The sequence below is a fragment of the Berghia stephanieae genome, chromosome 1 (assembly GCF_034508935.2).
Source record: "Berghia stephanieae isolate SIO BIC M18660-M18661 chromosome 1, UCSD_Bste_1.3, whole genome shotgun sequence".
NCBI classification, from domain to species: Eukaryota; Metazoa; Mollusca; class Gastropoda; order Nudibranchia; family Aeolidiidae; genus Berghia; species Berghia stephanieae.
The window spans coordinates 128396551-128468639 of record NC_088360.1 but is presented as its reverse complement, the minus strand read 5'-3'; the positions used below and the strand labels follow the sequence as shown (position 1 = coordinate 128468639).

Here is a 72089-nt window from a genome sequence, read left to right as displayed (position 1 = left end):
CAACTATTCCATTCTTGGGAAAAGTTTTTGTGAATATTCTCTTTGGGAGAAATTCAAAATGCATGCACCACTACAAACAGTAAATATATGTAGTTTCTCACTATGAATTAAAGTTTTATTTATCCACAGAAAGCACGAAAGAACAAATACAAGAAAAAAACCATCCCCAAAAAATCAGTCAACCTCTACTTGGGATCAAACCTGAGACCTTCTGATTACCGTTACACAGGTAATTGGGTTCGATCCCCAGTCGAGGTAGACTGATTTTTTTGGGATGGTTTTTTTCTTGTATTTTTCTTTCATGGTTTGTCTGGCACCTTTCACACACTTTCAGATCTTTATCTTACACTGGTGCCTGCTCCTTAGTTTCTTAATTTATCCTGGACTGCTAGGATTAATAATAGATTAATTTTGGATCTACAATTAGGGTCTTTTTAAAAAATTAAGGTTGTAAATACCAGGGGACTCTATTACACAGCTGGTAACTAACATAGCTGCACAATGAAATAATGAAAACTCTTTGTTTTATTGGCTTGATATAGGTCAATTTGTTTCTTTATTAGGATAGATAAAACTAATTCAGGTGAGAAACTACTACATATATTACTGTTTATAAAGTAAGTGGCAGATGCATGGGTAATTTATCCCTTTAAAAAAAAAAAAATTGATTATTTCAAATATATTGTTTTCCATTATCTTATAACTTATTAGTAGTAAGTATCTTATTCCCATTTGTCTATTTTTGTAGTTGTATTTATAAGCATCATGCGAAGCAATTAAACTTTGCCAGTGCCATCTTGATGATAACGAATAGTCGATAAATTGATGCTTATGTATTTTGCTACATTCTCCAAATAGTTTGTAAGTTGTGCACTGATATAAAGTTTACCATTCTTTTCTTTAATGGACATTCTTGTGTGCTGTCACAATAAAAAATAACTTTTCAATCTTAAAACTGCGGAGCTACCATAATAATTTTTGTTTTCTTTTTTTTTCCATCTTTATTTTCCCCAAACCAGCATTTCACTGAAAGAACAGTTAGGCCTCGACAACATTGTGTCCATATTTGGTCATGTCAGAGAACGTATTGAGTGTGGCGTTGACAAATCTACAATCTCTTTGTATCCTTACCTCATCAAGTGTGAACAAGTGGCTGTCTCAGATTCACAAGTTAGTGTTCCCTCTCTGTTTTTTGCTTATTTGGTTTAAGTGTTTGTTGACAATGTGGTTCACATTACTGTAGTCATCACTATTATCATCATCATATTTATCACTTCCGTTTTGCTGTTATTTCAGCTTCTTGACTTTCTTGGGAATGGGAATCAGTGTAACAATCAGTCTGAAAACTTGGCCAAAACATTATTTAAAGGAAAATAAAATGTTGTCAGTTGGTATATTTAGTGTTAGAGATGGCTGCTTTACTGATTAAGTAACTTGGCATTGAGCATAAAATTGTGGGCTAGAAGTGGGCTATATCAGCCTACGTAAAAAAAAGATGCGTATTTTTACACATTTCATTCATTTGCACACTTTTTGCTGAGGACTGTACTCATAATTAAATTTCTATTATTTAAGCATACACTTTTTTTGTGTCCTTAAACACTATATCTGTTTCTTGACCCAGAAGTTCATGAAGTAAATTCAATATAATATTATCCTGCTGGGTCATATCAGATTTATACATGGATCTCGAAGTTGATACTATTTATCATCTATAAAGTGTAAGCTTATTGAGTCATTTAAATATTGATTATAATATTGCTATCATGGTCTAATTGCCCATTATCAGATTTAGTGCTAATTATCTTTTTTGCTGAATTGTATTGTACATATTTTTCAAAATCTTACTCATTTTGGCTCTCCATTGTACACATTTACGTGGGCCAGGGTTGTCAGCACTGCTATATAAGTGGTCTTTTAAAATTATTTTATGCATATTATGGATGTATGGTATTGTTGCCTAACTTTAATTTCCTCTTTTTTTTTTATTTACAGAATGCTATTGACCCAGATGATGAATTGTATGAAAAATTAATCAGTGAAACCAGAGATATATTAGAAAGGTACGATTTTTATTGTTTTCCATTACTGGGTTAAACTGTCTTGTTAGACCATCTTTCAGTTTCTCGTGATTTAAGGAATCCATGAAATGGATGAAAAAATAAATTCTTGAGCTTTTATATAGGGCAATATATACTACATCTGTTTCAAATGCTTTCAAATGAGTCCCGAGCTAACACACCACTTAACATGTAGGACAAGAAATGACACTTGTAAGGTGTTATTGCAGTTTTTTCTACAGATATAGCACTGTTACTGACCAGGTACTCATTTTAATCTGAGTGCGGTGAGTTAGAATAAAACGTATGTGAAAACCACACAATGAGAATACTGTGGAATATGCTTAAAATCAACACTTTAAGTGAACTTCTGCTTCAAGTCAACAACTCTTGTTGGTCGCAAATTTTTCCAAAAGTTGATCATGGATAAATTCAACCAATCTTGGTTGGGACATTGAGATTTGTACAATGGATATCTGAAGGTGAGGAATATGTGCTACTCTGCATTTTTATTGTCTGTTAAATTTGAGGATGGCATTGAGGAAATTATATCTTAAATTTTAAAATTATTTTTACAATTCAATTCCACCTTTGAAAATAGGATGAAAATATCTCGACTTGTGATATATTTTCTGGCATTTTTGATTTAGATTTTTAATTTATTTTTTTATTTTATTCAGTTATGATTTTCATTCAGTCCTGAGGGCAAGCATAGAACGGGGCTTTAGCTGTATTATGGACAGTTTAGCAGATCATTTCAAGCAGATCTCTGGGCATGAGCATTCTGAACTCAGGTAAGCTTTACGGTCAGTAAGTAATGCATCAGCAAAAACCAAGAGAAGGAGATGTGAGATTTTTAACTTCCTCTGATGCTTTTGTTTTTCCTTGATAAGAATATAAATGTGATATAATAAAGTTTATAATTTTTTTGAATTATCTCATTTATGAATGTCATGTAGGTAATGTTTGAAATTATCATACTTATTATGTGTATTTTTGTTCTTAAATCCCCAGCATTCATGATCTCTCTTTGGCAACGGCAAAACTCATTCCTGTCCTTAGTTCTTTATTACCCAAAATATGTGGAGATGCTCCCAACGCCTTTATCCAGGTCAGAAAACTCAGGCAGTATTTAGTTGGTATTATTATTGATATTATTACTATAACCACTACAACTACTACTACTACTACTACTACTACTACTACTACTACTACTACTACTACTACCACTAATGTTGCTACTGCTTCTACTTCTACTACAACTACCACTGCTACTACTACCACCAATACCACTACTGTTGCTGCTGCTTGCACTACTACTGCTGCTACTACCACCACCACCATGACGCTGTTTCTACTATTGTTCCTTTACTATTTCTACTTTATTGGTCACCACTTGTCTGATATTTATTGATATTTTTTTTTGATGGTTCTGTGGCTAACTTTGTTGAGTATCGGCCCTATACTGTTAATGAGCAAAGAATGACCGCCTGAAGCTTTGAATGGCTCAATTGCAGGGAAATTGTAAAATGTGATGAAATTTAAAGGCTTCAAATAAAAACTGTACACAAAAGATTTCAAATTAAAGCTGCTCAGTGAACAAAACTAGCTAGATTACTTAGTCAATATGTAATGAATGGAATACAACTTCTCTTTCACTTTTAAAATCTCATTTGTGTATAATCCCGAAGTGTCCATTTACTTTTGAGTGCTCATGTCATTCAGGCTGACTCATTCCAGCAGGGAATAGAATACAATATTGTTTCTTGATATGTTTTAGGGGGCAGCTTGGCTCAACTGTACAGTCTTTGCTTCTGAGTTCAAATACCCGCTGCGTTGTGTGGCCTTGAGCAAGTCACCCCGCCCTAGCTCAGTTTGTAGCGCTGCACTGCAGCTGATGCTGGGTTATTCCAAATTTCCCCTGAGGGATGAATAAAGGGATTTATTTATTTATTTATAGTCTTTCAATTTAACATTTTTTGCATTGTTTTGAGCTGCAGCACATTTGAATTTATCCCATACTAAGCAGAACTGGATACTAACTGAACTTCAAATGAAGTTTTGGGCTTTAGAGTTTTTGAAGTTTATGGTCATTTTAACTGATCAAGCTTAAAAACTGAGTATGAGAAGCTTTAAATTTATTACCAAAATATAAAAAGTTGTTTGATAAGTGTAAGGCATCTTATTCATATTGATATTAAAATCACTCTTAAAAAAATATATTATCGATGGATGCTCATGTGGAATGCTTCTCTTTTCCAGGAACTTTTAATGATGGAGGAGTTGAAACAACTAGCTGCTAATGTGTATGAAGCATTTAGTCAAGACCCAAGCAGTAGCAATAAACCATCTGTATGATTGTAGTGTGGAGGCTAGAAACAGACTGAATGTGAATGTAGTAAATTTGAAGACTTTCTGAACTGAATGATATTATATATGTTTGACATCCACTGATGATATTGAAACTAATGGTTTGGTTTGAATATGATTAGATGTGAGTTTGTAACTTATTTGATTGTATGAAAGGAACTGATTTCAGAGTTTTCTCATTTTATATCAATTGACTAATCCAAAAGTCAGATTGGTCTTTTTAAATAAAAAAATACAATCATTTTAATAATAATAATAATGATAATAACAATAATAATAATAATGATGCTTATTTCTATAGCGTCCCTTTCCACCAAAAGTGCTCAGAAGCGCTTATAACAAAATCAGATATATATATATATATATATATATATATATATATATATATATATATATATATATATATATATATATATATATATAAAGCCATGACTCGATAAGAGGGTTTGCCATACCTATTCAGAGGTTCATATATCGTGGGATTGTTGTAAAGGGTTTGGTGCAAATAAGGAATACTGTAAGGATTTGAAATTATAAAACAGTATTCCCTAATTGCACCAAACCCTTTACAAAAATCCCATGATATATGAACCTCTGAAGGCTCCCTTTGCTCATTTTCTGCATTTTACGAATTGTTCTCGACTTTGTCAATTATATTGAGCTCTCTTCAGCAAAGAAATTTTTGCTTACCAAAGACATTTGATCAAAGCACAAAATTCCTTTATTGTTTTCTTTCATGTTTTTGTATTTGGGCTTTAGCACATCTTCCAGATTGACCCTGTGCCAGAAAAAGGGCAGAAATTATAAATTCCCTCTTGTTCACATGAATGTGCAATCGAACATATTTGATTGATTTTCATTCAGGTTTAATAGTAATAGATAGATTTAATACAGTTATTGCTTGAGTGATATTTGACTAGCATATATTTTAGGTTGTAGACATAATAATAATAATAATAATAATAATAATAATAATAATAATAATAATAATAATAATATTAATACTTTATTGCATCCCAAAAAGGAAATTTTTTGTACAGACGTGTTATAATTTACACAATAAGATAAAAATACAATGGAAATAGAATGTATATATATTTTTTTTAAAAGGAGCAGCTCTATAACCAGAGCTGCACTTTATAATATGAATAATTTCAACACTGTATAATAGTTAAAACTGTCACTATAAATTGAAAATTGAAAAGATTGCAAAACAAATAAATTAATAAATTAATATGTATATTTTTAAAAAGTAAAAATGAGAAATTATTATATAAAATGATTATTGCTTGTTGTTATAAAGCCTAATACTGGACGGCAGAAAAGATTTTCGGTGTCTCTCTGTTTTCGTTGAAATAGAGAAAGGGCGACCACTTCTTTCTGACATAATAATTGATGGTCTTAGTGGATGATACTGGTCATTTAATATTTTAGTTATTTTATTTATACAAAATTTCTCGTATAAAAGATCTACATCGTCAACATCATTTATATAGCGTTTAATGGATTTTTTAATATTTGAATTTATTTTGTTCCTTTCCACTGCTAAGCAATTGCCTCCCCAAGCTGTTATACAAAATGACAAAACACTTTCAATTACTGCTCTATAAAATAATGTGCAGAGGGTTTTATCTATTCTAAACTGAGAGAGTTTTGATAAAAAATATGTACGTCTGCACATCTTATGCCTAATTATTTTCAAGTGTTCTTCCCACTTGAGCCTGTCATCAATCGTTACACCAAGGTATTTGTAGTGAGGAACTCGCTGGACGAATTGGTCCTTTAATTTTAACGGTTCTATCGGTTCCTTCACTCTCCTAAAGTCAATCACTAGCTCCTTTGTCTTGCTTATGTTAAGCTCTAGGTGGTGGGCATCACACCAAGACACAAATCTATCAATTTCTTGCCTATACGCCACTTCGTTGCCATTTGTTATGAGGCCTTGAAGAGCGGTGTCATCTGCAAACTTTATTAAAGGTACACTCAGGTTTTGACTTCTACAGTCATTCGTGTATATTGTGAATAATACAGGGGACAATACACAACCTTGAGGAGCACCAGTATTTGTAGTTATACAGGAAGATTTGTTTTGTCCTAATTGAACATACTGTGTTCTCTCCATAAGAAATTTGAGCACCCAAACAATTATATACTTGTTTAAATTCAGACTAGTCAATTTTTGAACAACCAACTGAGGTTTTATTGTATTGAACGCTGAAGAAAAATCTGCAAAAAGCAATCTGCAATAGCTCCTAGCGTGATCTAGATGCCTGTAGATGTTGTTTGTAAACAGCAAAATGGCATCCTCTACGCCACGTCCTGGTTTGTAAGCAAATTGATGACTATCACTCAATGGCATAAACTGATTCCTAATTTTAACAAGAACAAGTTTTTCTAAAGATTTCATGACTATTGAAGTCAGTGCAACAGGTCTGAGATCGTTCATAGTTTCAAGTTTTTCTTTTTTTGGAACAGGAATAATTTTTGAAGTTTTCCAAATTTCAGGGATCGAAACGCATTGGAGGGACCAGTTAAAAATATGTGTATAAATGGGGGAAAGCTGATGGGCACATTCTTTTAATAATTTTCCTTTCAATCCATCCGGCCCAGCAGCCTTCCTCTCGTTTAGTTTCGAAAATACGAATCTCGTTTCTTCTTCACTGACCTCAATAGTCATTTCATTTTCCAAAGCCCTGTCTAATTTATGTTTTTCATTTTCAATATCAAATTTGTTTGCTGTGTCGAAACGTGAATAAAATTTATTTAGAGTTTCAGTTTCGATATCTTCTGATATAATCGTGGGCTTTGGATTATAGTTAACAGCAGTTTTAAGCCCCCGCCACGTGTCCCGTATATCCCCAGAAGAAAAGCATTTTTCAATTTTATTTTTATACTTGTCTCTACAACTAGATATTACTCTCTTTATCTCTTTTTGTTTTGTTTTCAGATTTTTTTTGTTTCCACTAGTAAAGAGAGTTTTCTTTTGGTTCAATAAAAGTTTTAGATCTTTTGTTATCCAAGGCTTGTTGTTCGGATAATATTTTATTTCTTTTTTACAAGACACTAGCTGTTCACAGAATTTTAAATACTCACTCACACAGTCATTCAGCTCATCCACACTATCACATGTTTCGATAAAAACATTCCAGTCAGTGCATTCAAAACAACCACGCAAATCTTCACACACACTTCCGTTCCAGATCTGTACACTTTTCTTTACTGGTTTTACACGTTTAAAAACAGGGCGGTAGGTGGGGAGTAGCAAGAGCATGCAGTGGTCAGATAAACCTAATGGGGCACGGGGTAAACATTTATAACTATTTTTAATATTACACAGGAATAAATCTAATGTTTTTTTGTCCCTTGTCTCGCAGTCCACGTATTGATGAAGTCCCGGGAGAGTAAAATCGTTACATTGGTTAAAATCGCCAGTGACCATCAATACAGCATCGGTGACTTAATTTGAATGTCCTGTATTTCTTTCCTCAAAATATTTTTCGCTGTGGTGTTGTCTGATGATGGTGGAATGTAGACGTTGATGATGATGACATGAGTGTATTCCCGGGGTAGATAATATGGTCGTGACGAAACAGTAATAAATTCAATATAATCGTCACAATACATTTTCTTTATCTGACAGTTATTGGGGTGGCACCATTTGTTGTTAATATATGTGCACACCCCACCCCCAGTTCGTTTATTTACATTAGTCCGATCTCCTCGAAATAGTGAATATTGTTCAATATCAAAACATGATGATGGTATTTGAGGAGATAGCCAAGTCTCTGTTAACGCTATTATGGAGGCTTGACGATAGTCACTATTAAAACGGCACAGTGAAAACAGTTCATCAATTTTATTTTTCAGTGATCTTACATTACCTGTCACTACACAGGGTAAAAATGGACGAAAAGGCCGTCTGTTAAATTTTGTTTTTATTCCTCCTTTTCTCCCCCTCTTTCTTACTTTAATAAACGATGTGTCAATAGAGGGTGGTGGGGGTGACACGGGTTGGAGGGATCGGAGAGTCTCTGGAGTATATGTTATCGATAGGCTTTTGGCAGCAAAATCACAGGCTAAAACACCATTTATGCTTATAAATATACTAATAAATATAAAAATCAGGAACAATATATACTTCACATCCATTTTGAATAAAAATTAGACGTAAATTCCGGCAATTGAATGATAAATGAATAAAAATATGTGTAGAAAATAGGTAAACATTCACAACACGTCTGTTGTCGCCGGAAGCCAGCGACATATATTGTCCATTATTGTCTGCTTATCACATTCCACTGGGGAGAAATATATCTTATATCCTGACTTACTTTGTCCTTGCATCAAGGTTAAATGAATCCCATTATTACATTACTGATTTGACAAGTGCTGTTATTATGCAGCTGGAAAATATATTTATATTTTCAATTATTCAAATTGTTATCCTAATGATTGTTGATATGCTCTTTTATTATTCATGTTTTATTGGTTGCATGATGCATTCGGCAAATATGACAATTTTTACTCATTTGTTTGCTGATTGCAGTGTATTGTCAGTGATCCTTAAAAAAATGTTAGTATGTTAGTCTTTTGTATTTTTATTTGATACACTTTTTTACTTTTAAAAGCAACATTTTGGATTCTTTGCCGGTGGGATCCATTGTAGTCCATGCCAAATGTCAGATATTTGACAGTATACTAAATTTCATTGTTGATATTTATTTCAAGAGATTATTGATATTAAAAATCTTAAGAACATAAGTTTCATTTAAAATACTCTTTTTATATTATAAAAATCTGGGCAATAGTCGATGACAGGTTGTAAAATTTGAATTATTTCAATCTTGCTGTTGGACTAACATTCCAGATTTCAGAGTTTATTCTAATGTTATATGAAATCTCATATTTCAAACGTGTTCCTTCACGTTGTAAAAAGGTAAAAAGGTTGGACATGATGTGTCAGTTGGTCTCTTTCCCCTCCCCACACATTTCTTTATTCTTAAATACATAATGTTGATTTGTGGTAGAATAAGAGAAATAAATGATTAATTATTAAATGCTTTCCCCCTCTCTTCCTTGCAGTCGAAATGAATTAAGGGAGGATAGGATTACAGGAATGGAGATCGCAGTTACGTTGTCTGATTCATTTACTTCGGGAGGTAACTCGAAATGTGTTCCTTGTCCTTTTTTACTTCCCTCAGTATCTCTTTCCTTCAAATTCCATATGCATGGATATAACAGGACTCTGCTACAACAGGGATTTTTTGTTAGTTCTACTATCCCCGTTGTATTTATTGCAAGCACTGTAAAACCCTTTAAAACAACCCTAAAAAACCAAACAAGTCCCCTTACCTTTTTTTTTGGGGGGGGGGGGGGGTACTTTTAAGTGCTTTTGATTATCCTGATTTTGCTTGGGCTGAAATAATCAAAAAGGGTCGCCAGCACTGTAAAGCACTGTAAATTTACAAATAAATTTCATACCTTTATAATGCATCTCATAAAACGTAGGCCAGATAATCTTGTTATAATAATTTTGTTAAATGAGAAGATTTTGCACTGTACAATTAGAAGAGTGATTAATTTTTAACTTTTTACTTTTGTTCTTAGCATAACTTTGATGAAAGGTCTCATTTCAATTGTTTCTCTTTTTATTTCCAGATCTTAATGTTTTCTATTTGTACTGCTATAATATATTTTTGCAGTGTTATTCCCAGGTCAATTGTTTGATTTCAATGTATTTTGTAAGCAGAGGTCTTATGCTTGTGACTAAGTGGACATAAAGGTGTTCTCATACTCGACACAACGATCGTTCATGGATCTTCTGAATTTTAAAAACTTCTTGTTTTCTTGGATGGTTACGTAAATGTGATCTTTTGACTATCCACAATGTTCTTTATAGTAACGTTGATAATTGCCATTAAACTTCAAAAACTAAAAAAGAAATAAAGTAAAACCTTTATCTCACTTGAGACGTGATACACTTTAAATCTCTATAACTCCTTTTCTATCACGCCCAAAATGCGCTTGCAGTCCCCAAACAATAGCTCGTTCATTGTTTTCTGTTTCTTTATTTAGTTTTGACTGGGAACTTCGGTAAATGACATACTTCCTTTTCTTGCTTTAATTTTTTTAATCATACGATATCACGTAGCAGAGTTGCCAATTTGGCAATTAATTTCCTTGATTGTTCATTCTTTTCTATAGTTTTTTAAAGTGGGTGGTTGGATGGGAGCATCACCCTTGAATCATATACCTATGATGTTCGCATGGGTGTACGATCCGATAGTGATGTCGTTTCTTATTCTCTTTACTAGCCTATCCTGCTTCTTTGGTTTGTGATTGTATTTTTTGACAGGGGATATTTTTTTTTCTGTAAATCTTCTGCCTGTTTGTTCTTGGTTATTTAAAATTTAGCTTATGATATCTTTAGGTTATGATTTTGATTTACATTTGTACTATTTTTGTTAGATTGCTTGTTTTTTGTTTCAGCGGTCTCTCATATAACCTCAATTGTGTTGAAAGAGACCTAAAGCAACAAACAAAAAAAAAAAAAATAGTTTTTTAAAGTGTAAAAAATGTGCCGTCTTCAACCCCTGAAAATCCCAGTTTCAAGTGAGTTATAATACCAAAATCTAGAGGTGCCTAAATGAGTCAATAAAATGTATAGTAAAATAAAGGGAGTAAAAATGACTCTTATTATAAAAGATACAAAACAAAGTGCTAAACTCTTCATCCATAATCTATTACCTACCTGTCCCATTAAGTTCATTTTATGTTCATTGTTTTGACCTTAAAACAATGTATACACTGCACAATATAAAACAAACTAATATCTGCTAATGATTATGAGGTATTTTGCATTTGCCTTTGCATTTTTTCTGTATTTTTCATTTTTTATCCATTGTACGAAATCCGTGATATAATAAACAAACAAAAAAAGTCAGATTTTAAAAATAGCATTTTATTGCATGACAATTGCAATGAAAGAAAAAGAGCAAATATTGTTATTGTAAAAAGTTTTGCAACAATAAAGATTTTGTTGAAACATATATAAAGCATTGTGATTTTCTATTTTATTCATTTGTCACTGTCTCACATTATTTACAATATTTCGATTTAATAAAATAATTGTATGCAAGTTGCTCTTTTCCATAGAAATTTAGTTATTGGTATGGTGTGAAAGAGCTAACAATTTTCATTTTTCCATTTATTATTTCAGCAAAAATGTCGTCAATATATTCATAAATGGACAACTACCATATTTGGAAATCTCAAATAGTTATAGGTTAACAACTGGAAGACTATGAACGACATTATACTGGGCATGCTCCATCGTTCACATTCTTTAGTGCCATAGTCATACTCATCAGTTTTGATCTATTAACCTTCTCCTTACCAACTACAGGAAGAAAATGGGATAGTCGATCGGTTGTCACTACCAAAAAAAAAGGAAAGCAAATGACAACATACTTATTAATTTTTAAACAAATACAACAACAAAAATAACAAAGGCAACGACGGTGCCGATGATGACGATAACAACAATAATAATGATAATAATAATAGTATAGCGCCAACATCTCACGCAATATGAGCTCTTCGCTCTCTAGAATGCTCACATCTGTCACCATTTCTTGCTGGCAAATGGTAAATCAAAAACTAATTGTAAGCAAGACAGTTACGTATGGCTTACATTAACTGTTGATAATCAGAGACTATTCTGTCTGACAAAACGTAACAAAAAATCGGTTTTTGAGTTGGCTCATTTTTTGTTAATACTTTTACTTTTTGACGCCTTACATATTTTTTTCTTCAGATTATTAATTTAACAGATCAATGTACTTAGTCTCAGTTCACCTATAAGTCCAGAGTGGCCAACCTTCCCAATTATTTCGGGAAATTCCCTAAATGGATCCACCGTTCCCGATGTCCCGAAACTGCGTTTTTTTCCCCGAAAAAAAAAAACCCATCGTAAAAAAAGACGAATTGCGAATGAAAATCTGTACGAATTTTTTTTAGTACTCTTTGCCTAGTAATCGTGTGTAGCGTCAATCGTCTTCTGGGTATCGATTATGCCCTATACTCTATTATTATAATAATCAAATTTAAAATCTAGCTACTCGACTTTTTCCTTCGATACGGACATACTTGGTGTTCAAATTTGAGTTGCTCGTTTTTATCTCCCGAAAGTGGAGTGTTGATTCTTCTTTGTTCTTGTTGACATTACATTGCCGCCTTTGCGCATTTGCCGTCATATTTAACTTCGTTGACGATCCTTGCTTAGTGTTTTGTGTTTCCCAATGGATTTTTCTTTAAAACTGCGTGATTCATCTATCGTGTGTTATCTGATGTGACTTTTAGATTCATTTTTGGCCACTGGTACATCTACTTAAATACGTGTCTAACTAAATATATCTAGATCTAGACTAGTCTAGATATTCTAGATCGAGTTATCGGCGATCGAGAATCTAGAGATCTACTGATAATAAGCACTAGGATGAAAATTGAGACTTTCTTTTTTCTTTCACTAGCAATTCAGGAGGAGTTTGTATTTTGAACATTTTATAAATAGTATTTGAATAAATGCTTGTGGAATTTGATCAGATACTATAATGGATAAATTTTGGAAAAAAAGATCCCAGTCTTCAGATGTAGATCTAGATCTAGACAAACTTGAACAACCACCACCCAAAAAGACAAAACCTTTTAACGAAGTTAAATGCAAATCATATGAAAGAGTTTCCATTCATTAAACAGTGATGATACTTTTCCGCGGAAATCCGCGGTTTTCTTTCCTTTCCTCGGTTTTCCTCCTCAGATCCTCGAATATTTCCTTCATTTCCTCCTTTTACTTTTTTTTTTATATAATAAATCTTTAAAAAATACCTCCTTTTTTAAAAAAAAAAAAAAATATATATATATATATATAAAAAATTTCCTCCTTTTACTGGACTCCGGGCGTTTTACAATTGAACGATCCAGCTGCGGGGCTTCATCGTCACTGCGCCACTGCGGAAGTGTTCATCGACCGTGTTTATTCGTTCGATGTGGTAAGCTAAGTATCAAAGAATAAAACTAGCACGATATCGCTTCTTTTGGACATGCGAACTTTCCTACAGTAGTCGCGTAGTCAAATTGACTGTCAATAACTCGATTTCTGCTTATGAAGTCTAGTTACGATACCCATCCAGGAATTAAATTTCTTTCAAATTCAGCCAGAACGATCTCACATTTCATTATCTTGTTTCACAGAACGGTATGGACTAGATAAATCTGATCTAAAATCTAGATCTAGGCCTGGATTCTAATTTTTTTTGGATATTGTGACTGTTGTGTGTCCTCTTTTTTTTTTGTTTCATTCTATGAGGACGTGGGCTCTAGACTTAGACTGGATTCTAATTCTTTTTTTTAGATATCGTAACTTTGTAGTAAACTTTTAGAAACAATGAAGCCTTTAGGTAAAAGTGAAGTTAGCCGTGCCAGAGAGGTCGACTGTAAGGTAAAGAACAAATTTAGATTTGAGTGGCTTGAAACTGTTGTTAAAGTGACTTGTAAAAATGCCGGGGATGTGGACATCCGACTCATTGACAGCATTGTTAAAGTTGATGTTGCTGGTAAAGCATTGTGTACATATTGCAATGATGTTATCAGCTATGGGAGCAAAGGAAAAACTGCTCTGATTGATCATGTAAAATCAGGGAAGCATGTAGCTTTTGTTGATCACAGGAAGACCAATTACACTTTGGGCTCTCAATTCAAAAAACCAGAACCTGCCTTTTTTCCATTATGTAAGAAAGAAATTGTGAAAGCTGTTGGTGATGGTACTGAAGTGACTGATGTTACCTCTAAGAGCTCTAAAGTGACTGAAAGACTTATCCCAATAAATGATAGGACTGCTAATATGGAGGCTATGATCTTAAGTGTGATGGCAGAAAGCAATATTGCTTTCTCGGCTGCACCTAAACTTCTTGAGCTCATAAAGGAATGTTCCCGTGACCCAAAGGCTCTTTCTAATGTTTGCTTGGACCGTTGTTCTACTTACATATGGAATAAATGATTTTTTCAAACAATCCATCGTTAAGTGTATGAAGGAATACCCTTTTTCTCTAAATATAGACGAGAGTACATCTGCAAACAATAAAAAAGTACTTGCTGTTTTAGTCAGTTACTTCAGTCCTATTAAGGAAGAGGTTGTGATTGAGCATCTGGCTTCTATTGAACTAGTGACGGCGGATTCATCTTCAATTTTTAAGGCTGTAAAGGACCTTATTGAAAGCAATGCAATTCCATGGACGAATCTCCAGTCATGTCTGCTGGATTCGTGCAATGTAATGAGAGGATCCAAAACAGGTTTTGAGACCAGGTTGAGGGAGTGTGCTCCACATCTCTTAGATGTGGATGGGGATTCGTGCCATCACATACACAACGCTGTTAAAAGATTTTGTGAACCCTTCAATGGCTGGGTTGAGAGACTTTTTTATGACCTGCACACAGATTTCAAGTGGTCTAGTGAGTCAAAGTCGATTTTGGCAGAATTATGCTCAGCATTTGATGTAAAATTTTCAGTGCCAGAAAGGTTCATTCCCCACAGGTGGCTCTCAGAGTATGATGTGTCAATTTCCCTTTTTTATTATCCGTATGTTAAGGACCAAAACAATCACAGAGCAGGCATAAGGGCAATTGTGCAAAGGCTACAAAATAGCAAACTGGAATCAAGGATTTACCAAATTTTTGAAATTTTGAGGGGAAAATGCAAAATCATGACAAAAGATGGAAGGCAGAGGAAGGAGAGAATTGTTGAAAGGTTATTTTCCAACAGTAGGAAGACAGTCCTCCATTTGAACTTTTATGTTGCTGCTCTCCCAATGCTGAAAGAGTATGTTTGTCAGTTAAAAAAAAAAGATCCTATGATTCACAAGTTACATGACAGCCAGATCAGTATTACCAAGAAGTTCCTTGCCTGTTTTATCAAAGCAGAAAAGTTAGTGGATATCTCCCCCAAGAAAATTGCATCCTTAGATGTTGGTAGTGTAGAGAACAATCTGGAATTGAAGGATATTTTCATTGGCAAAGTCACTTCAGACACTCTCAAAAGTTATGAGAAGAGAAATGAATTCCTCATTACAGTCTCGAGGGCATACAGGCATTGTGCTAAACATCTGCTTACAACATTGCCTCTAAACAATCCACTAATAGTCAGTCTTTCAGCCTTAGATCCAGAGGCTCCCTGTCATAGTGTCATTGGCAAAGCCTTAAACACTCTGGCTAGTCATTTTGGGCATTATTTATCTCAAACGGAAATGGAACTTGTTTTGGTGGAAATAAAATTTTTTGTCATAACCAAGAAGGACTTTAATGGGGAAAGGGTTGATTTGTGGTGGAATAGAAATAGTGACTTTCCTATTCTTCAAAAGCTGGCTAGGGCTTGCTTATCCATATTTCATGGCCCACAGGTAGAGGGTTCCTTTTCTAAAATGAAGGATATTCTTAAAGACAAGTGTGGCAACATGAATATTTCAACATTCTCTGCCATACAGACGGTGAAGTATTCTTTGAAAGCAAGGAATGCCACTGCCCTGGAATGCTTCAAAAGAAAAGACATAGATCACAGTGAAATTGATCCTGTCCTGATAAGTTGCATTTAAAAATCTCGCAGCAAGTATCATGCTGAGTTGCAAAAACAGAAAGAGGAAAAGGAAAGAAAGAGACAAATGTTTGATCAAGCAGTTGTAAAGGCGGAAACAAAAAAGCAAACAAAGGCAGTCCGGGAGAAGGCAATTAAAACAGCCTATAAGCTTCATATAAAGAAGCAATCCAAACAGGTTGGGCCCCCACCTAGAAAGAGGCGCAAAACACACTAGTACTCTTCAAGTACTCAAAAGAAGTCATCCTGCCTACTTTCCTGTGGTGCAAGAATGTTCTAGGTGAGTTTTCCGTTTTTCCGAGACTTTTCCTCCTTTTTGACTTTTTGTAAGTATCATCACTGATTAAAAAGTCAAACAAAGGTGACACGTTCGGTTTCTGTAGCGTGTGTAATGTTGATATCAGTGTTGGGAGTGGTGGGAAAGATGATATTAAAAAGCACACTGGTGGACAGAAACACCAAATTGCGCTGAAGGAAGGCAAAGCAATTCAGCCAGTCACTTCATTTTTTGGAAATTAGATGACATGAGCACCATCAGAGCTGAGGTTGTGTGGACCCAGTTTATTACACAAAAATCCCTGCCATTAAGAATCAGTGATGATTTTGGAAAGGTGTTGAGACAGATGTGTCCAGATTCTGAAATAGCCAAAAAATTTTCCTGTGGAAAGACAAAAACCAAGTCCATAGCTGATTGTATTAGTAAAGAAGTTACGTCGGAGTTGGTTGAGAAAATGAAACTCTTCCCTTTTGGTCTAGGAACTGATGGAAGCAGTGACAATCACAACAAACTTTATCCCATTGTTGTCACAATTTATTGTACGGAACGTGAAGAAGTTGTGACCGAACTACTGTCTGTTCCAGTCTTAGAAGAGTCATCAACGGCAGTAAACATCACTAAGTTGATGCTTGGAGCTGCAAAAGTACAAGATTCCCATAGTAAATTGCATGTCTCTTATGTCTGATAACGCCAATGGTATGGTTGGCTCAAAAGGAGGTGTCAAGTGTGCTACTGAAGAAAGAGCAACCAAATCTGATAAGCCTGGGTTGTGGCTGCCATCTCATTAATTTGTCAGTCAAGAAAGCCATAAGTGGATGATTTGTTAACAGACGTTTATTATTTTTTTTCATCATTCTGAAAAAAGAGTTGTTGAATTCAATAAAGTCCAAATGCTGTACAATGATGAAACAAAACAAATATTAAAGCACTGTCCAACAAGATGGTTATGCTTGACAACATCACTGGAAAGGCTTGTAGAGTTGTGGCAATCTTTGTTGGATTACCTGAAGAGACTAAAGTCTGAAGAAGATGCACTTGCAAAGAAAAAAGAATTATCCAAAAAAAACCAAGATGTTTCTGAGCAAGTTGTCAATCAAATGTTTAGCATTAGTAAACCAGGGACATCAGCCATTGCTCAGTCTTCTCAACATAATTCTCAATCTCAGTCCTCAAGACTTGATAGGCTTGTTTCAACTCTGAAATTAAAGAGAGCACTAACCTACTGTTCCTTCTTACTGTGGATCATGCCTTTGTTTGATAAATTTAACAAATGTTTACAAAAAGAAGAACCACAAATACACAAACTCAATGATCTGTATTTAGCACTGTTCCGTGAATTACTTACTAAGTTCATCAAGCCCAAAGTTATCAGTGCAAAGTCTTCTCACCTGACCAGTATTGATTTTGAGGCAGAAGCTAATCATATTCATGACAAAGACCTATACATTGGTGAAATTCCTTCCAGATTCATAAGTGATTTGAAGGCTCAGTCAAGAAGTGAAATCATCAGTAACAGTAACATAAAATTATTCTACATTGCTGCTTTGAAGTACATGAAGAATAATTTTCCATTAAATACAGACACCCTTGTCCATGCCAAATTTGTGGATATCCATAAGAGGGCAGAGCATTCCTTCTCGGATGTACTCTACTTTTACAAGAAAATGCCTGCCTCTCTCAAATGCTCAATGGATGTACTGCACTCTGAGTTTACAAACTTCCAATCAGCTCCACTTAATGCTTCAGTGCTGAATGAGCCAAGATGTGATAGACAATGGCACCAGCTCCATCACTACATATGTCCACTAGATGGAGGTAGACCTTACCAGAACCTGGGACAGCTAGCCCTGAGTGTTCTTTCAATTCCTCACAGTAATGCAGCATCAGAGAGGATATTTAGTTTGGTTAGGAAGAATAGAACTGAAAGCAGATCTCAGTTGAGCAATGCCACTCTAAACAGTCTTTTAGTTCATAAAGTTAGGGTCTCCTCATCAAGCATGCCACCTGTCCAATTGACTGACAAGTTCTTGCAAAAATGCAAGAGATCCACCATGGATAGCTTGCATTCAGAAGGCAAATAATAGCAGTAAACAAAGCCTGTTATCATGTACATAGTGTAAAAAGTATTGTAGTGATGCTGTGGTCTCAATGTGTGTGTAGTTTTTAGTTTTAAATTGTCAAGTCATATTTATTAATAGAATAGAGGCTGTGACTTCTGCACCAAATTCAATAGAGGGCATAATGCACCTCCTAAGCTTGGATAGAGGATACATATGTCAAAAGTTACCCCTTTCACTTCCAAGGTTTACAGGTATGTCAACTTAATGTCTGTTTTCATTTTCATTCTTTGTAAAGTATTAAATTAGTATTAGGCTGTGTATTACTTCACTCTTAACATTATTGTGAGGTAACCAAAAATTTTCCCTAATTCAGTTTCTGAAAAGTTGGCCACCCTGTAAGTCTGACCCAGACACAAGCACAAGATCCAACAAAGAGGAATACACTCAAATGCTTACACTATAAATTCAAAACAACAAATATAATAATCCATAACAACAAAGACAGAAAGAAAGTTGGAAAACAGATATGGGGGGATATAAGACAGAGTAAGTACTTCCCTGCCCACTATTGGAGGTCAGGAACCCCATCCAGGATCTGGTGGAAAGTTCTTTGCGATAGACTGCATAGCCAAAGGGTATTAGCAGTAGCAAGCATTTGCTATTGTCCGTTTCATGCTATAGAAACCACCAATCTCTTAACTCTGTTCTCAGATTGTTTCCAATACATACATTTATATTAAATGATTTTCTGTACATTCATTTTTAAAAAGCCAACTAATCCTAAGTTTGAGAAAACAGCATTTTATTATTGATTATTACATACAATTCAAATACAGATTGCAATGTTTAATTTAATCATTTTAAACTTGAACACACAACAAAAAAACAACAACAACAAAAAGTATTGAAATGATGTCATATAGTCAGTGGGGCAAACTTTCCCCCCTTTGAGGACTTTGTGAGACACATATTTGTGGTAAGTTGGATGACTTGAGAATATGATTCTACTTGTTTGGAAATTTTAAAGTGTTACTGTCACTATGTTATGGCCTTCAAAAGGTCATTGGGGTGCAATTGTGATAAATTTGAAAGCGCCCACCATAAATATGTAGTCTGTAGTCTATTACACAAGAGTGGTTTATATCAGTAGGAACTTTTCCCAATTAAAAAAAAAAGGTTTAATGGTCTCTTAGTGCTTAACAAGACTTCACACAATTATTTAGCTTTAAACTATTATACTATTGGGACATAGTGTACTTAATAGTGGTGCTAACACCCAATAAATGTACTTAATAGCGGTGCTCACACCCAATTAATATAGGCATTTCCATATGCTACTTGGGCATAATGGTTTATATGGAGTTGGTAAACACAGTTTGTAGCTTGGAAAGATAAGTGGTATTAGTGCCTAACAAGACTTCATCAATTTTTTCTCCTTTATGCCATGATGAAAGAATGGCTCAATGTACCTTTTAGTGGTAGTTATACAGTTCTTATTTCGTTACAAGGATTGGAGTAAAGACTTCAAGACTTTGTCCTTTTATGTCTTATACAATGATATCATGACAATATTTATTTATTGGAGCTGTTAACATAGTTTATAGCTCGGGGGAGATAGGTGGGCTTAGTGACAAACAAGACTTCACCAATGGTTTCATCTTTTACCATTATGTCAGTATGGCACACGTGTACCTTGTAGTTGCACTTACAGTTAATGTGTATTTTATATGTGTAGACATACACATATATATTTATGAGTGTTGGTGGTACGAAAGTGCGCGATAATGTGGTTAGAGCATGTAAAATAATAACAATTCTGGCCTGCCCCAATCCCAAAATAGCTCCAATGTCAAATGTAACTTTCTTTCAGACTCTCCGTCTCTCGCAGAACCTCATAGTACCTCAGCATTACTGATACTGCTAAGGTGGAGGGGCCATCAGATGTAGGCTTCAACATGGGAAATCATAAAAAATTCTCAACACCTAAGCCTCAATCAGCTTGCATGACAGATTTTAAAATCTTTCTGGGATTGCTCGTTCCAATGAATCAGAGATCTCAGAAGGAATATCGGCCTCGTTATATTCAGTTCTCTCCCAGGGAAAGAATGGTGGATGTGGCTGTGCTATGTGCAGATGCAGCTGTAATGTGCAGTTGCGGCTGTGTTATGCGCAGATGCCTCACACAAAATTGATGTTACTCGAAGGAAACTGTTTGCTGGGTTGGTTTCTGAGGAACTGAGGTCATCTCTATGCAACATGGACTATCCTGTGGAGGACATGTTGTTCAGACAGGATCTTGGAGACAAAGTTAAGGCAGTTGGGTAGAACAACCACCTGTCATCAGTGATATCCAATAAGAAGCGACCTCTCCCTTTTTCTGCAAACATGCCCCGACACGTCAAAGACATGCCTCTGGCTTCTGGAGCAGTGGCCTAAACTGGAGATGGTTTTTGAGGAAGAATGCAATAGCACTACAGAGCAGGCAAAGGAATTAGATGCTGAGGAGCATAAACAGGATCAGAAAAAAAAAGTTTTGGACCACCTGAAGTCAAGGACAATGAAGACATATTCATTACCTCTCATTTATCCTTCCTGAATTTGACAAGGTCAATATTCAACTTCAGTCGGAATCTTCAACTTAATGATTCATATCCAACTCCGTCTGATACAGCGCTTCATTAGAACTCTAAGACAATGATGCTAAAACCCTGTGCTCTTACCCACAAGGGAGTTACTGATGTTGATTACAAGTCTGGATACAACAAAAAATCAAATGGTGATCTTGTTATTTGGGGAGTGGACAAAGAAGAGTCTGGAGAAATTAAATAAAGGAGAAGTTACAATTTTTTTCTTCTATTAAGAAGTTTTTACAAACTGCCATTATTTACCAACAGGTTCAATTAACTACTATGGAGGTAGACAATAAATACCAGATCCCCTTGGTCAATGAGCTTCGCTCCTATGATGATAACAATTCTGGCCTGCCCCAATCCCAAAACAGCTCCAACGTCCAATGTAACTTCTCTTCATCTCTTGCAGAACCTCATAGTGAATCAGCATTACCTACTGATACTGCTAAGGTGGCTGGGCCATCAAATGTAGGCCTCAACTTGGGACCTCAGAAACAATCCTCGACATCAAAACCTCAATCAGTCTGCATGACAGATATACTTAAAAATCTTTCTGGAATTGCCTGTTCCAATAATTCAAAGATCTCAGAAGAAATATCGGCCTCGTTATATTCAGTTCTCTCCAAGGGATTGGACTATACCACGTGCAAAAGGACAAATATCATGTCCCATCCAATTGTCCTCATCTGGCTTCTATTGCCTGCAACTGAGAGATTTTTGTGCACACAGATAGCAATGTCAAGGAACAAGATAAATCTTTGCAGGAGGCCCAGGCATGTCTCTTAAAAGGTCTCATTTCACTGGTCTATTGTCTGGACTCACAGACTTGGTGTTGAAGAGAGGGAGATGACAGAAAGAATGGCGAATGCGGCTGAGTTATGTGCAGACACTTCACATAAAATTGATGTTACTCGAAGGAAACTGTTTGCTGGGGTGGTTTCTGCGGAACTTAGGCAGTTAGAGAGAACAACCGCCTGTCGTCAGTGATATCCAATAAGAAGCGACCTTTCCCTTTTTAGGCCAACAAAATCCCAGCTCAGGAGACCTCAATAGGAGGATAGCAGGGAACAATGATCAAACAAGGGGGAGGGAATTCAAAAAGGACAACAGATATTGGTGGAAGAATCAACAACTGCGGCAACAGAGGAACCAGGGGAAACTTATGGAACAACAACAAAGCAGGACATAGAAAAGGTAGTTATTGGTGCCAATACATGGCTTACTCTACTCAGGCCTCCTGATTCTGCAAGCAGTTAAAAATGTGGAGGCGAGAATGCCAACCAATTAAAGGAAGGAGTAAAAAGTAATAGCCCTAAATTTAGATTAGCTTTTAAAGAAAGAATGAAAATTATATTTAACACCACAATCATTATATTGTGTTTTTCAATTGTGAAATGTACTGGAATTAATATTAGATAAATATTTTTAAATTTTATTATTGTTTTTTCCTGTATAAGTCTTATCGAAGGAGGAAAAGAGAAACAAAATGGCAGCCTCCTATCGGTTTCAATTTCAAATTACTGTTGTATCTAATTTTGTGTTATTTCACTTTGGATTACTTTTCCTCATATCATATGCAAGTATAACTCTATTTTTTTATTATTTTACCTGCTTTTTAAATTGAATTAACTTTATAATCGAGATTGCTAGTCTAGTCTAACTCTGTTGACTTACTCTTCTCTGACTGACTCAAAGTGAGAGTAAAGACTACTTAGACTTCTTAGAATATAAGTTGTCTTCGTCTGCATTAGGTAGATAATTATAATACAGGCCTAGACAAAACATGGGGAGAAAATGTTGTGTTAATAGTTTATAGACTTCCTAAAAATTTAGAAAAACGTGAAAGGTGGATGAAAGCAATACCCCGTGACAATATCCCTAATACAAACACTGCTGTTTGCATAAAACATTTTCCTGAAACAATTTCAGTCAAAGGAAGATTAAGACCAAAAGACCCTCCTTCTATTTTTGATAACATTCCAAGAAGTTTAGTACCAAAACCACCACCACTTCCTAGAACAACTACAAAGTCAAGTTCAGCGATACGTTGTCATCAACCAGATGAATTGAATGAAGATGTTGTAGCCTTTGTGATACTTTGTGCTCTTCTATAGCTGGTCGACAATTACCTTGCGAGATTAATTCTTTTGTAAACAACAATTGTTTACTCATACAATAAACAGATTACTTGCATTCCAAGGTTTATGTTAAAAATCAACCCTGATCACAGCTTCGATGGATATCGTGCAGGAGTAAAAACATCAATAACACCGCTTTCAAGAAACAGGATTACAAAAGTTGCACGATGGTCACAACTTGAGGCTTCTTTAAATTATCTAAATTCTTTGGAACTGAATCACAAAAAGTCTGTTTTGTTAGAACAATGTTCAACTTTGAATACAGTTGCAGTAAAAAATGTGAAATATTCACCTGATATCATCGTACGAGCTTTTGAATATTTAGCTACTTCCCGATCTTTATATAATCGTCTTCGTGAGGATTTTGGTTTACCAAGCCAAACCACCCTAAACAGAATATCATCTTAAGTAAACAATACCAGCAATTTAACTTTTAACAAGTGTCTTTTCTTCCTTAGAGGAACAGCAAAAACAATATATTTTATTGATAGATGAAGTCTATGTTAAACCTCTCCTAACATATCATGGAGGAAATCTGTTCAGAAAATCTGTTAATAAGCCAGAAGAACTTGCAACAACAGTTTTAGGGTTTATGTTAGTTTCACCTTTTGGCGGTCCATCATATTTAATTAAAATGCTGCCTGTGCGTAACCTGGACTCACAATTTATGTTTGATCAAACAAATGAGCTATTGAATAATATAAAAAAAGCAGGTGGAACTGTAGTATCTCTCATTTGTGATAATAATAGAATCAATCAATCGTTTTTCAAATTATTTTCTTTAGAATCTCCTTGGAAGACAACCGACAATATATTTTTATTATACGATTTTGTACATATAGTTAAAAACATAAGAAATAACTGGCTCACAGAAAAAATTGGCCAACTTGTTTTTGAGGATAATGGAGATAAAATTACAGCTAAATGGGAACACATACAGAAACTACAGCAAATCGAAGATGAAAGTCTAGTGAAGATGTCAAAATTAAATGATCAGTCTGATAATCCCAAACCTATTGAGAGACAAAAAGTACAAGCCTGTCTAAATGTTTTCTATGAAGAGACTAAGATAGCATTAATAGAACACACTGGAATGCAAGATGAAAATGTGGACGGAACAGTAAATTTTATATCTAAGGTAATTGAATTTTGGAAAATTATGAATGTAAAATCACGCTTTGAAGACAAAGGATTCAAAGATCCATTATGCACAGCCATTTCTACTGATAAAGATTTAGGATTAAAAATACTTAAGGATTTTTCTGATTTTGCTTTTCAATTACAAAGCCAACAGGGTAAAAGAGAGAAAAAATTTACTCGTGATACTTCTTTAGCCATTCAACATACATGTAAAGGAATTATTGAACTAACAAAGTATTTATTGGAGTCTTCTGAACATGAACTGATCCCATAGAAAAAACTTTTGGGAAATTGAGACAAGGCAGTAGTGGTACTTATTTCATTAATGTCCAGCAAATTCTTGAAAAAGTTAATATCTTTCAAACTAAATTACTACTTCGTCTACATTTTGATATTGACGAGCTTTCTTCTGAGTCAGGTCATTCTTGTGACAAATGTGGATTTGTGTGGTCATAAGAAGTTTGTGAGATTTATGACAATTTGCCAGATCTAGAATCTTCCGTCAAAGATGAAGTAAAACAAAGTTTAGTATACATTGCTGGTTATGTCACACGTAAGGATCACGCAGGTGAAGAGGAGGACGTTTCATTTACCTATTTTAATAAGTTTGGATCTTATACATCAAATTTAGACAGAGGGGGTTTGAAGAAGGCAAATGATTTTACCTGTCAGCGGACAATTTTTTCCTACATTATTTTTCAGTCCATTGCAAACAACGTGTGTCGAAATTCTTTAAGTAATATTTTGTAAACATTTTGGTAATGTTTGATTTTCAAATTAAAGAGCACCACTGTAACATATTGAGCAACATATTGCTTAACAATTACTGCAAGTTGTCCAACATGCCATCTGACAAGGAGCCAAAACAAAAGATTTTAAAGCTATCATAGAGGTAAATCTTGTATTCAAATTCTTTTCGTTATTTTTTTCTCAGTAATAATATTTCTGGCTTTTTTAATGGTTTATAGTACTCATACAGTGCCTAAATGAGTATATTAATGATTTTATCTGGCTCCTATTGCCTGCAACAGAGAGATTTTTATGCACGCGGATGGCAATGTCAAGGAACAAGATAAGTCTTTGCAAGAGGCCCAAGCATGCCTCTTAAAAGGTCTCATTTCACTGGTCCATTGTCTGGGCTCACAGAGGGAGATGGCAGAAAGAATGGCAGATACGGCTGTGTTATGTGCAGACGTCACACACAAATTTGATGTTATTCGAAGGAAACTGTTCGCTGGGATGGTTTCTGAGGAACTGAGGTCATCTCTATGCAACATGGACTATCCTGTGGAGGACATGTTGTTCAGTCAGGATCTTGGAGACAAAGTCAAGGCGGTTAGGTAGAACAACCCTTTCCCTTTTTAGGCCAACAAAATCCCAGCTCAGGAGACCTCGATAGGAGGTAGCAGGGAACGACGATCATATAAGGGAGAGGGAGTTCATAAAGGACACCAGATATTGGTGGAAGAATCAACAACTGCGACAACAGAGGAACTAGGGGAAATTTATGGAAAAACAACAAAGCAGGACATAGAAAAGGTAGTTATTGGTGGAAATACTAAAACTTATATACACAAATGGCTAATGATTACTAAAGATAAATCCAACGATTCAGAGATCTCAGAAGAAATATCAGCCTCGTTATATTCAGTTCTCTCCAAGGGATTGGGATATCCCACATGCAAAACACTAAAGGACAAATATCATGTCCCATTGAATTGTCCTCATCTGGCTCCTTTTGCCTGTAACAGAGAGAACAAGACAAGGCTGTGCTATGTGCAGACACCTCACACAAAATTGATGTTACTCGAAGCAAACTGTTCACTGGGGTGGTTTCTAAAGAATTGAGGTCATCTGTATGCAACATGGACTATCCTGTGGAGCACATGTTGTTCAGTCGGGATCTCAGAGACAAAAGTTAAGGCAGTTAGGGAGAACAACTGCCTATCGTTGTCAGTGATATCCAATAAGAAGAGACCTTTCCCTTTTTCGGCCAACAAAATCTAAGCTCAGGAGACCTCAATTGGAGGGTAGCAGGTGTAGCGAAATGACTTTAGTTTAAACATAAGCTTCCTGTTTTGATTATATAAATCTCCTGTTTTGATTATATAAATCTCCTGTTTTGAGAATGTGTCAATGCACCCGCACGTAAGTCGTAACCGCAATGAGACATAGGCGCCATCCCTATCACCAAGACCTTTGTACAGTACAGGACCGTATATTGTTGTTACTCATGAAGGGGGTAATCCATCAGATGTTATCTGAGTATCATTGTCTCCATGAGATTAACCTCTGATCTAATTTCCTGTGAAACGGTAATGAATGAGATGAAAGGTTGGTGTTATTTCGGAAGTCTGGCATATGGTTTTGTCAAAGTCTTAGGAGGAAGGGCCCATTGTTGTTTTGTGATTTGTCATGTGTTCAGGACCAGAAATTGAGGAAAATTTCAGTCCTCAGAATTACCAACCATTACTCTTGGCCATTTGCGTTTTGGACCGAGGAGGAGAGAGGACCAAAAGTTGCTCCTCGTTAAAATAATATATTCATCTATATTTCTTATATTACGCACTTGTCACGCGCTAAGTCCACAGAAAAGATGTTGATTTATTCTAACATGTGTAGTGTTGTGTTGGCTTGAAATATTTGAAATTGTGGTTTCTTGATTTAAAGTATTATACTTTGAGTGCACGCTTTAATTATCATTTACGTATTTCCCTGTTTTATAATTTCTAAATAGTTTAATGGTAGTTGTGCGCATTGTTAACAGTTTTCAGTGGAGGTGATTTAATAGTTTCGGTGTGCTTATGTATTAATATATATATACCGGCTTGGGGCAAGGAACTCCCTTGTCATAACTGACTTGGGGCAAGAGACTCCCCAGTTATATTTGAACTTACTCAATTCGAGTTTCCCCCTACTCTTATGAAACTTAGTATTTGACCCAATCGAACATTTGATTTACGATTATTATCACAACAAAACATTTGTGGCTAGATTATTCCAGAATTGACTGTGAAAGGACAAACTTAAAGGACTGTCAATTTTGAAGTGTCACACCTTAATAGATATATTGATAAAAGAAGCTTCGGTGCTGATCAGTGAGTGGACGTCAACAGGAGCCTTAAGCATCACTAGTTTTATATTGTTAAGGTATGGGCGCCCTGTTAAGGTAGAAAAGTAATTGTTTTGTTTTCTTTTATTTTCATTATTATTGTGTTCTGTTTTGTCTAGTGACGTGAGTTGAAAGCATGTCAGTGTGCGTCTGGTCGTTCCACTGATCAAAATTTAATAATTTCAGATTTAATTTAATGTTCACATCCCTTGTTTGTTGTTGGTTTATTGACACTTGACTTGGCGTGGTCGGAGCCCGGCCCATTTAAGGTCGTAGACGGAGAGCGCAGTTTCGAGGACTGTACTCCCCCTCTGCGATAGTCACCCACTTTGTGATAGCAGGGAACAACGATCAAATAAGGGAGAGTGAATTCAAAAAGGACAACAGATATTGGTGAAAGAATCAACAACTGTGACAACAGAGGAACTAGGGGAAATTTATGGAACAACAACAAAGCAGAAAGTGAGCAGTAAAGTATAAGAAGCTAGAGTGTTCTTTTCCAATTTCTCAGGAAATTCTACTTTCTTTAATTCATCGCCAAAGCGAGCAGATGCACTTAGAAATGTCAGAGACCATTCACTTCCTTGCATCTGTGAAACAAGGTGGAATTTTCAGTTATGGGTTCTGAAATCGGTTTCTGACGATAGAAGTGTAATTTTAGAATGTTTGCAGACAATCGTTAACTCTAACATTTGGGATGACACCACAGTTTGTGAAGCAGTCGGCCTCTCATCTCTGCTTCAAGCCAATTTTTTCCTATACTTTTTAGAGTTTCTCAATAACGTATTTTATCAGTCTGATATTTTGTTTTAGCAATTCCAGTCAAGAATGACTACTGGCATCGAAGTGAATGACACGCTATCTGCTTTCTGTAACTTAATAAAAAGCATTAGAAGTGAGTTTGTAGAAGAACGTTTGTGCTCTAGAAGAAAGCGATGAATAGTTGACGTAAGTGTTCCAGCAAAAGAAGTTTGTGATGTACTCCTTGGCCAAATTGAAGACCATTTTTGCCAGTCAAACTTTTTAGCTTCATTTGCATTCTCAAACCCTGCTTCCTTTGAAACTAAAGAACTGTTTCAAACGCAACATATGATAATTTGGACAAGAACTATCCCTTTTTGGCCAAGAATGCACTCACAAATGAGCTCGATGTGATTTATTCAAATGAAACATTTAGTCCAGAAAGAGTTTCAAGCATAACAGAGTTATACAAAACACTTAGAGAGGCAGACCTCGCGAGCACATTCGAGCAAGTTAACGCAGTAGCCCAAATCATCCTAACAACACCAATTTTGTCCATGGAACCTGAGTGCTGTTTCAGTACATTGAAAAGGATAAAATCATTTATTCGGAGCTCAATGGGCCAAGAGAGACTAAACGCCTTAGCTGTGCTTTCGATTCATAGCGACATTGTCAGCAAAGATAGAGACTTCAATGACAAAGCGCTTGAAAAGTTTGCCATATCCAAAGACAGTCAAAGCAATTTCATATACAAAGTGTAGATGCCCCTTGCTCGGTGAGTGCTTTTCAAATGACATTATCTAGTGTCTGAACTGAATGAGTGTAAGAATTGTACGAACATGAGGTATACATACATAACCTTTAGTTCCTCTTCTAATCACTCTTTCTTTCTCTCTACCCCTTCTTTCTTCATCCATAACTAAAAGATCCTATGCGACAACACATCTCAAATCCAGCCCCATGCTCCTAAATGACCAGACTATGCTGCTGACTACTACTAGTAGGTACTACAGGGTTTTAAAGGCTCCCATTGACTATTCACCAAAATTCTTAGACCAGTAATTAAGCATCTTAGTGAGAATGGTAATTTTGATTAGCATCTATATTGACGATATTTACATACAGGGATCTTCAGTGGAAGACTGTAAGAAGGGAGTTGATATAACAGAGAATCTGCTTACTTCGCTTGGTTTTGCTATTTCAGATAAATCTATGAGATTGCCGTCAAACAAGCTTAGACATTTAGGATTCTGGTTAGACTATAACTATCGCTGTGTACCTTACAGAGGAGATGAAAGTTCATATTCGAAGTTATGCTTCTTATTTTCGTAATCAGCAGCTAGTCCCAATCAGAGAGCACTCATTGGCTGCTTGATTGCAGCTTTTACAGCAATTCCTTATGGCTTATTACATTATAGATATTTAGAACTGATTAAGATTAGAGCTGTTAAAAGTGCAAATAATGATTTTGATGATGTGTGTTTCATTTTGGAGGAAGGGATGGGAGATATTTCATGGTGGTTAGAAGTTGGACTTGAATATAGCAGAAAGGTGGTCGTTATTAATCCCAAGTACATACTTAGTACAGATGCATCTAAACTTGGTTAGGGTGCAGTATTTGGGTCATTGACCTGCCAGGGAGCTTGGTCAAAGGAGGAATCATACCTTCATATTAATGTGTTAGAACTGAAAGCATACCTGCCAACCCTTCCGCTTTTGGCGGAATCATTCCGATTTTCACCCTTCATTTCCGCAATTCCGCCAAAGTCTCTAAAATTCCGATTTTCAAAAATAATGACAATCAAAAGGAACATTTAAAAAAAATAAAAATAAAAAACACTCATAAGGAAAAGGTGAAAATAAAATTATACGTTTAACGAGTTTCAAAAGGGAGGTAAGTAGGAAAATTAATCACCCCCCCCCCACACACACACACACACACTTCCACCTCTAACACACGTGATTGTGTTGCCAGCTGTGCAAGAATCCCGTTTTCATGTGTTAAGTGGCAAAGTTGGTGGTAATTTTGAGAGAGAATTATCCATTAGTAAAATTTGGCGGTTTATAGTGCTAGGTTTTGGCACATGCTTGATTCTGGCGCCCTTTCATTGTCTTCTTCAGTCTTCAGCTGTTGGTCAGTTGTCAGTTGATTCAAAGTCGCACACATGCAATCATCGCTGGATTAATTTGTTGATTTTTTTCTCTTCTTTCAAATTCATTATTTCTCTTGGAGTTTATTGACTTAGCATTTTGTGACATTCATCAGTAGATTGTGTTTTTATTTAATCAGGTTTAGAACAATCTGACAATTTTGTGTAGATATTAATATTTCAGTTACGATTACTCGACTTCGTAGACTTTGGACTCTGTTGTGATTTGTGTCTTTGTATTTGTGGGAACGATCTAAAAGCATGTCTAATCCAAAGAAACCTAGAATCATGCAGAAATACCGTCCTCTGTATGAAGAAAGATGGCCAGGAACAATTAAAGCATCTAGAACAGGGGATGAATTTGCATTTTGTTGCGCATGCAACAATGACATAAGGATTAGTCACGGAGGTTCAAACGACATTGAAAAACATTTTCTTACCCACAAACACAAAAGTGCTGCTGCAAATAAGGCATCATCAAAATCTATGACGGGTTTCTTAAAAAAGAAAGACGATTCTGATGCTGTGACAAATGCGGAATGTTTGTTTGTAAAGTTTTTAGTGGAGCACAACAACATTCCTCTATCGGCTGCGGATCATGCAGGCCCTCTGCTGAGGAAAATGTTTCCTGATTCTGCCATCTGCCAGCAGTATTCATGTGGAAGGACAAAGGCAACTTCGATTTCCAATTACTTTGGAGAGGACATTTCCCAACAACTGGCTTTAAACCTCTAGTCTGAGCCCTTTTCAGTAAGCACTGATGGTAGCAATGACAGTGGATCAGAAACCCTTTACCCCATTGTTATACTCTATTATGATAAGCAGGTAGGGATGAGGGATGGTTTTGTCTGAATTATTAAAAATAGCTGTGTGCAATTCCAATTCAACAGGAGAAAACATTTTAAATCTGTTAAACGATGAGCTGAACGAGAAAGGATTGTCGTGGGAGAACTGTGTTTCTTTTGGATGTGACAATGCCAATGTAATGGTTGGTCAGCACAAAGGTGTGGCGGCTTTTGTCCTTAAAAAAAATCCGTCAGTACAGATTCAGGGTTGCCCATGCCATCTACTCCATATTGCTGCCAAGAATGCATCCAAACAGCTCTCTGTGGATGTTGAATTGGCGCTTATTGACATTTATCATTATTTTGACAAGAGCGCAAAGCACCAACAGGAGTTTATTTCAATGTTGGAGGCTACTGGGACTGCTGTGAGGAAAATTCTGAAGCATGGACCAACTAGGTGGCTGTCTTTGTTGAACTGTGTAGAAAGACTTATAGAGCAGTGGGATGCCCTTCATCTATTTTTTAATGAAGAACATCATTCCAAAAGCAATGTGCGTCACCAGAGGATCACAACATTTTTTTCTAACCCTCTGAGCAAGTTATTCTGTTTATTTTTAAGTAAGACCCTTCCCCTCTTTGTTCAAGCCGATGCATTTCTTCAAAGTGAGGAGCCACTGTTGCACTTAATGCAGGATAAAATGCTAGACATTCTGACAACTCTCTCTGTGAGGTTTATCAAGCCAAAGAAGCTTGCAGGGAATTTATTCCATCTGGATTTTTTCAACAAAGACATCCACAAACACAGAGAGGATGTTGTCATCGGACATGACACTCGCTCACATCTTGAACTTCTTAAAAAGGAAGAAAAGATTAGCAACAGTAAGGAGACAATCTTTTTCAATGATGTGAGGAAATTTTATGCAACGGCTGCTGCCTACATAAGCAAAAAATTGCCAGTGGAGTCAGACCTCTTGGCACACACTGGAGTCCTGATGCCACATCAACGTCTTGAATCATCATTCTCCTCCCTAAGAATGTTCATGACAAAGCTGCCTGCAATCAAGCCGAAAGACTCGTCTATGGATGCTATTGAAGAAGAGTTTTTGTTGTATCAACAGGATACTTTGAACAAAGAAATTTTGAATTGCGAACGCATTGATAAGACATGGGCAGCTATCAGTGAGTTGAAAAATGTGGAGGGTAATTTGAAATATGCCAATTTAGCTAAGGTCATGTTAGGAATTCTAGTCATCCCTCATTCAAATGCTGAATGTGAGAGAATTTTCAGTATGGTAGAACAGAATTTCGGGCTTCAATGTCAGCATCCGTGCTTTCCAACTTAATAATTCAAAAGGTGCATATGACATCCAGGGATCAGACATGCCTACAAGTTCGATTCACAAGCAATCAGCTGTCAAATGCAAAGAGTGCCTGTTACAGGCATTTGAAGCAGTAGATTACCACCATCTTTTCCGTGCAGTTCCCGGAATAAGAATAGAACTGCCGCTTTGCTTGCGTGTCGTAGAAGGCGACTAAATAGCTTGACCATGGTGATGCAGTGATTGTGGTAAGTAAAATTACAAATTCCGATTTTTTGTCTCAAATTCCGATTTTTTGATATTTTGATTCCACTTTTGGAATGTGAAGGGTTGGCAGCTATGCTTAAAGCAGTATGGTTCAAAGTTTAGCCTTGTATCAGGATCTTAAGAAAACCCACTTATTAATCAGGATAGATAATAAAACTGCTGTATCTTTTATTAATAAAATGGGAGGAACACATTATACCTTATGTAATGATGGAACTAGAAACATTATGTTATGGGGTGAATCCAATGCAGTTTGGATATCGGTTAGGTACTCATATACCTGGATCTAGCAATAAAATGGCAGACTCTCTGAGAAGGAAGATTAATGATGATTTAGAGTGGTCTATTAGTAAAAATACATTTAAGTTTATTACTAACACATTTAAGTGTGGTAATCCAGAGATAGATCTTTTGCACCAGACTTAATAAATATATCCGGATCTGCTGCTGCTGGCCTGTGCAGTGGATGCCTTTACTTTTAAATGGGAATTTTTTGTGTATGCTTTTCTGCCTTTCAATCTTATTTTGAAAATAATTAATAAAATTAAGAGGGATGAGACAGAGAAGTTACTTATGATCGTTCCACGATGGGATAGTCAGGTTTGGTTCCCAGTGTGGAAAGAACTTATCGCAGAGCCTTTATACCTTAACCATAAATTTCATTTTCTTATCCATCCCAGGATGCCAAAGGTCCTTCATCCTCACCTAAAACTAAGACTGATAGAATGCCTTTTGTCAAGAAAAAACTGGTAGAGGAAGGAATGAGTATGGGCGTTATCAACACTATGTTGCTGGCATGGAGGGAGTCAATCCGCAAGCAATATAATAATTACTTCAAGAAATGGGGATATTTTTGTAGAGTAAAGGATTAAAACCCAATTAAGGGTAGTTTGGACGACTTATTAGAATTTTTGTACAGTGCCGTTAATTCAGCTAAGTCCGCGGTCGCATTGTTAATTGATCTTAGTGAGAAAGATAAACAGAGAGGGCTGCTTTAACGCCAAGCCTATCTCCCTACTCTACTATCTGGGACGTTAGCTTAGATCTGAACTATTTAAGGGACAAATTCCCTCATGAGGACTTTTCTCTTAAATTGCTCACATATAAATTGGTCATTCCAGTGGCTTTGACCTCAGGACAAAGAGTTCGGGTCTTAAGAGCACTTAATCTAGATCGTATGACTCAGGATGATAAGGATATTATTTTGGTATATGATCTACTTTTGAAAACCTCTAGTTTATATAATCATAGAGAGTGTTTTGTATTATTTTTTAAAAGTTAGTACTTTGTTAAAATTTGTGTTTTCTGCTAATGTGAGCGAAAAGATAATTCTGATTATAATAATTCAAGAATATGTTCATTATTAATATTCAAAATGATATCCTTTCATTACCTTCTTATTTTTTACTTTCCAGAGTTATCTACAATTGTTGGACTATATATGTTTGCCAATGACTCCTTAAAACAACTAGTTTTTCTATATTCAGGTTAAAATAAGTCTAAATTATGGTTTAATGAGGTTCCCTCTCTCTTTTGGTAAAATATTTGATGCTATATTCAGCAGTTGTATTTTAATATTTTGAATAAACTATTCCAAAATTCGAACTCAGTGACCTTTCAAGGGCAATAACTTAATAATGGCAACACCTATTTCTTGGCAAATAAGTAAGAAATGATTCTTAAGGAGTTCCTCTATAAGAAAAAATAGGCCTCATAATTTTTTTCAATTTTATATTTTGGGGGGGGGGGGGGGGGTGCAGCTGGCTCACAGTCTATTCAGTCTGTAGGTGAAATGGAAGATTTAAAAATAGGTTAAAGTAAAGAAGAACCAGTCATTTTGGAAAAGACACGGACCCTGCCCTCTAAAATTAAAATCAGTAGATGCCTTGATTTATCTCTTACATGAGACCAACCAAAGGACTCTAAAAGCTATGGCACATTGAAAGGAATATCCTTCTACTTTTAAATTATCAGACAAAATGGAACTGTTTGTGCATTGTCAATGCAGCTGAGAGATTCCACAACGGATTTGTCAGATTTGAATAGATCTATTACTTGATTAAAATTGAATGCCAGTTATCACATAATCAAGATGGTGGCTCATCACTATCATCATCATCGCTCCAGGTATCCACTGTATGAGCCAGGGATGGAGGAACATGTTGTGTAGTAGTTGCAGAATTCTCTTCATTAGTCTCCTCCCTTTCTTGACGCTGAATCAACTTTTCTCTTTGATTATACCAAAACATTTCATAGTCCTCATCTCCCTTATACGACCACACTAATATCTTATGGTCATTTCCTCCACTAAGTAACTGGTGACCAGATTCATGATAAATACAACAGTTAACACTGTTATAATGTCCATAAAAATGCTTGGCTTTTGTTGATTTTGAATTTAAGCCAAAACTTGTTATGCTTGATCCAGTTGGGGCAAATATCACAGCATTAGACGGATTTCCAGCAACACAGAATTTAACAGAACGTTTTTTGATATGACTGAGAGACGGGAATCGAACTGAACTTTTACTACCTGTCCAAACATTCCACAAATATAATTTTTGATCTGTGCCGGCAGTCACAAGATGGAGACCATCAGGGGTAAAGCTGACACCATTAACAGATCCATCGTGTGTTGTATCTGGATTGGAAAGCAAGTATTACAAACATCTTAAATTATGTTAGCAAAAACTTAGCGGGCATTGGTACAAGATAAAAATCTGAAAAAATATGTACAATACAGTGTATTTTTTCTCTCTGCTTCTTCTTGCACTATATCATTAAAATTTTTACAGATATTTGCCTCATTAGCAAAATAGACTAATAATATACGGATGCACAAAAGTAATGAATCAATTCTTTCAATGAAGATTCAACATATTTATTGAAATCTGGTATCAAGTTTTATTTGGATGTTGAAAGACGAATTATTTTGCTTCAAGATGAATTTAAATTCACAATGATAAGGGAATAAACGTAATCAGAGTACCCACAAATGTAGAGGTAGAGTTTCTAAAATGCACAAAATTCTAGGAGAAACATTATTTGCATTACTTGCAGTATACTTCGCCATTTATGATGCAAGAAATCTTCCAGTTCTTGAAGGTTTGTAGGAAAATGGTTCATGTAAACCCGACAGGAGAGCTCATCCCAAAGATGCTCTATTGAAGCCATATCAGGTGAAAGTGCTTACCAAGTCCATTGATCCAATCTCTTCATCCCTTAGGCATTGTTGGGTGACATTTGCAATCTCTCTTAGTGACATATAATTCGCTACAGAACAAATGGCAGCTATAGTATGTCTAACCAATGGCTCTAAACTGCAGATCTTATTAAGGTTGTGTTGCAAATCCTTGACCATAATCTACAATAAAGAAAAACTTTCTTCAATACCATTGCAACACACTATTAACATTTTAAAAAATCTCTTTCCACTTTCGACTGTGATGAAAGTTGTAAAAATGCAAGTATCAAACCCACCTAACAGATGACTCCTACTGAATGAAATGGGAATTTGATTTCTTATAGTCATCAGGATAAATACACAGGATTTGCTATAAGTGAATGGAAATGAGCAATAGAAATGTGCATATATATTAGTCTATTCCTTTTGTACTCAATATATTACACTACGCATGTCATTAAATAATATCGTATCAATAATTGAGCCCTACAATGAAATGTTACTGCTCAATCCTTGATATTTTAAAAAGCCTACAACCTAATCATTCCTAGATGGAATACAGATATTCAATTGAATAACGCTAGATGTCAAAATAATTTCCCACTCTGTCTGGCAAAATTAGTGATTTTAAGAAAATAGGACAATCTCTACTAAATGTGCTCCAAGCACATTACAAGGTGACACTAAGAAATTTTTTCAACCTTTTTTTTTTGAGACAATGGCGCATGGGAAGAAAATGTCACTCGTGAGTCTTCTCCAAGGACTAAAAGTTGTAACCCCCCCCCCCCCTCCCCACTCCTTCAGCTGAGCATGAACCTGGAACCTATGAGTCACAAGCTGAGTGTTGCATCACTAACCACAAAGCTGCACAAATAAAATTCTCACCAAAAGGAATAAAAGATGGGGCATTATATGAATCTTCCCCACTAGTCCAGTCCAAATTGTCTCATGAACACAATATAATCCATCATAAAAATGATGACCTATCACTATGATTAAATTATTATTAGTTCAAACCTCTTGTATATCCTGAATGCTTCTTTCCTCCCATCCGTTGCAATTTCATCAAACAACCTTTAGCAGTGCGGACATCCCACAGCATTGCAAAATTATCAACCCTGTTTAAAGAAGAAAATAGAAGATATACAAATTTCAACAAATACATATAGAGCCTAATGCACAATTCTTCGGGGAAATATGCAGAGCTATAAAAGTGTTCTAATCATTATAAACCAAAATTCACTGCTCCTGCTATATATATACCATGACAATTAGCCATAAAACAATTCTCAACTGCATTCGATAGTAAGTTGTAGGGTAAGCAATGTTTATCATTTGTTTAAAGGGAGTCTAAAATTAAAATAATACAAAATTAGGACAAATAGAATTTAAATATGAAAATATAAGAATAATTCAACATAGTGTATGCTCAACTGATGTCAATACAACATCCAATATTCAGAAGACCAAACTAAAGTTGGCAATCCTGCTCAGAGGATGATGTACGCAGCCTTTTTTGTCAAAATAAATAAAAGAAAGGATTAATATAAATGACAATTACAATGCATTATGCTCATTATCTTTCACTTGCTAAATTCAGACCTTCCATCATACTTGTGAAGACTTAAACATGCAACAAATAAAAATTAATTTTAATTCTGCGTTCTTACCCTCCTGTGGCAAGAATAAACTCATCCCTGTTAGACCACTGTACTGATCGAACAGGGCCTTCTTTGTGTCCTCTTAGTGAGTGACTAGCAGATCCAGCTCTTGGGTCAACAAGTTTCACTATAGAGTTATCTGTCCCAACAGCAATCAAATTGTGCTTGGTGGCTATTGGTGATAAATGATGACTGTGGACGATTCCATTGAAGGAATATTCCTCAGCTGTCTGAAAATTTAATTAAGAGAGGAAGTTTTAAGATGATACATACATTAAATGGATACAACACACACAACTGATTTTCTTTACAGCATATATTACAAGACAAAATGGTAAAGATATATATTAGATCTTGTCTAAATATTTCCTTTCTTGCACGTTTTACTTTGAAAGTTGGAATTTAAGCTAAAGACTAAATAGAAAATCAAAGTAAAATCTAAAGAAAACATCAAATCTGAAATTGTATTGTTTTGGTTTATTTAGACATTGTTTACTTTCAGCATCATGTCTGAAGGTGAAGTTAACATATCAGACCCACAAGCAATAACCCTTTAAATTATTTCTTCATAATACTTCCCTGCGTAATTAACATTAATCCATATGTATACATTAGCGAGTGTTGCATCACTAACCACAAAGCTACCCACAATAAAATTCTCACCAAAAGGAATAAAAGATGGGACATTAAATGGATCTCCCTCACTAGTCCAGTCCAAAATGTCCTGTGAACACTATATAATCCATCATAAAAATGATTAACTATCACTCTAATTACATCATTGCTAATTCAAACCTCTGGTATATCCCAAATGGTTATATAAATATCATTACTATCATTATTATTATTATTATCATTATTATTAATAATAACAATAATAATAATAATAATAAATATAATAAAAATAATATCTTTCTTATTATTAAAATTAATAATTATTTATTAATATTAATAATAAATATATTTAAAAAATAATTTCATCTTCATCATTATTATTATTGTTATTATCATTATCATAAATACCTGCAATCTATTGGCATCCCAAATCTTTAAGACTCGGTCAGTCCCACTTGATGTGAAGATTCCAGTATCGAGTGGATACCACTGAACTGTCTCAATGCTTCTCTTATGGGCGCATCGATTCCCTGCCATTACTGAGCAGACAATCTTGTAGAGCCTTGCAGTTCCATAATCTGTCCTCCATTCTTCTAAATCGTGGATGGCTATAGACCCATCAGATGAACCTGATAATAAACTGAAAGAATAAACGCAATGTTTTAGCAATGCGACATAAAGTGATACTAAGCTTCTAGATGCTGTGGACTATAGCGTGTAAGATAGGCATTAGGGATACCCAAGGAGAGTCACCCTAATACTCTTATTAGGGAGACCCTAATTGGGTCTCACTAATGCCTTCTCCCTCATGATATTAGGGAGACCCCTCAATGTAGGCAGTTTATCATCAGTCAAAATTTCACTTATTTTTCCCTTTGAAGTTTATCCATTCATAGACTTGCCTGCCTATCTCTTTAATTCTTTGAGGTAGGCGTTAGGTGTTGCTCAAGTTACATGATAAATGGTATTACGTTAGGTCTCTCGCAACTTGCATGACACCTAAAGTATCTTGTAAGGCTGTTTCAGTTATCTTGAGGAAAATATGTGCTGCATTGCTATCACTAGGTACGGAAAACCCAAATTTAGATTATATAATTGTTGTCTTTAAGCTGCATTCAACAGGTAGAACTTTTTTTCCTGATTAAAATGGTATAAAAATTATTAAAATTGGTTAAAAATTTAAAAAGATATGTTATTTCGAAATTTGTAGAAAATCGCCAAAATTTGTCCTTCTTTGAAAGCAACCTTTTGTCCATTTTCAAAATGCCGTATTTTCATAAATATTCAAGCCAGACCTCTGTAACTTTCTAACAATACACATCTTTTTATAAACAATATGTGTATTTTTTTCCTGAGCTCAATTCTAAGTAAAATAGAAATAATTTGCCCCCAAAGTAGCTGACAAAGCCAAAATTGTCAATTTCAACGCAAAGTCACGAAATATCAGCGATTGTGCCCCTTGCCTGAGCTGGCATATGAGTGAAGTGAATATGGCAAATGTTGTAGTGTAGTTTCGTTTTCAGTTGGCTGGTGGACGCAAAGCTATAAATCTTGCTTTCGTATACATCCTTTTAAAGCTGAGATTTTAAACTTTCTTTTGATACCAGAATCGTCCAAATTTTCAAATTTTTCTCTATTTTTTTTATCAATTTCAAGTTTTTAACTTGAAACTTCAAACTTTGAAAAAAATCATAAAAATGCGAATCTGGTATCGAATGAAAGCTTGTTCAATTTTCTTTCTGATGCAGCCATTGACGTTACTATTAATCAGGGATGTAAATGCAAACTTGAAAAAAATTCTGAAATTCTGCGAGCTCATTTCAATAGTCTAAACTCCAAGTGACACTCCAGGAATGAGGCGAGGTGATAAATGGCCTTGTGATTGTGACAACATTTTTAGGACTTTTGAGTGATAAGCCTCAGAATAAAATCCAGATTATTTTGTTTAGGGATGGATTTTAATGATTTATGTCTCCTTTTTGTCAGGAGGAAATACCATTATTATCTTTATGGATTAAACAGGGTTAAATTAGTTTGGGATCGGATAATGAAAAAATCAGAATTTTTCAGGTCAAAATATTACCTCCAATGACTAAATGAATTTGACAATAATAAAAACTCTTACTCAAATTTCAACAGCCATATTATTACTAAGGCCAATTTTGAAATTGGAAAGATGGTCACTTCCCGATATTTATCATTTTCTCAGGTCCCAAACCCTTCTGCTAATAACAACGGCAATTAGAAGTACATTACAATTACAATACTAAATTAGGTTTAGAATCGTGTTAAAAGCCCTTTACTTTATTGGTGTAGCTTTCATGAGAACAAACAAATTTGATTTTTTTTCCCCATCACAGTCAAAAGTTCGTGGCAGTCTCAACCAGAAATGAGACCCCATAGACATTTCTCATAAAGACTAAGGCTAAGGAAATTGTATCTTCAGACTCATTATGACTGAAATGAATTGCAACAAACTTACAGAAACAGAAATACATTCCAACTGAGCCTTAGGAAGAAAGTGTAACAACAACTCAGAGCTCAGTCATGAATACTCGATATGTATCCACCATCTACTTTCGATTCTGCAGCCCATGTTTTGCTTCCCGTAAACTAAAAATAACCCTCCTTGTTTACACAACAGACATGAATCTAGTTCTGAATTAAAATTAGGAAAATTCGGAAATTCGAACGCTATCAATCCTTAGTACTTCCGAATTAAAATTCGGAAGCTGTCGTGGAAATAAGTTGAATGGTTAAATACACGTAAAAAATAATCATAACTGACACAACAGTCGTGTTAAGTGTTTCAGTACATTGAAAATGGATATTCACTACAAATTCTCTATATGTACAGCAGTATCTCTTATCACAAGAGTTGTTGGTAGTGAGGTATTAAGAAATATTTAAATAGTTTGGGGAAGCTAGAAAATGTGTGAAAAATAGGAAATCCTAATAATTCTGAAAGATTTACATCCCTGATTAATAGCGCTGACGCGACCAGCCGAGCGGAGAGAAAAGACGACCGTCAGTTACTGTGTTCGAGTAGCGGAGCGCCGGTTCCAAAATCAAAGTTTACTCCTCTTCTTCAACTCAAAGTCATGAAATAACGGCAAATCCTATGAAAAAAGCATAAACATTTTTTAAAAGATGAAGATTTGAGATTTAATTTGATACCAAAAACGTTTTATTTGACGGACTGAAAATGAGAAAAAGAGAGAACGACGATTTGAGTTGAAATTCTCGGTTTGCTAATAAAGCCATGACCGATAAGAGGGTTTGCCATACCTACTATCACTGTTTGTTATAAGTTTGTCACTGTGATTTACCTCTTACTTTGGAAGTCCTATTGGAACTCGGGAGACCTGCAATAGACTATGCCATATCGGCATGGGGAACGTGCTCACAGGCTCAATTTCAAAAGGTTGAAAAAATCCAAAACCAATGCCTACGCGTGATCACTGGAGCAATGAAAACAACACCAATTCACAAGATGGAAACCCACACAGGAATAAAACCTCTCAAAGAACAACGAAATTTAAAAATAGTGACACAATTCTCAAAGATAAAATTCATGGAATCCCAACCACTGCATCCAAGTACAATGGAAAAGAAAGAGAATCGACTCAAAAGGGAAAACTTCATCGCCTTGGGACAAAAACTAGAGAGCGAATATAAAGTGACACCAAAGGAAGATATTGCCCAAATCAATGTCCCAAATCTCAAACCACCACCGTGGAAAAAGAAACAAAAATCCATAACCATCAACAAGAAAAACATTCGAAGCAATAATGACAATGCTCAAACCCTAAAGATGATCGATAAAAAATACCCAATGACCAACTGGATAAGAGTTTATACAGATGGCTCAGTTTCCGGCCCCCTCATGAATGGAGGTGCTGGTGCACTCATACACTGGACAGATAAAACAGAAACAAAAATATCTGTATCAGTGGGTTCAATGTGCACAAGTACTAAAACTGAAGAAAAAGCCATCCTCAATGCAACAAAAGAACTATCCAGAGATCACAGAATATACGGGAAAAATGTGGTTTACTTGACAGACTCTGATGATGCTCTCCGGTCTATTGAAAATTACCAGGACTCTGAAGCCGCACACACTGTGGAGGCCCTTGAGGGCTTATCTGATAAAACAGGAAAAATTGTGCTGCAGTGGATTCCAAGTCATGTAGGTATATATGGAAATGAAATTGCCGATCAACTGGCCAAAGAAGGAGCCCAGAAGGAACAACCGAAGTCGTCAATCACTTACCATCAGCAAAAGAAAATAATAAAGCTAAAAATAGACAAAGAAAGGAATGACACACACCTAGAACACAACAAGCAGGATCCAATCCATGCCATTCAGCGAAGTAGCCAAGTCACTCTATTCCGCCTCCGAACAGGACACAATAGACTAAGAGGACATATGTTTACAAAGCTAGGTATTGGAACAACCCCTTATTGCCCATGTGGAACCGACCATGAAACCACTTTACATGTGCTTATGGATTGCCCATTATACAACGTGCAACGTTCGAACCACTGGGTCACCCCTACAACACTCAACACAAAGCTCTATGGTGAGGCTGAGGACCTAAAGCGGACCACAGACTTCATAGCAGATATCGGACTGCAGCCATAGATGTCCATCAGAGGAACGAAGAAGAAGAAGAAGAAGAAGAACTCGGGACCTTTCTATTCAAAGTCAAACACCTTAAACACTACGCTGCAGAGCTGCCTGTTTAACGGAAATATTTAGTCATGACTATCTTGAAGAATTTCTTTTTTTACTTTGCTTCCTTTACTTAATTGTTTAAATGTCAGTTTCCTGTAATTGCTATTCGTTTTGTATTAGCAAAGCCATGCTGACATATGAGAGCATTCAAGATGCCCTAAGCGGGTCTCGTTAAACGCTTCCAACATGTAATGAAAAAAAAAAGAAGAATATAACAGCTTTATAAAAGTACTTAATACCAAACACAGAAGGTTCCGGTTCAATAGCCTTCTACAATTAATAACGTTTAAAAATATTAATAACATTAAAACACCACTTAAATTCCAGACAGATGGCAGAAAAGTATGTGGCATGTTTTGTTGGCTAACAAATTCTTGAGACAGAGGAACTATGTCAGAAAGATCCCAAGAGTAATCTATCCTGTCTTGTTTGAATCCTACTAAAATCGAGCCAAGACACAGGCATAGAATCCTTACCAAAAGGGATACAGTAAACCAGCGACCTGTAAAAATAACATGGTATTTCTACAAGAAATAAACATAATCAATTCATAAAGAAGCGACATTTGATTTTTCCCCTCTACACTAGGATCCCAGGAAAGACTAGGAAAACACTAGAACAAGAACATACATCAGCCTGACACAATGTTCCTTGAAAACCAGATACACATGTCTTACTTCAAAACATAAACAAACGAATTCTACTACACAAAAGGGAACACATTTGGTAACTTGAAAAAAATGACATACAACACAGCATCACATAGAAAACCAACCCCAGAACACTAGTTGTTTATAACATTACTTACTATCTATTTTCTGTTATGTCTACATCAAGATCATTGATAGGTGAAGTGTGAATTGTGTCACAATCTTTATTCTTGCTGAGTTCAAGGGACTGTATTCTGTGGTTGTCAATACTTCTTTTAAAATCATCTGGAGAAATTGAGCCTATGCTTTGGCTTTGTAAAAGTTGGAGTGTTGATTTATACATTTTCTATATCTAGATTATTTTACACAAATCAACACTGCAGTTGATGCTCATTCATTGTAGAATTTTCTGTTCTAAATTCAATGATGATCTGTCAATACTCAATCATTCAATCTGAAAAATAAATTGAAATAGATAAAATATACCATCCAGTCCAGTATATTAGAAAGGGTCACATTACATTTCAGATAGCATTGTAAAAAATCACATTTCATTTTATGTCTGAATCTCATCTGACAAGAAAATGAAACAATAAATTTCAAAATCAGTGACTAATAATCCTTAGACGTGGAGAGAAAAAAAAAAAAAAATTTCCACTAAACATGCTCAAAGCACTTTACAGAGGGTCCCTGACCAACAGCAACACGTAACATGTAGAACGAGACATGACGCCTGTTAGGCGATATTATATTTTTTTTCCGGACAGAGGCAGCGCTGTTAACGACAGGTACTCATTTTACACCTGAGTACGATGAGAGAATGTGAGTAAAGAGCCTTTTCCAAGGACTCAACTTGCGCCGAGCGAGGCGGGAACCCAGTACCTACCAATCCGGAAGCCATTGTTACCTCACTTAATGGTACTTAATCTAAAGTAACAGTACCATTGCAAATAAATGACAAGTATCGCAGGGAAGGGAGACTTGGCAGTGATTGTCATAGGCAGTAACTGAAGGTGGGGTGAGACTCCAGAGACCAATGCCCTCCCTCTCTCTTTAACCTGCTATGGGTAAGAGGGTGAGGAGTGATAGAGATAGTAGTGATTTTAGGTACCGGATTCGTAGGTAATGACGTCGTGTGCTGAGTGTGCAATCCACAATGCGATATGCTGGCTTCGTCTTTTTATCAAGCACACACAGTGGGAATTGTTATTCCATTTAAACGCAATACCAGTGAAAACTCTCTTCATAATTTTGTAAAAGATGGCCGAGAAAAGATAATTGACAGAGTTCACAATAACGGAGAGCTATCATTATAATATGACTTTTATCAAGACCACCCACATTTACTTCCCTCATATCCTCTGTAAAATACTCAACACTGACAGTAATTAATGTAAAAGAAATTAAATAATATTAAGCAGAACAATAACATTATATAAACAACTTTAAAATAATATAATAAATAAATTTATTAAAATAAATTATTAAAAAAAAAAAGATAAACTAGGCACTTTGATAAAATTTTCAAACTCAAAATATCTTGATTTGACTCAGTCAGGGGGATGGGACTTGAAAAAACATATAATTTGATACCTTATTTGTTTCTCTACGACCTACGGTTCCAGAGTTATCTATATTTTTCAATTGAAATTTCTTGTCAATTTTACAGAGAGAATCTGTGATCTCTCCGCTGCCTCAAAACCAGCATCTCGCGGCGATCGGGAAATTTTGAATTTTGCAGTCAACATGGCCCACTTATTGTTTTCAGTAATTTTGTTTCAATTAAAAAATAAATGGCAAGTGTTGGGTATCATTTTAATGGTCAGAAAATAAGCTTTATTTTCATATAAATCATTTTATGGATGGAAAGTATGGAAAAAATTATGGATAAATGAAAAGGGGAAAAAATATGAGGTTTTAGTCCTAAAAAGTAGGGTTGATGGCGGAAAAAATAAAATAATGAGCGAGTGTATCAATTTTGATGAAATTTGGCAGAGATATTCTTCAATTAATTGTCTATCGATGTATGAAGTATAATTAAAATGTATCCATAATTTAAAAAGTTCTTATAATTCAAAAATTTATAAATTTTTATTACATAAGCTTTCTGAGAAATACAATCAGGAATTGAGAATGAAATACACCGTTAGAAAGCTTGTTTTGTGCCCTTTATAATGATACCAAAGTTAGTCACATAGGTTCACAAATAACGCCATGGTGACCAAAACAGTAAAAGGTCAAAAATAAAGTTCCAAAAAACGAGTTTCATCTTACAGTGAGCCTATCGGCGGTCACTGGACTGGAGTTATCAAAGTGCCTAGATAAACAGAACAGAGGAGTAGAGGAGTAAAATTGTAAAAAAACCCATTAGATTTGAACCCAGAACCTTCCAGTTCACAGTCAAAAAGCTAACCAATATGCCACAAATCCACTTGACTTGTGGAGACATTTAACATAATCTATTTCGTATTTATTATTTAGAAGAAATGTTCAAATATATTTACATTACCAGTCCAAGTCCAGTGACTAAGTCAAAGTCCAGTCCAAGTCCAAGGGGGCGCTTTGAATTTGAACGTAGCGGCTGCGAGTCTTATACTTGTATGTAACATACCACTTATTTGAGAAAATATAAAAATGAACAATTTATCGATGTCTCATTGGTGTGTCAATTTTGATTTTATCGTTATTGGTAAATTCATTCTCGTTTTGCTTATTGTTTGCAAGATCATCATTGTTTGGCGTCATGTGGAAAACGAAAGTAGTCTCTGAGCTTATGTTGTCTAAGAACTCTTTTTTAGTAGAAAATACCAATTCATTTTCTGCAGCTAGTACTTTAGTTTCGAAACAGTTGATTAAGTTCCAGGAGCAAGTTTGATATTAACTTATAACTTTTGTGTGTGTGTGTGTGTGTTGATGTTGCATGTGAAACAAAAAAAATATAGTCTATTTGGGAAAGTCCCTCACATACTGTTAGTTTTTCTAAAGAAAAAATGAAATCAGCTCAGCTCGAGGATGAGATATTGAAAGCAGAAGAGTTACTTCCCGTTTGTTTTGTTTACAAATTTAGCGATACACATGTCTCGCATTTGTCTCGAATTTTCATCTTAGACTTAGACAACCTGGATAAAGATGGCTGGAACAATGACTTACGAAGGATGCCAGAATTTTAGAATGAGATTAGTCATGTCCGTTTTAACTGGTAAAGCGGTGCGCATTACGAACATTCGTCATGAAGATGACGAGCCAGGAGTGAAAGGTAAGAGTAAGACTAAGATAAGACTAAGAAGAAGAGGGGAGTCTGATCATGATTATGATCAAGACGTCTGTCTAGAGTTCTAGCTAACAGGAGCCGATTTTAGGATTTTAGCCATAGTAAAAGTGTAGTTTGGTTTAAAATTTGAATAACACAATTTCACATAATCACTGTTGCATTTTTTTTCACAGTATCTGAATTAGGTACTTTGGTAAACGTCCATTTGGCCCTCCAGCAGGGAGCCGATAAATGGGCTAGTGGCTGTGACCCGATTTTTTGGACTTTTGAGTGATGGGTCTCAGAAAAAGTTCCATCGATTTTTTGTTTATGGATGGATTTTAATGATTGATGTCTTATTTTCTTCAGGTGAAATTACTCTATCGTTTGGTGTAGTTTATATAAAAATCAATGACAATTTGGTTCTGGTATCATTTTGAAGAACAGAGATCAAGCTTTCTTTTGGCTTTGGTCTGATTGAAATCAATAATCAGTTCTCCCACTTACCATGACCGATAGCTGCTAGTTATTGATATTATTGTAAAGGCTACAAGGCTCTAAAGCCATAGCTTGATTTAATTGAGATATCTTTGTTAATTTGTTATTTATTTACTAACAACTTACACAATTTGATAACCTAATTTTGTCGAATGCTTTGGCTCTGTACTGTAGTGTAGGCACTTAAATGAAGGGCTAAATCTGTGCCACAGTTCTCCCATTCACCTGTGTGACCGCTAGTTATCGTTTGTGAGCTGCAGGCTAAAACCATGGCTTGGTTAAATTGAGATATCTCTGGTATTTATTTACAGAATTGGATGAATTAAATGGGAAATTAAATACCAAAATAAAAACTGTTTCCCTCCTTAAATTTAAATTCATTTAGAAGATATTGTAATGGAAAGATAGCTTAATTTTAGTGGGCAAGAAAATCAAGCCATTTATCATCATTCATGAAAAAATTCCCTTAATGATAAAATTCAATCATTTTCCTTTCCAATGGTACCATTTTCAACTTTCAAAACTGCTTCCAGGATACCCTTTGCGCATTCCATAAAATCACACTCATTTCAAAATCTACCAAAGTAACGCCATTTCAGCTTGGACTGCCGTGGTCAGCGTCGGTCATTGGCGAGCCTTGTGACGTCACAGTGTTTCAAGGGAATCCCCTTTCGTTTTTTCAGGCTGATTCCTATAGTAATTTTTTGGGTGTTTTTAAGGCATAAAAAATTGAATAACCCTGCTTCTATATAACCTAGAGACAAAATTCAAACGGTTTTATCATTGGGATGGTATACTGCATCATAGTAAACCAGATTTTATACTGTCATTTGAAACCTGAATTTTCATTTAAGTGCGTAGGGAGTTAAATAGAAATTCTAATTGTAACCCACACACTTGAAACCGATGTCATACGAAAGAACTGGCATAACAGTTTGAATTTTGTTTCTATCTTGATTAGAAATGTACTTACGGCAGTTCAAAGTCTGAAATTTCGGACCGATTTTTACCCCAAAATTACCATTGCAAAGTTGTGACCGAAGTCGCGTGATGTTAATAAAAAATGGTTAAAACAGTCAATATGGAGTTCTTATCATATATTGTATACCATAATGTTCGTCTTATCGAGGACAATGCATTTACATTAATAAAAACGAAGATAAACATTTCAAATTAATTTCATTTCAAATTAACACATTATTACATAATATGACGCAAATGTTACATAACTAAAAACTCGGCTAGACATAAGAAACAATTTGCTATATCACTTTTGGATTTATCCCCATTATCTCACTGAAACAATTGCAAATAATTCCCCTCTTTGATTTAATACATAGAGAATAAAAAAGGATTTGAGAGTATTTAAATGAAAAGATATAAACATGTTGCGTAATGACAAAATGAGTTTATTTCTACCTCTGGCAATTTAATTTCATAAAATAGAATGGTAGATTGAAAATTTTCAAATAAATTGAAACGGATTCCCTATTTTAATTAGACGGAAAGTTATGGCTTTTAATACTTTAAAAAATTCTGCTGAACCACTTTGGGTTTATTACTATTACATAATTTGAACTGTCCCCCCCCCCCCCCCTTCTCTCTCAATGTGTGGGGGTGTAAAAATTTATAACTAATAGACCTTCTTACCGTAATAATTATTAAGGCTAAGGCCTTTAGAATATTGATACAAATGATAACAAACATATCTAAACATATGGGAAAGAAACTTGATGGCAAAATAAAATGAAATTAAAGCAATTGGTATTTTTAAGATATCGATATTATAACAAAAACTATAAAATGCCATAAATAAAGTTGGAAAGTATGTATTCAATATAAAAGCATAGTAAATAATAGTACTGAAAATATTATGGGCTAAATTTTAAATAATACATAACTAAATTTAATATATCGATATGAATATCGACATCGTCGGGCAGCCATGATGAGAAGATAATGTAAACATGGCATTTCGGCGCAGAGTTAAAAAGTGTCTGCGGATAGATATAGACCTCTGAAATTTGGCATGAATAAAGTTTAGATGTTATTCTAAAAACAAGCGTTTTTATTTTTAAAACACACGCGGTAAATAAAAAAAATAAATGCATTTGAAAATTGCCAAATTTTAACTTCATATAACTTCTGGAATTATTAATGGATTTTTCCTTAATTGGCACCAATTAAAAGGGAATTGAAAGACGAAAATAATGATACCAAAATATCTGCGATATTCCTCTTTATAACGAAGTTATGCGTCTTTAATTGAACCCCCTCCCCCCAAATGTGAACTGCAATTTCCAGTCACAACTTTCCTATGGGCGAGTTGGGTCAGAATTTGACTGCCACTGCTGCTGCTCACTAAACTGCCTACTATTAGTAATACTATTTTAATTGGAAGCTGCTATCAATATCAATGCAACGGTGAAAATAGCTTGAGTTTGAGCTTTTATATAGTGCAATATCCACTAAACATGCTCAAAGTCCAAGCGCTTTACAAGGAGTCCCTGACCAACAGCAACACGTAACATGTAGAATGAGACATGACACGTGTTAGGCGATATTACAATTTTTTTGGACAGAAACAACGCTGTTAACGGCCCGGTACTCATTTTACACCTGATTACGGTGAGAGAATGTGAGCATAGAGCCTTTTCCAAGGACTCAACTATCCGCTGAGTGAGGCTCGAACCCAGGGCCTTCTGATCAGAAAGCAAGTGTCATACCACTAGACCACATAGCCGCACATAGCTTGGTAGACTATTTTCACCATACTGTGACAATAGTGTGGTTAGCTATTTTCACCGTACGGTGATATCTTGGAAGGTAATTGTCACCGTACAGTGATAATGTCTTGGTAGGCTATTTTAACAATAACAATCTATGTTGCAGATAATCAATGATTGTCTTCAAATGAAGATTTCATTTCATATTACAAGTATTAATGAGCATCAATATCAGGTTTTAATATAGCGAGTAAAAAATAGAACGTAATCACAAAAGACACACATTTTTTATCTGCTTTATCCTATATCTCTCACAAGCTTTTTAAAGCTAGAAATTTTAGGTGAAAACTGAAGATAGACATTTTAATGTTGTTGCCATTGGTGACATTCATAACTGATTTATGAAAGAAATTTTAAAAAACTTCTGCAAAGTGGTGCGATCCAGCTTTCATTTTCATCACAATGATTAAATAAATAAGGCCAACTAAAGAAAAAGTGAGTCTTTTAAGTTTAACCCCAAAAAAAAGTACAAAAAATGATTGCCCAAACAAAGACGATAACGCAATTCTAAAATTCTAAAATCTGAAAAGAAAAAAAAGTCATGACGGGGAGTCAAACAACAGACTGTATTGATGAGCGAATGTGCAGCCCATTGAGATAATGGAACACGACAGTTTGATTAAATATAGCAATAAAAAAATTCTCAATTTGGATTGCCAAACACGTAGCATAAAGTAGAAGATAAGTGGACTCAGTATGGATAATAATGCTTCTGATTAATACTTACAGTGAAAAGTGCCTCCTTTACTATTTTCACTATACGGTGAAAATAGTCAGTCCGATTTTAATTTCCGAGATGATAATCTTCCGAGGAATTTGTAAAGAAAAATATTACTTTCAGGCCTTTTACTTTTACTTTTGGTCAAATGTTAATCATAACCTTTTGATGCAGATGATATAAGTCTAAGTAATATTGTAGGCCTTCAAAATCATGTTAAGGATAGGACAATATTCAATATTTGGGAGGCCTTCTGAAAGCTCCTCGTGGTAGCATTTCTTTCAATTTGTATTTTCACCGTGGATCGCATCTTTTGTCATGCGTTTATTCAATTTGTCGATATATAAAAGCATTTTTAAAATGCTAGAACAAACCTTGATAGACCAGTGAAACTTTCCTAATACGACCATTGTTTTGGTTTTCCATCGCCATTTTGTTTGTGAAGTATTGAAAGCAGTCCTAGTTTGTTTTTTCTATTAGGGTTGGCTTGAGGTTGGAGGGTTTTTTTTTCTATAAGGGTTAGTCATAAGTCTTACTAACGATGCTAGGGTGTTTGTTTTTCCTAGTAGGGTTAGTTAAAGGCACTAGGTTTTATTTTTTCTTAGGGTTAGTTGAGGGAATATTTGGGATGTTTCCCTTAGCACGAGGAGCTTTCGGACCCCCCCCCCCCCCCCCCCCCCCAATATTTTTATAAAATTTTTATCTCTTATGATGAGAGTGGATATGGACTTGTAGTTGCAATATATTTTAATAATAATTCAAATTTTGTAACTATGATATTCTTTGATTTTGTTTGACTTTGACCAATGGACCCATTCACATTCCTTCTTTTTGACACTATGCCATTGATTAGAGATACTTGAGTCTTATTTGTAAGATCCGTAATCACTGGGCTACAGTAACATAGATAAAACAAGTAAAAACAAGTAGTCCTTCAGAGCCATATTAACTAGATTTCTATAGTGTGAAACTGACAAAATAGCAATTGCCACTCCTATGATAGGACGCTAGTCTATCGCTAAGTATGTACTTTTCACCAGATTTAACCAGACCCAGCTACCCAATCAAATCTAGGTATGATAGGAGGGGGGGGGGGTAGCAAAATATTTCAACTGCACCTGGAATCGATCTTGTCCTAATGGTAAGATGCTCGATTTTTTAGTGGATAGGAAAAACAAGCCACAATTTTTAATCAGAGTGTCTACCTGGCACATTGTCTCAGAATCTTTATTCACAGTAACTGTGTACCATGGCCAAGGGGGGGGGGGGGGGGAGGGATTTGACCTTGACTTGTTCCACACATTTTTAAAAAAAAAATAATTCTTGTCTCATAAATTTTTTTAAAAATCAATACTGATACATTTTTCATGATACATGTTGGTAGAATTTGACCACTTTGAAGTTGTAATAGGCCACAGGCAACTCTGGCTATCTGGCAGTCTGACTGTAACATGACATCGGAACAGTTTGACAATCTTAGATTTGAAACTGATGCACTAAGTTTTATATCAGATTTTATCGCTTTGAATCCACGACATATTCAATTATAAACAGCTATAATTCTGTTTAATTTTACAACACCCATGTATCATTTGGCATTAGACACCCATTACTGGATGTCTTGGTTTTTAGAATCAAATAGCCTAGTGAAAGACAATCCTTTGCAAACTGAACATAAACTTTTCGTTTTACTCTCAGATGGGAAGGGTAAGAAGGGATGGCAATATGACCAGAGACCCAGGCAATACGTAGATGTATAAAAGCTGCTGTCAGAGACATCTTAATTTGTAAGGGAGGGGAAGATGAAAGAACCAATAATACATAGTGTCATGGAGGGTGCTTTATGATGGGTGTCGCAACGGCATTAAATTTTTTTTACCAGATAATAGCTTACCTGTTATTATTGTTTAAACAGAATAGATCGTTTCCACCAGGAGAGCAGCAAGTGTTCTTCACTCTGGCTTCAGTTAAGCCATAATCTCATTTTCTGCTTTTCTTGTGATGATTTTAGTAAGATTTGATGTTAGGTTAGAGTAAGATCTAGTCTCTCCTTTAATGGGTTGAACTATATTGATTTGCGCACATGCACATAGAACAAAGATCTAGCAGATTTTTTTTTACATTTAGCACCTAGCACCTTGTCTAGCATCTTTATTTGAATTTAGCATAATTCTAGCGTAATTTGATAATTTTTTCGCATATTTGGTATAATTTGAAGTCGTTTTGCCAAAAATTCAATCTAAAGGTTTCGACACAGTGCCATATTACCTTAATTTGATTAGTATTATAAAATGCTTAATATAAATATCTGCCTCTCAAAATCTGAACGAAATCCAGACGTCCTTTCAGTGTTGCCAATTTGGTATCCCGGATCTTCTGTTTGTCTCATATTGTGGTAGTCTAAGTTTTGCTTCTAATTGGCATTTTCAGTGTTCATATCAGTTGTACAGTTTGACCTTTCCTCTTTTTAATCAGTTTTGCACATAATAAATTGTTATTTTGGCTTGTTGTTTGAATGAAGGCTTGTTTATGTTAGATGCATTAGATTTGATACTTGCCTTTATCTAGAATAATTTTAAATATATTTTTTTTTAAATCTAGCATAATTTTTCAGTAAATTTGGCATAATTTTACCAGTTTCTGTTGGCAACACTGGACATTATGGTCTCATTGCTTGAATCGTGGCAGACCGAACGTAGATTCTGACTCTGTACTCAGTTATTGTCTACGCAGACATTTTGATTTTTTATTCCTTTAAATATTTATTTGGAATATTTTTATTTTTCTTCAACTTATGAAAGATTTCCTCCGCAGTAAAATACAGTTTTATTCTTATAAGGGCCAAAATTGCAAACATTTATTTACTTCATATGAAGTTTTATTTATTCATTTTTACAACATTGCCTTAAAAACTGTATGAGTACAATAATTCCACCAAAGTCAATATTTTGGACAATTCATATTATCTCTGTATTCGTTTTATTTTAATGCTATCTTCTATCCTCCTCTTTAGTCCTTGAATCAAGAGTGAATTTGAATGGTCGTCAATTTTAGAAACTGGATCTTGAGTCAATTATTGTAATTAGTATTTAAATACCTTTGTGACATGATTGAATGGCTGTACATTGTAACGAGTTCGTTTTGTATGAAATATGTATAAAGGTATGTGATTTTGTTTTACAGTGTTTTGTTTTTTTCCTATCCTCAGACTTTGAGATGAGTTTTATCCATTTGTTGGACAAATTAACTAATGGAACACACACTAACGTCAGCCCAACAGGTGAGCGACGGTTTTACATGAATCCTTACTACTTACTTAAGCCTTTCACTCCTCCACCAAGCACAAGTTTTTTTTCTTTTTCTAATCCTTATATAATTAAGATAATCTTGTACAGTTTTTTGTTGTTGTATTTTCTCAGAAATTCTGCACTGATTTCGTCATGTCAATTGTTTTTCCCTGAAAAAGCACTGGCTAATAGCTCAATATTGGAAAAATCAACATCTCTTTGTCAGGACAGGCTAGCATCTTGAGAGAACTATCACAAGACCATAGTAATATTTTATTTATATTTGTTTTATTTCTGACTGAGTTCATCCTGGTTTCTGTAGGGTTAAGTGACTGTAGCATTTGCTTGTTACATTTGGATAGGGTGAAAATCTATTGTAATGTACTTTCTGTAAAATTTGATAGGTCTGGCTACCCAATCACTGCTAGGTGGACAAGGGTATCAGAGATTAGAACCAGCCCTTTTGCGTGTGGAGTGAGTGTATCCCAATTGATCTTTTCAGAGTGCAAATAAAGAAGAAAAAAATCTATTCCCAGCTCATCTCTCTAGATGTAGAAAAGTTTCCATTTTTCATATACATGGTTGTTTATGTTTATTGTAAATATTGCATTGCATAATATTCATATATGTGTGTCTCACAGGAACAAAAGTTGTATTCACACCAGGCCTTTTGCTGGGAGGCAGTATTGAGCATGACTGCCATGTCTCAAGATCTATTGGATACTACCTTGAAATGCTTCTCTGTCTTGCTCCATTCACAAAAGAACCTCTTCAAGCAACACTACGTGGGGTCACTTGTGATAAAGATGATCCATCTGTAAGTTCCAAATGATTAATTGGTTTATGTTTATACTCAAACATATGAGACATATCATATTGATAATGATATAACAATTGATCTCTGTTTACAAATTTACCTACATTCGTTCGAATAATGAGATTCTCTTGTTTGTTGTTTTTTTTGGGGGGGAGGGGGGTGGCTTTTGTTGTTTTGTTTTTTTTTGTTTTTTGTTTTTCAAATATTTTAAAACAAAGGATTTTTTGTAATGTATCTTAACAATAGACATCAATATTATGTTATAATGAAATTATATGATAGTTTTATTTTATTATTTTATTTTTTTTTCTCAATAAATGATGAATGAATTAATGCAGGGCTTGCTCTTCTGCCACCAGACATAATAGTTGTCGTTATTGAATCCACAAAAAAAAACCTGATGAAGTCTGGTATTTCTATAATTGTTCGATACATGTGCTTAATATTGATATGCTTTTATGTTAAAATGTTAAAAGAGCAACTTTTTGTCACAGCATCTTACACATAATAGGAAGCGTCAATAGTTCAGTTGTATAGCATTTGTGTGGCTATGTAGTTTTGTGGTATGACACTCGCTTTTGGATCAGAAGGTCTTGGTTTTGATATTCACTCAGCGCATAGTTGAGTCATTGGGAAGGCTCTTTACTGACATTCTCTCACCCTGCTCGGGTGTAAAATGAGTACCTGGATGTTAACAGCATTGTCTCTGTCAGAAAAAATTGTAATATCGCCGACCAGGTGTCATGTCTCATTCTACGTATTGCTGTTGGTCAACACCTTGTGCAAAGCATTTTGAGCACATTTAGTTTTAGTGCACAATATATAAAAGCTCACTTGTCTCACAAGCAAAGGTATCAGTATCAATCCTATTTTGGGAGTTATTTTTGTGGGGGGGGGATTTGGGTTTTTTCTTCATTGTTTTTGGTGTTTTTTCTTTTTTTCTTTTTTTTTTTTCACTCTGGGTGTATTAATCCTAATTTCTATTTCTTCCTACTAATATTCATATATGAGGCAGGTTGAAAATATGGAATTCAACCTGTTTAAACTCTTTTCAATTTTCTTTTCGTTTTACAGGTTGATTTGATAAAGATGTCAGTTTTGCCCGTCCTGAAACAATTTCTTGGAACAGATGAAAATCTTGAGTTGAAGGTGAAAGAGACATGGAAGATGCTTTGGTTGTTTCTTTATTTGTTCTTCAAGTTTTTTTTTTAAACAAAAAGTTCTATAATATTGTTGATCTTAAAATTTTACGCCATTTGTAGAATTCAATTAGGTCTTTATAACCATATATTTGGAAAGTAGCTATTGTTGCTTTTAGCACAAGGGTGACAGTCCTCACTTAATTCTTTTTAACTAACAATCAAGGATACTCATACTAGTATTGCTACTCTTACGGGTAGGCTTTTGCTCAAACACATTCTATCTACACATCACAATCGTCTTTCCCCCTTCTTTTTCTCTATGTCAACTTTCTCAATATCCTTACCAATTGAGCCATTGGAAAAACATATCATTCTTATTTTTTCCCTATTATCACTTATTTTAATATTATTCTTTCCACTTCCTTTTTTAAAAAATCCATCTGGATTCTACTATTAGTGAACAACCATATGACCTGCAACAACGGGCCCTCTCTTGGCACTGTTCTCTCCATCTGCCTATAACCTTTATTTTTTCTATATGTGGGAAAGTCTATTTTGACCATATTTTTTATGATTATTCTTTCTTAAAACATCTCTCTCTCTCTTTTGTTTTGTTTTTAGGTGAAAAAAAGAGGAGCAGCTCCTGATGGAGGCGGAGAGATCTTTTTCAGTTGCCCGTGTCGACAAAAGTTAAGACCCATGAAATTCTTGGATCCAGGAAAGATAAAAAGAGTCAGAGGTATAGCGTATCCTTTTCTCAAATTCTATTTTGTGGGTTAATCTTTTGAAAGATTTCTTCTCTCATTTAATCATGGGAATCACCTGTTTTTTTTTCTAAACCCAATTGAATTAAAAGACTGGTTGTTAAATAGTAAATGGATGGATGGATTCAATGACAGGGTTTGCTTGAAGACTCTTGTTGTTTTTTTTTAAAACATTGTAAATTCTTATTATTTTGTTATATTACTAGGTCTTAAAGCGTCATGTTTAAAAGTGCGCTTTTGTATAGTGCAATATCCACCACATGTAGTCAAATCACTTTACAAGTGGTCCAAAGCCAACAGCGCAAATTAATGTAAGGTGAGTCGTGATTTTCTTCTGATAAGGCTCGCTTATATTTTTTTTCTCAACAGAGACAATGCTGTTATTAACCAAGTACTCATTTTACACTTGTGTACAGTGAGAAAAATGTGAGTACTCAGCTTCGCTTTGTTTGTTCAGCTGACAACTGGTCTTGAAAAAAATCCCCAACAAAATAACAAGCTGTGTCTATTTTGATGTGAACATGCTGGCTATTAGAGATGGTAGATAATTTGAATGCAAAAGAAGAACTTGGGTCTTTTTTAAGGTCTGTTAGAGGAATAAATGAAACATTTTTCCGGGCATGTATCATGGTGAAATAATGAATTTTGTTTTTATATTTGCAAAAGAGTCTGTTTTGGTTTTTTTTTTTTGGGGGGGGGGGGGTTAGTTTTTTGTTGTTGTTTTTTTGGGGTTTTTTTTTCATAAGTAGTGAGGTTAAATGTTTTCCTTAGTGAAACCCAGGTGGTCTGTGCGAGTATCTCCAAAGATTGTCAACAGGCTGGTCGATTCTTCTCGTGGTATTCTCAACAAATTTCTCACAGACACATACATTTACACAGACCATATGAAAGGGAGCCAGTCAGGAAAGTAAGTCCCCTTTTACACTATTTGAAGGTATTTTAATGGGTATCGTCCACACAGGTAGCATAGCAGAGCTGCCAACCTACCGCAAAAAGTGCGGAATTGTACGCATTTTCAGCGATTGTACGCATTTCCCCCAAGATTGTACCCATTTTCAGTGTACGGAGTCACTTCAGTTTTCTTTAGTTGTAATAGCCCGGATGCTCGTATCGCTGTTATCTTAAGCTTGCTGGATCATATTTTTGACCACTTATGATCTTCATGCTGGGAGGTAGGATTCTGAAAGGATTGGATTATAGTCTTGGGAACATCATTGTTGCTGCAATTGAGCTTGTGCGGTGTGACTTTATGTAAATATACCTTCCTCTTGTTTTCACAATGGTTAGTTTCCGTCGATTTCAGGATTGTACCCATTTTTATGAAATCTCCCCCATTTTGAGGTCCCATTGTACACATTCTCATCAGATGGGGTTGGCAGCTCTGGCATAGGCTTTATTGTATAAATCTGTAGAGCACTGGAGTCCTTTATTAGCACCTGAACTATAATCATGAATTTCATTAGAATGTGTTTTGTTTCTTTTAAAATAAATTTATTCATTACAAGTATTGACACTTTCCTTGCATGTATTGGTTTTTAGAACTTTATCATCACAAACTTTTTTACTCTCAAACCAGATCACCAGGCTTTGGATTAACACTTGTTGCTGAGTCAACCACTGGCGTTTTCCTTGCAGCTGAGGAAGTGTCTAAACCCCAGGGCTCTGGAGGAGAGCCAACCATACCAGAGGACCTTGCCAAAAAAGCTGTGATGTCTTTACTACACGAAATACATCGTGTAAGCTTTTATTCATCATTTGTTCAGGCCTGTAAATCTTCCGTCTATTGTCGGATTTCCGACAGTACGATTTTGCTCTTAAGTGCTATTATAATTTTTTTAAAAGTAATAGTAAAAATAAAATGCGTAACGTCAAAGAACAGAACCAATAAAAAAGAAAATAAAATACTTTTATTTCATTCCTCGAAAAAAATAGATTTTATTCCGTTTCAAATGCCGACTTTAAAAAAATTTTTTTTTAATTTTCATTTGTCGCATCAAAGCCGAAACAAAACTTGCTGTCTATCTGTTAGATATAATATTATCATGTCACCTATACGTTCTGCTAGACGTGGATGTATTCACTGCCTGGCTACTGTGCCACAGCCAGCGAGAGTGGGTCGCGAAGTTCGCGCGAGTCGTCTTCACACACATACCTAGTCAGTAAATAACACACGCACAGAAGTGTGTCGAACCGGACTGGAAGGTTTCTCTCTATTTTGCTATCGACACACATGCATATCTCCGGTTCTTATTTCTCAGTCTCTATATTTTTTTGGTTCCGTCCGGATGTGAGACGGAAAAAAAATAATGCGAAATAATTATTTTTCTTCGAAATATATATTCTTCGAAAGCTCTCACACGACCGCACCACCTCCTCTTCTTTTTCTTCTTCTTCTTCTTCTTCTTCTTCTTCTTCTTCTTCTTCTTCTTCTTCTTCTTCTTCTTCTTCTTCTTCTTCTTCTTCTTCTTCTTCTTCTTCTTCTTCTTCTTCTTCTTCTTCTTCTTCTTCCTTTTTCTTCTTCCTTTTTCTTCTTCTACTTCTTCTCTAAGAATCAATCCAAATAAACGAAAGAATCAGTGTAAACATTTAACACAAACAGGAGCGAAGATACGCAGCTTCCTGTGTCAAGCACGAGATACACATCATTCAAAAGGGTAGGAATTGTTCTCTTCCTTTCATTTTACTATCTCAGACCTGGGCCCTCAAATAATTTGATTTTTTTTTTTGGTACCATAAAATAAGGACCTCGTTATAAATAAGTAGGGAAAAGTGACATGATTTGACTAGTCAATTGACGTGTCATATCTGTGTTGTGTCCATATTTTTGTCCTGTTGTGTCTCTTTTGGCATGTTCAAAAAGTTCCGACAATTTTTCCACCAACCATTTATAGGCCTGTTTGTTTTTTGTTGTTTTTTCCCTTTTTTTTTGTTTTTGTTCGTTTTTTAAACACTGTTGGAGCTTAATGAAATATTGATTAACTCTTTAAAGGGTGGTGATATTATATTCTTTTTAATCCATACTTTTAACTGTCATAAGGGGAAAAAACAATTCGCTTTAATCATCCCCAAGGGAAAATTTGTCATCAGGATTTATTCCAAGGGAAGGCTGGTATAACCCAGTGTTGCAAAGTAAGTGAGGGTGAAGTAACTTGCTCAAGGCCACACAACGCAACTGGTAGTTAAACTCAGTACTTTTCAGGTCCATGTACGAAGCAAAGGCCATACCCTTAAGCCTCTTTGCCTCCAATATATATATCCTACTATCATTCTGCAATTTCATTTTCAGATCATTTCAAATTCATGCAACTGGATTATCAGTTTTGTTTCAGACACATGTCATCTTAAAAATAGTGACTAAAAATATTAAAGTCTTCATTCATGAATGCTACAATTTGCAGTAATTACTGAATTGCCTGCATGATTTGGTATATTGAAAGGTTACACTTTATGTTAGTATAATGACATAATAATGATTTTTTTTTCAAATAAAACAAAGAAAAAACTTGAGTATTTATATAGGGCAATATCCACTAAACGAGAGAATGTAAAAGAATGCGAATAAAGAGTCTTTTCTAAAGACTCAATTATGCACTGCTCAGACCGGGACTCTTATCCTGAGTCTTCAGATCCAAAGGCAAGTGTCATGCCACAAGACTACTTAGCCGCACCCCCTCTCCCCCAGTACACTTCATTAAATTTTGATGTAGTTCAGTCAGGGCAGAGGTTAGGAAAGTCAGCTGTGTTAACAGTAAATAGGGCAATCTTTTAAATTTTGTAGTAATATTTGACCTAGACAGAGTAACACTTTTGAATTGAGTATATTGGTTCAAAATAAAAATGTTAACTATTTTTTTTTGGGGGGGGGGGGTTGTTTTTGTTTTTATCTGACCAAATTTCACTTTTACCAATTTCAATGGTTTTACTCTTAACAATTGCACTTTTTCCTCTAAGTTGTGTAACCATTGTTAGGAAACTTCTAATATTTCAGAGGTCAGCATGATACAGGTCTTTGTTTAATATCCTATCTTTTCATCACTTCTTTCACAATAAATAGATGTTGGCAATAGCGACTCTCCATAACAATTATTGCTGTTCACCTATTTTGTATGTCACATTGATGTCACCTTAAGTTATTTGTTTTGTTTTTTTAACTAATGATTTGTAGGGTGGATGTGTTGACTCAACCAGCCAGAGTATAACGACATTACTGATGGTGTTAGGACAACATGATGTGTCAAAGGTACAGACAGGGGAACTTACTCCATACAGGTCTGTACTTTATTTTTGGCTTTTTATTCTTCTTTTGACTTCTAGGACAGAGTATCTTTTAACTATAACTAGTTTTTGCACAAGAAACTGAAAAAGAGAATGAACGATTTTATAGCATTTTAGAGCCCCTTGTAATATTACAGCGTAAGCTCTTGAAGAGATATGAGGATGAAGTGAAAATTTCCATGCTTCTTTGTTTTTCAAGTAGTCCCCTTAGTATGATAAGGCCTGTGTAGCTGGTTTATTTGTTGTTTTTTTTTTTCCCCCAATTCCATATTGTTAAGCAGATCAGCAAGTATTAGCTGTCAGATCTAACATGTCCAGCTGCCCAATCAATGCTGGTTATAAAAAAAAAAAGGGTGGGGGTGATGGAAATCAATTTAACTAAGAATGAAAACCAAATCCTTTGCTTGTAAGGTGAATACTCTTTGTTTATCATACTGAACTATTGGGATCCCCATATTTTCAAAACTTACTCATGAATAGGTTCTAGAATAATGCTTGTTTACCTTTCTTGAAATCATACACTTTCACTTTTACTTTGAATTTTGAACACTCCAGTCTTCACAATACACTAGAATTGCATCGATCTTATGCGGAAAATTAGAAGCTCCAGTTAAGGGAAGTTGTTCACCTATTTAGAACAATTTAGCATTGCATCATGGAGTAAATTATGTATGATATCAAAATCCATTCTTGGTATATCCATTAACTATATATATGAAGTTACTATATTGTTTTATGCTAATATGTTGTATACCTTCTGTTCATCCTATCAGAGTGGTACACACTGGGGTGTACAATACACCCAGTTGAAAAGCACTGTTTTAGATATATATGATAGAAAAGACTTGTATTAAAATAAGCCACAGTTGAAGGTCAAGTGACAATGCTCAATATAAATTTTTCGTGAATAAATATATGCATATGGTTTCACTCATCAATTTTCGCTGATTGGATATCTTACTTACTTATCCGAACCAGCGACCACCTGAGCTCTAGCCCTTCGGTCTTGTGCCATGACGTAGTTGTTCAAGATGACTATAAAGTGTGTTACTGATGCTTGGATTTGGTGGGAGGAATGATTGGATATCAAACCCTCTATGGGGAAGGAGTCAACAAATTTGAGGCTAAACTACGTCTCTGCTCGTATCAATCTTTTCTGTTACTTGTGATGAACAACATATAGCGATGATTGCTCAATTCGATAGATCAACAGTGCCATTCATTTAAGCCTGATTTACATTCCTAACCTTCAATTCAGCAGGGGTTTTTTATTCATTATGTTATACTGATTTTGATAAATTGTCTCTTTTCTTCTTCTTTTTTTTATTTTTTAAATTTCAATTCCCTAGCATTGATTTCCTTCGCCACATCAGAGATTTCTTCAAAGTTACATTTCACGTGGAGGTTGACAAAAAGCCTAGAGGACCTCCAACAGAGGATGATGAGGAAGGGGAGGAACTGAGAGTTGGGGCAGACAAATTGATCCTTACCTGTGTCGGAGTAGGCTACACAAATATTAGCAGAGCTGTGAGATAAAATTATTTGAGAGGGTAGCTCATATTTCTTATGACTGCACATAATGCATTGAATTTTTTTTTTTTAATAATGTTGATGAAAATAAAAGTTGATAATAAAAATTGTGTTGACTATTTTTATTTGTTGGCTGTTTCTTGTTTCTTTTCTGTCATTCTCTCTTATAGCTGCTGATGGGAAACAGTCTCTCCCTGACTGGAAAATCCTGTCATCTCCTATATTCTTATGAATCTGCTGTCGCCACCTATGTTGCTTTGTTTCCTTGTCTTCGAATTCGAATGGGATTACTGGCTTTGTCCAAGCCCTGGGTGAGGCCCCTAACAATGAGGAACATTGAAGTCATATCGATATTTTTTGTTTTGTTTTGTTTTTTTTTTAAGGGGGGGGGGGGGGGGGGAGTGTGGAAGGAAGTTTCACCATTCTTAGAGGGTCGCCTCTGTTGTATAATTGTATATCTCTTTAGTAATTATTTTACGATTGATGCTATTTGAATATGTCTTATCATGTTAATTTAAGGTTCTCTGGCCTGCATCAGCATACCTGCTAACCCCCTCCTCTTTACCAGAATCATTCCTATTTTCAATCTTCCTTTCCTCCATTCCATCATTGTCTCTAAAGTTCCGATTTTCAAAAACATTGTTAATGGTCAGAAAAGGGGGGCAGGGCTGTGAAAAAGGTGAGAAAACTATTTTTTGTGATTGATTGCCAAAAGTGAAGTAAGTAGGAAAATATATTGCACTCCTTCCCCCATTCCATTACCTAACACATGTGATAGTTTTTTTGCCAGCTGTGTAAGAATACTGCTTTTATTAAGTTGGTGGTAATTTTAATAGGGAATTATCTCTTCGTAATAAATTTCTATTTTATGTCTCAAATTCCTATTTTCTGATCCTCTGATTCCACTTTTGGAATGTGAAGGGTTGTCAGGCCTATATTGGTGTTGGGATTTTTTAAGCGGGACTTGAAATGGTCCCTTATGTCAGAAGATGAGTTTCACCCTACAATCTACTAATTGTTCTTGGTGCATCACCAAGGTTAATGTAGGGTATTTTGCACAGATCCTTTAAAACACCCGCTTTTTAGACCCATTAGATAGGAGACAAGGGAGGCTGAGCATAGCTAGACAACAGGTAGACAATAGCAATTATAAGGAGAGACTGAGCGATATTCTTTGTTTCGGGATTGTAATCAAGCATATTGCCTCTCATCACAGCTAATCTCTATTGACTCTCACAAGTGTTGAGAACAAAATAGTAAAAGTTAATCCAATCTGAATAAGATGCCGGCTTGCATTTAAGCTGCTTTGGCTTGTCTAATTCTATATATACAGGGCTCCCATATGGTTTTTGTTTCAATCAAATTACTCAGTATGTGATGGACTAACAACAATGTTTACAACAACTGGTTTGAGTTTTCCACTTAGGTATGAAACATCAGTAGTCAAATCAAAATTGTTATAAAAAGTGACAAGCTGTGGTGAAAACTGTCCCATCATTTTGTCTGAAATCGACCAAAGATATCGCCGCCATGGACTGTCCCAAGCCCGTGTAAACTTAAGAGGGAAAATGTTGCAGATGTGGATAGTTCAGACAGTAGGACTAGGCAGAGTTGTACCAGTAAGGTCACTGGTTCGATCCCCCATCGCCCCCGGATAATGTTTATTCTCTGTCTTCTGGCACATCTGAATAAGATGTCGGCTTACATCAAAGCTGCTTTTGCTTGTCAAAACCCAAACTAAACAGGGCTGCCATATGTTGTTTTGTTTTATTTTGTTTCAGTCACATTGCTCAGTCTGTGGTGGACTATGAAAAATGTTTACAACATCTGGTTTGAGTTTAAAACCATCTGGCCTGAGCAAGAAAATGGACAACCCTTGATGCCTTCTTTGGGAAATGAGTTAAGTCAAACGCAAAGGAAAATTATGGAATGTTACAACCATATAAAGGAAAAAAACAAATAACAAATAAGACCAAAAAGAAAAATGAGGCCATGGACGGTCCCAATGCCGTGTAAACTCAGAGAGGAAAATGTTGCATTGCAATAGAGGATGGGAATTTATCTTCAGTTAATCGCAACATTTTCGCTGATCCCTATGTGTTGCAATTATCCAAAGTGGAATGTACTAGCCATTATTATTATTATTATTATTATAATAATAGTAAATAATAATGTCACTCCAATACTACTACTATATGTTGTAGGAGTACTTCTACTATCTCTATTATGACTACTGCCACTACCACCACCACATCTACTACTTCACCTCCAACAATAACAACAACTGCTAATGCTTCCACCATTGCTACTAACGATAACAACCGCTACTACTACTACTAAAACTACTTCTACTACTATAAATTATAATGATATTAATAATAATTGGGCAACGTGGTCAAGAATCCGAGTGGGAGTAGCTTTGATGGATAAACACATAATATTATTACAGTATTCTCACTCTCCCCTTATTCAGCCTCCAATATTGTTTCATCAGCAGGAATCCATACACATGGATGAATGGATACAAGTAAAGAAGTCCCTCTTTTGTCTATTTGTCGGTGTGTCTAATTTATATTGCTATCATTCTTAATATAAACCGGATAAATGGAGCTTGGTTAAGTCTAAAATGTACAAACAGTAAAAGTACAATATTATACTTCTTATTTATATAGTTTATTATCGAAAACTTTGAGAGTTTGGGCTGTTCATAACGATGGCTATGTATGATGATATTTTAAGATCGGTTAGTCGATGAAAAATACAAAGGCTACGACGTTGATGTGATGACGGTTATACTAAACAAGTAGAAAGTTGATTTAAAAAAAAAAAAAATTTTAGTTTTTGTTTTTTCAACATTCTAAATTCCCTGCCTATTAATGAAATACAGTTTCTATTATGAGTCCTATATTCTAGCAATCATGACCTTTCTTTCTATTTTCCGTCAACGAATCTAAATTAATCTAGCTCAAATCAAAGTAGTAATCAAATAAAGAGGAAATTGGCTAGCGTCCTTAGTTTCACATGAAGGAATATGGTGGCGCTTGACCTCTCGCTAGCCTTATACTTATGTATGTGTATTTTCACCCCCTTACGTCGTATCTACTCTCTCATATGATCTGTGGCACTCTGTGAATGTAAAGTCCGACGTGTACCAATTTTCCGGTCTGATAGCCCAAATTATTATGGCTCCTTGTAATGGGAATTATGCGCACGTCAGGAAAAAGTCACATCAGTCTTACTTTTTTCTTTCTTTCTTTCTTTTTTTTTTTTTTTTTTCAAAGCACGTAGAGTTAGATTTTAAGGTCAAGGCAACGCGACTTCACTGATCGTATGATTCACTATTACTCCGGGAATATCGAAGGACAATACCTTGAATTTGGGTTCATTGTCATTTTCTTTCTACCAAAGTTGTTAAGAAAAAAAATGATAAAAGTTGCCATACAATTCCACGCCTTTTAAAAACTCTCTGAGTCGACGTATAGCAATAAGATGTAGAATCTAGAGAAAACTTTAACTAAAGCACTAGAATATTTTGTGCTTTAATTCAATTACACAGAATGACGTGTAGCCACACTGCTTGTAAAAAGTGAGAGAGAAAAGGTTTCCCTTTAGATGAAATAAAAATTAGAATAGCATGTATAAATTACAACAAAAATTAACACATTAGGGGCGCATGTTCAACTATCCGAATACGGCCGTTTAATACGCATGTATTTATTTATTTATTTTTTTCTTTAACTCACGGTATTATTATTACATAATAATAATAATAATAATAATAATAATAATAATAATAATAATAATAATAATAATAATAGATCTTTATTGTCCATAAATATGGCAATTTGTCATTTAGTTACACTTGTTATAATGTTAAACGATATAACTAAGATTGAACAGATATTTCACTCCTACTTATTTTCTCTCTCTCTCTCTCCTCTCTCTCTCTCTCTCTCTCTCTCTCTCTCTCTCTCTCTCTCTCTCTCTCTCTCTTCTTTCTTTCTTTTCACACGTGCGATATACACAACATAAACATATTCATTTCGTTTTCAATTTGTTACGATTGTGGCAATTCGACACCAAAAATTATCATCATTATCAATTGGTCAGTTAATCTTACATTAAATAAATTAATCAGTTAATCAGTCAACGAATCAATCCTTGGTTTTTCTGTACCATATGAAATATTCAAATTTTTTATTGCTGATGGAACGAACGTTGATTTATACTTATTAGTTCTGCATTTAATCTGACAAAACCTTCTCCCAGATGGTAAAAGACTAAATTCATGGTATAAAATATGTTTTTTATTGTTGGTAATTGAGAATGCTTTCCTTTCTATTGCTTTTCCATGAATTCTTTCTACTCCATCAAGAGGATGGTTTATTATTTTTGATGCCTCTTTGATAGATTTTGAAATTTTTGATTTATCTTTAAGTCGGCATCCTCCAAACCATATGGTGCAGCCAAACGCAATTACACTTTTAATCAATGAGTCATAAACTCTTAACATAGTTTTCTTCCTTACTTGAAATGTTCTCAATTTCCTTAGGATGTATAATCTTTGGGCAACTTTCTTAGATATTATATTAATATGTTGAGAGAAATTGAGGGAACTATCAATGGTTATTCCTAAATATTTAAAATAGTCAACTATCTAACATCATCTTTACCGATCGCCACACACTTTAAGTCGTTTTTATTTTTTACACCAAACACCTGTTCTTTCGTTTTTTCAACATTTAATTCAAGCTGATTTTGTTTACACCAATCGGTGAATATATTTATTTGTTTGAAATAATTCTTTTCGGTAACTTTATCTTTTAATAAGCCAAGAATAGCAGTATCATCTGCATATTTCACTATAAAACAATTTTCAAAGGATGGTCTGCAGTCGTTGGTGTATAAGATGTACAGGATTGGGGAACTCACACAGCCTTGGGGACATCCGTTCGACAACGTTCTTTTGTTGGAGATATGTTCACCCAATTTTACACATTGCGGTCTATGGGTCAGAAACTCTTTATACCATTTAATAAGGTAGTTTGGAATATCCATGCTGCACAACTTTTGAAGCAAAATATCTGTGTTCATGGCATTAAAAGCTGACGAAAAGTCGACAAACAGTATTCTGGCGTAATTCGAGGGCGTTTGGTCAAGGTGTTTCGAGATCAAATTTGTGGCGGTTAATAGTGCGTCTTCAACACTGAGATGTTGCTGGTATGCAAATTGGTACGGATCTAGCAATTTCAGGTCATAACATTTTTGTAGGAGCTCAGATTTTAAAATTTTTTTCTAAACATTTCATTACAAGCGATGTAAGCGCCACTGGACGGAAGTCATTCAATACGGTCGGACAACGCTTTTTTGGAACTGGAACGACAATCGATGTTTTCCAAAGTACTGGCACTGATTGTTCATCGATTGACCTTTGAAAAAGTTTTGTATAAGGTATAGCCAGTTGTTGGTGACAGTTTTTCAAAATAGTTCCTGTAGTGTTGTCTGGTCCTGGTGCTTTATGTTCTTTACATCTCCGGAAGAGGGAGCTTACGGTTTCTTCTTCAATATCTGGAGGTGGCTCATTGTCATTTGACAAACCGTTGTGAACAGGTGGGAGCCTGTCAAAACGACAGTAAAAATCATTTAATTTGTTGACATCAGTTTTCGTTTTTCCTTGTGGGAATGTTCGTTTCTTTTGGTCTACTCCTCCCATTTGTTTTATCATCTCCCATGCTTTCCTTGCGCAGCCCGATCTCAGTTGTCGCTCCATTTTATTTTTGTATTCAACCTTCTCTTCTTTTATTGTATTTCTGATCTCCTTTCCCTTTTCAAATTCTAGTTTAATGTCACCACTCATATAGGCAATTTTATTTTCGTTGAGTAAATATTTAAGTCGCTTTGTAACCCATGGCTTATTGTTAGGAAATATCTTAATTTCTTTTTTTTTCCACGCATAAATCCACACAAAATGTAATATAACATGTCAAAGTTTCGGTCCATTCATCAATACTGTCACCTTCTACCATTAATGTCTCCCACTGAGTACAGTCAAAACAGCCGTTCAGTCGTTGGATTGCCTCTTGAGTCCAGATATGGCGATATACTACAGTTGGTTTCTCACTCTTTAATTTAGAGATGTACGTCGGTACTAGGTGAATGGTATTATGATCAGATGTGGCTATCGGTTGTTTTTGTAGCGCTTTGTAGGCGTTCTTTATATTGCTATAGCACAGATCAAGCGTGTTGTTTCCTCGTGTTTTGCAGGTGACGAACTGTTCTAGTCCAGCTATGGGCAGCTGACAATGATTAAAATCACCAACAATAATAAGTGGACTGTCCGGGTGACGTAGTAGTAATGACGATACATGCTCATTTATTAATTGGTATGCTTTCTCAATGCAAATGTTAAGATCAGATACACGTGAAAGGGGCCTGTTGTAATGGAGAATACTTTGCGTTGTTGTGAATTTCCATTACAATTATAACATTTATTATGAGCTCATAACAATTTGGGTTATCCGACCTAGGGCCTGTCAGTAGGCTATTCAGTTTTGGCAGAGACACGCCCTGACACGGAATAAAAATGTCAAATTAAAAGACATTAGACGCGCACGTAACATATAAAACAAAACAAAAAAAAAAAAAAAAAAAAGCAAAAGCAACCAATCAAAATAATGAGAATTTAAAAGGTAACACGCCATCAAATTATAATATATAGCAAAGAGGGAAAGATAAAAGAGCAACACATGAAAATAATTAACTATTAGGGGAATGCAGATGACGTCTTGAGTACAATATCCGCAGGTGCACCCCTTGTTTCGCGGACACGGTATTTTACTACTCGCTTTTGCATATCATACAAGATGCATATTGTTCACTTCAACTATATGTAGCCTACCAGAGTATATTGATGTGTTAAATCCCGTATTTAATTCTCTATTTATTCATTATTTATTTTATTATTCGAGAGAAGAAATTGGGCTGCGTTTCATGAGTCGCGACCGCGGTAGTTCAGGCCATTGGTCAGACACAGATGCAAGCAAAAATGCATGTGTAAATAATAAATTTGGGACCAGCCAGTTAAGCACCCATTAAAGACACGCGAGAAGAAAAAAAAATCAGTTCCCATTTTAACTTTTTAAAAATGTTTTGATTATCATCAATTGAAAAATGGTGGCGGAATTGATGATGATGGTGAAGAAGAAGAAGAAGAATATTCTGCACCCCTCATCTGGAACTCCCTTCCAAGATATATCAGAGACCGTGATGATGCAGAATTCTTTTTTTTTTTTTTAAACATATTAAAACGTTTCTTTAAAAAAAAAATACAGTGCAGGATTATATATTGCTTTGTTTCATACTGTATGAGCGAAAGTTGTCACGATACTGTTAAGTGCTTTGAGCTTGTTGAGATACGGGGTAAAGCGCATTATTATTATTATTATTATTATTATTATTATTATTATTATTATTATTATTATTATTATTATTATATTATTATTATTATTATTATTATTTATTATTATTATTATTAAGAAGAAGAAGAAGAAGAAGAAGAAGAAGAAGAAGAAGAAGAAGAAGAAGAAGAAGAAGAAGGACCAGTCAGTTAAACTTCCATTTAAAGACCCGCGAGAAAAAAACAAATCTGTTCCTTTTTAACTTTAAACGAAATGTTTTGATTATCATCAATTTCGTGATCAATTAAAAAAAATGGTGGCGGATTGATGATGATGATGATCATGACGAAGAAGAAGAAGAAGAAGAAGAAGAAGAAGAAGAAGAAGAAGAAGAAGAAGAAGAAGAAGAAGAAGAAGAAGAAGAAGAAGAAGAAGAAGAAGAAGAAGAAGAAGAAGGCTATGTGGTCTTGTGGTATGACACTCGCTTTCGGATCGGAAGGTCATGGGTTCGAGCCTCGCTCGGCGCATAGTTGAGTCCTTGGAAAAGGCTCTTTACTCACATTCTCTCCCCGTACTCAGGTGTTAAATGAGTACCTGGCCGTTGACAGCGTTGTCTCTGTCCGAAAAAATTGTAATATCGCCTAACAGGTTTAGTGGATATTGCGCTATATAAAAGCTCAATTTATTATTATTATTGTTATGAAGAAGAAGAAGAAGAAGAAGAAGAAGAAGAAGAAGAAGAAGAAGAAGAAGAAGAAGAAGAAGATGATGATGATATATATATATATATATATATATATATATATTATATATATATATATATATATATATATAGAATACAAATTGTCACTCACGTTTTTTTTTTGTTTTTTTTTTTTTGTGACCGAAACTTTCGTTTCTGTGTCTCTTTACACGTCCTCAGTCGGCGTAATCGTTAATAATACTAAATATATATATATATATATATATATATATATATATATATATATATATATATATATTATATATATATATATATATATATGAGAGAGAGAGAGAGAGCTCCCCCCCCCCTCTCTCTCTCTCTCTCTCTCTCTCTCTCTCTCTCTCTCTCTCTCTTGGAGACAAAAATAAAGTGAGTAGATGTGACTCATATGGGAACAACACGAAACATTTTACTGGCTCATTTAGGCACCCCTCTCTCTCTCTCTCTTTCTCTCTCTCTCTTTCTCTCTCTCTCTCTCTCTCTCTCCGCGTGCGCGCCACCGCATGTAGGGCCCCTCTCTCTCTCTCTCTCTCTCTCTCTCTCTCTCTCTCTCTCTCTCTCTCTCTCTCTCTCTCGCAAACACACTTACGGAGAAATAAAGAAAGAGATTAGCCAATCAAATTTCAAGTTGTCATTTTCCCCAATCCTGCCATCGTCATACTTATAAACATGGTGGCCTTAACGGAATGTGTAACTTTATGAACCCAAAATTCGACTTTATTTCCTTGATACTGATTTTACTGAACACCGTTGAATGCTACAGAATCAGGGAAAATGGTTAAACAAACGATTCTTATATTTTCAAGGATCAGACCGTCCAAGCAAGCAAAAACAGGCGTAAGTTTTAGTCGTAACGAAGGACGCCGATTACGCCGGGAGTTCTCATTCATTTTCACTCTGCTCTCCCAAAATACTATGACAGCAATGATTCAAAATATTTTCAATTCCCAATTCATGAGTTATGATTTTAAGATTGATATGTTATGTCGTACAATTTATAAACAAAGATTATTGTATGAAATATGAGCTATGGAAATCATAAAATTCAAAAAAAAAAAAAAAAAAAAAAAACGCCGGAGGAAACGGACCTTTTGGTTTTTGGAGTTTCTGTTGTTAATTGAGGAGAATCCGAGGGATCCCACCTCTCCCACCTGTCTCCATACATTTTTTTAAAATGAGCATTTGTATAGAGCCAGAGCAATATCCACTTAATGTACTCACGGCGTTTCACAAGGGGCCCCTTGCCATCAGCAGCACAGGACGAGATGTGACGACTTTTAGTCGATATTACATTATTTTTTTCGACAGAGACAACATTGTTAACGGCCAGGTGCTCATT

The 72089-nt window shown here is 35.2% G+C and overlaps 4 protein-coding genes across 7 annotated transcripts in view; 3 read left to right on the top strand and 1 right to left on the bottom strand.

Annotated features, from left to right (window-relative positions):
* Nucleotides 1-4549, top strand: part of LOC144963119 (peroxisomal biogenesis factor 3-like) — a gene marked incomplete in the record, with an annotated part of 15078 nt that extends 10529 nt beyond the window's left edge. Inside the window, 5 exon segments of the mRNA XM_078896778.1 lie at nt 1020-1170; nt 1996-2063; nt 2741-2854; nt 3075-3171; nt 4323-4549. Of these exon segments, the coding sequence (XP_078752904.1) occupies nt 1020-1170; nt 1996-2063; nt 2741-2854; nt 3075-3171; nt 4323-4418 (526 nt within the window).
* Nucleotides 4550-27495: 22946 nt separating this feature from the next.
* LOC144963116 (DNA excision repair protein ERCC-8-like) lies at nt 27496-46331 on the bottom strand. Of its 3 annotated transcripts, none has more exons than XM_078896775.1 (6): nt 45906-46329; nt 43700-43995; nt 38562-38793; nt 37548-37768; nt 36895-36995; nt 27496-35334 (listed from the first exon to the last, which is right to left on the bottom strand). In XM_078896775.1, the coding sequence occupies exons 2-6, from the start codon at nt 43882-43884 to the stop codon at nt 34781-34783; spliced, it is 1293 nt and encodes a 430-aa protein (XP_078752901.1). In that variant the 5' UTR covers nt 43885-43995; nt 45906-46329; the 3' UTR covers nt 27496-34780. The 3 variants fall into 3 exon arrangements, with proteins under 3 accessions (XP_078752901.1, XP_078752900.1, XP_078752899.1); XM_078896774.1 differs by having other exon boundaries at nt 32698-35334; nt 46046-46331; XM_078896773.1 differs by having other exon boundaries at nt 32718-35334; nt 46051-46301.
* Nucleotides 46332-46371: 40 nt separating this feature from the next.
* On the top strand, nt 46372-62715 carry LOC144963117 (RNA 3'-terminal phosphate cyclase-like protein). Of its 2 annotated transcripts, none has more exons than XM_078896776.1 (9): nt 46372-46797; nt 54002-54073; nt 54722-54897; nt 55972-56046; nt 56661-56785; nt 57585-57710; nt 58380-58539; nt 60969-61072; nt 62428-62715. In XM_078896776.1, exons 1-9 carry the CDS (start codon nt 46671-46673, stop codon nt 62612-62614), a joined length of 1152 nt encoding a protein of 383 aa, XP_078752902.1. In that variant the 5' UTR covers nt 46372-46670; the 3' UTR covers nt 62615-62715. The 2 variants fall into 2 exon arrangements, with proteins under 2 accessions (XP_078752902.1, XP_078752903.1); XM_078896777.1 differs by lacking the exon at nt 46372-46797 and adding an exon at nt 46829-46913.
* Nucleotides 62716-71392: 8677 nt separating this feature from the next.
* The window catches only part of LOC144963114 (kinesin-like protein KIF6), an 18931-nt gene continuing 18234 nt past the window's right edge, over nt 71393-72089 (top strand). Inside the window, exon 1 of the mRNA XM_078896771.1 lies at nt 71393-71587. Coding sequence (XP_078752897.1) covers nt 71525-71587 — 63 coding nt within the window. The 5' untranslated portion in view covers nt 71393-71524. The remainder of the gene's footprint in view (nt 71588-72089) is intronic.

What these genes read in the sequence shown, in the direction of transcription:
- LOC144963116 (XM_078896774.1), bottom strand. Translation starts at nt 43,884, where the DNA reads ATGTATAAATCAACACTCCAACTTTTACAAAGCCAAAGCATAGGCTCA. An exon ending in GACATAACAGAAAATAGATA is followed by an intron (nt 38,794 to 43,699) that starts GTAAGTAATGTT and finishes TTATTCTTTCAG; the next exon opens with TTTATTATCAGGTTCATCTG. An exon ending in GCATTCAGGATATACAAGAG is followed by an intron (nt 35,335 to 36,894) that starts GTTTGAACTAAT and finishes TTTCCAATCCAG; the next exon opens with ATACAACACACGATGGATCT.
- LOC144963117 (XM_078896776.1), top strand. Translation starts at nt 46,671, where the DNA reads ATGGCTGGAACAATGACTTACGAAGGATGCCAGAATTTTAGAATGAGA. An exon ending in ATGAAAATCTTGAGTTGAAG is followed by an intron (nt 56,047 to 56,660) that starts GTGAAAGAGACA and finishes TTTTGTTTTTAG; the next exon opens with GTGAAAAAAAGAGGAGCAGC. An exon ending in AAAAGAGTCAGAGGTATAGC is followed by an intron (nt 56,786 to 57,584) that starts GTATCCTTTTCT and finishes AGTGAAACCCAG; the next exon opens with GTGGTCTGTGCGAGTATCTC.